At 31.9% G+C, this 72089-nt stretch overlaps 1 protein-coding gene across 2 annotated transcripts; it reads right to left on the bottom strand.

The window, feature by feature from the left end:
• Positions 1–27132: 27132 nt before the first annotated feature.
• On the bottom strand, positions 27133–62867 carry LOC123299869 (RNA polymerase-associated protein CTR9 homolog). 2 transcript variants are annotated; one of them, XM_044882268.1, is made up of 9 exons: positions 62699–62867; positions 62534–62632; positions 55410–56342; positions 45563–45873; positions 39978–40371; positions 34603–34932; positions 32214–32476; positions 29204–29880; positions 27133–29104 (listed from the first exon to the last, which is right to left on the bottom strand). In XM_044882268.1, exons 1-9 carry the CDS (start codon positions 62738–62740, stop codon positions 28656–28658), a joined length of 3498 nt encoding a protein of 1165 aa, XP_044738203.1. In that variant the 5' UTR covers positions 62741–62867; the 3' UTR covers positions 27133–28655. The 2 variants fall into 2 exon arrangements, with proteins under 2 accessions (XP_044738203.1, XP_044738202.1); XM_044882267.1 differs by having other exon boundaries at positions 27134–29880.
• Positions 62868–72089: the final 9222 nt, after the last annotated feature.

Below are 72089 nucleotides of genomic sequence, written 5' to 3'. Positions count from 1 at the left end.
TTTGAATAGGCGCAACTACAGGTGGAGGGCTACTATGCATATCGCTGATGCCATCGTTCAGCTCGATTGGTGATCGAGTTCGGCTGAATGGTTGGGGTAGTGATCCTGGTGGACTAGAGTCCATGCCAGCCAACCTATCTGATGGCGGTGGGTCGTAATCGGTTTGGATTTCCGCCGGTGCATCGCGACACAACCTTTCAGTTGCAGCACCACGAACAGCCTCTGTGCCATTATCGGTTTTAGGGGGCTGGGGCTGTGTGGCATGACTGGTAGGTGGTTGTTGCTGACTATCGTCGTCGCTGGTAATGATGCTTAAGATGTTGCGGCGGATGTTAAAGTCGTATTCGGTGGAAGTGCTGGGTCTTGCTGTTGATGTTGATGGTCCTGGAGCTGACGGGTGGTGTTGTCTTGAGGCGGCTCCTGATTGGGATACCGATCTAGCGCGTGTTACACGCCTTGGTGGCGATTGTTGAGTTCTGGGTACCGGAGAGCCCTCATCGCTAGTACCAGCCAACCTAGGTGGTAGTGGTTGGCTGCTGATTGGCTGAGTACTTTGTGTTTTTCTTTGCCGGGGTGCGGTCTTCTTAGGTGGAGCTGGAGCCGCACCCGGTTGATGACTTAAATAGTGTTTCTTAAGAATTTTGAGGGACTCAGACCGGTATCCACATTCGGCGCATTCGAATGTGAAGATCGGTATCCCGTGGTGATGTTTGATGTGTTTTTTATAGTCAGAGTGGCTTTTGTAAGTTGATAGACGAGTGTTAAAACCACTCTGACTACCTTGCGTGTCCAGATGGACCCAACACTTCTCGCAGCGGAATTCTGCAGGGAACGGAAACTTGATGGTAATGTTAACCGTCCCTGCAGCCTCCGCTACCTCGTCGTCTGCCGAGGACATGATTTAAGAGCACTGCCCTGGCCCGTGAAGTTATTTACAAATCCGGTGTGATAAATGAGAATAATTTTTGATTGGCTGAGCGAGGTCAGGAAACTATTACTAGTGACCTGACCCCACTTTTCCTGTGACGGCGTTCAACATTATTGTATGTTTGGAGTGTACACCCTCTCAAGGAGAGTGTACACCCCTTGCACACAAGAAGTGGCGGCCTTTGAGAACTAAGGTGTTGGTTGTTCTCACTCAGTTATTCCCACTTACTATTATCCTTGTTGATTCACTCCTCCTGCTTCGGCCTCGATGCTATTGGCACTTTTGATTTCCTTGTTGCTTTAATCCATAATAAATTCACTTTTTACACTGATAAAAATTAAGCTGATAAGAACAGATTAATGCCTTTTTATTTAAATAATCTTAAAAAAGTACAAAATAAGAGAAATTTGAATGTGTACAGGAAATATTCGATTGTAAGTGTAGTATGATTAAAAAATATATAGTAAAATACATTTGAAAAAAATAGTTACAAACTAAAACTTATATAATAAATAAAAGGACTACACATTTAAAAAAGAGCACTGAATTTTACACTAATATAAATATAATATAAATAAAATAATACACTAATGTCTATTGAGTTATATTGCTTGGTATACATTACGAAACTTTAACATCTCATTCGATAATGATTTTTATTTTAATTGAAACTTCAAATAGAAACGCAAATGCGCAGCTATGAACAATGATTCCAATGCTTCTTTCCGAAAAAGTTACAGTTCCTTGACGAGCAGGTAAATTTTTCCTTACCTTAGAACAGTTATTAAATATGATGATTTTACTTTTTTAGAACAAACGATCACCCCTAATTGTGGGCCAAGGATGCCTCAAGAAAAGGGAAACTGCCCCTTACTATCTATACCATGTAAGAGTACTCTTAACAACATCACCAAAACGAAAAATTCACGGAGTGCCGGGAAAGTCGTAAGTTTCAGTGTCCGAAATAGAAAACCTTAGTTTTCTCCCTTATTTAAGAGGTGCAATTTTTGTTATTGATACCAAGCAATAGGACTCTGTAGACATAATATTTTGGCTACAACTGAATTTTCCCAGATCCTTGGGAAAGTCGAGAAGTGTAGTGTCAGTAATAAAAAAACTTAGTTTTCTCTCTTATTTCAGAGGTACAATTTTTGTTATTGATACCAAGCAATAGTACTCTGTAGACATAATATTTTGGCTGTAATAAAATTTCCCCAGATCCTTGGCAAAGTCGAGAAGTGTAGTGTCAGAAATAGAAAATCTTAGTTTTCTCCCTTATTTAAGAAGTTCAATTTTTGTTATTGGTACCAAGCAATAGTACTTTGTGGACGTAATATTTTGGCTATAACAGAATTTTCCCAGATCCTTGGGAAAGTCGACAAGAGTAGTGTCAGTAATAGAAAAGGTTAGTTTTCTCTCTTATTTAAGAGGTACAATTTTTGTTATTGATACCAAGCAATAGTACTTCATAGACATAATATTTTGGCTGCAACAGAATTTCCCAAATCCTTGGGAAAGTCGAGAAGTTTAGTGTCAGTAATAGAAAAACTTAGTTTTCTCTCTTATTTCAGAGGTACAATTTTTGTTATTGACACCAAGAAATAGTACTCTGTAGACATAATATTTTGGCTACAACAGAATTTTCCCAGATCCTTGGGAAAGTTTAGAAGTATATTGTCAGTAATAGAAAATCTTAGTTTTCTCCCTTATTTAAGAGGTACAATTTTTGTTATTGATACCAAGCAATAGTACTCTCTAGACATAATATTTTGGCTACAACATAATTTTCCCGGAGCCTTAGGAAAGTCGAGAAGTGTAGTGTCAGAAAGAGAAAATCTTAGTTGTTTAAGAGGTACAATTTTTGTTATTGATACCAAGCAATAGTACTCTCTAGATATAATATTTTGGCTATAACAGAATTTTCCTGCAGCCCTGGGAAAGTCAGGAATTGCAGTGTCAGGAATACAAAAACTTAGTTTTCTCCCTTATTTGAGAGGTACAATTTTTATTATTGATACCAATTAATAGTACTCTATAGACATAATATTTTGGCTATAACAGAATATTCCCACCGCCTTGGGAAAGTCAAGAATTGCAGTGTCAGCAATAGAAAAACTTAGTTTTCTGCCTTATTTGAGGGGTACAATGTTTGTTGTTTATATTATTTTTGTTTCGGGTGTAATATTTTGACCCTTAAGAAAAATATGGAAAAGTGTCAGCAATTGTTAATATTATATAAAAAGTTTCGATATCAATTTTCTAGGTTATTCGAAGAGTTGAAAAATTTTTTCTTGTGGTACAATTATTTTCGTTTTGGGTACAATTTTTTGCACATTCGAATTTAACTTCCGAACAAGTGCTTGGGGCTCATTTTTGGAAGTCGATTTTCGAGATAATTTGAGATATTTAATTTTCTTTGTGTATATCAATCAAAAATACTTTATGAGTATTATATATTGACCTTACATATGCCCTCCAGAAGAATCTCTACTATTGTGAATATGGTATAAAAATTTTCGATATCAATTTTCTAGGTTATTCGTAGGGTCGGGATTTTTTTTTGTGGTACAATTATTTTCATTGTGGGTACAATTTTTTGGCACATTCGAATTTCACCGCCGAAAAAGTGGGGTGCGGTTAATTTTTTCGAACTCAATTTTCGGGGTAATTTGAAAGGTACAATTTTTTTGCTTGGTGGTACAATTAGGTACTATTTTGGTACAATTTTTTCATGTTAAAATTTTCATGATATTCGCAAGTCGTATGGCAAGTTTACGGAGGTATAAATGTATACATACCAATATTATGTGTGTATTTTTCATTGATGCATGTTTAACGATATATCACATAATATCCATGATATAGATAGTACCTTTATATACCCTTTCATGTGTATTAGACATGTAGAATATCTTTCACATAGTACTGCATAGGAATATGAATGGATTGATGGGAAGAGCAGGTACTATTTAAGCAATCTCAGTAGCCTAAAGCTAACTGTCCTATGGTATAATTGGTTAAACACCAACGAAACTGTCACTAGTTGTTGGTAGACTAGGCGAGGTAAGTAGGTTGATGGATAGGTAATGAATTAATGATTCACTGAATGAAAACTTCATTTTTTTATTTGGGAGAACATTATGGCGGAGTAGATTTGAAAAGTTAATTTTGAGGGAGGGGGTTGTGAATTGGTCAGGGGGGGTGTAATTTTTAGGGCGTAAACTTTTGTTTTTAAAAATTGTGCTGGGGTAGATTTGGGAACTGTATTTTGAGGAGCGTTTTCGTGGAAGGGGCAGAGTAATTTTTGGGGGGCTTGTAAAAATTATATTTTTGGAAGATCCTTGTGTCAGAGTAGATTTGGGCGGTGATTTTTGAAGGAAGTTTTCGTGAAAATGGGGTGTAATATTAAGGGAGGTAAAAAATTTTTTTTTCAAAGAACATTGTAACGGAGTAGCTTTGGAGGGTGAGCTTTGAAGGGGAATTTCCTGGAGGAAGGATAGTTTCTCCGAAGTTGTAAACAATTTTTGTTGAAGGAAATTGTGCGGACTATGTTTGGGGTTGAATTTTAAGGGGGGTTTGTGGAAGGGGGGTTATTTTCAGGGGGGGGGAATTTCTTTAACAGAACATTTTGGCGGGGTACATTTGGAACGTGTATTTTGTAGAGTGCTTTCGTGGAGGGGGTGGGGTAATTTTTGGGTGGCTTATAAAATTTTATTTTTGGAAGATCATTATGCCGGAGTAGATTTGAGAAGTGCGAAAAAGCATGCTTAGCGCGCTTTTCAATAACGCTTTGCGTTTTATTATACATGCACACTAATCTTAAGTGTCCAACAGGTTAAAAGGCACACCGCGCTTATCTTTAACGCTTCGCGTTATATAAGATACCTACACTCACTAATCTTATGTGTCTTACAGGTGAAAAGGCGCGCCGCGTTTATCTTTAACGCTTCCCGTTATATCAGATACCGACATAGCGCCCTAAAATAACGCTCCGCGTTATTTATTATCTAAGAAATGTGGATATAATTATGATAAATATTGGTCGATCCAACAATGAGAATAATGCAGAAAAAGCGCGCGGAGTGCGCTTTTCAATACCGCTTCGCGTTATATTATCCGAGCATGATGGCCACAAATTGAATGTATTCAACAGACGAAAAGGCGCCCTTCAATAACGCTTTGCGCTTTATTAGAAGGAAAGAAATGTAGAAAAAGGACGCCTTGCACACTTTTCAAAAATGTTGAAAAAACGCGCCGAAGGTGCTTTTCAACAAGCTTCGCGTTATATTTTCCGAACATAACGGTGACAAATCGAATGTATTTTACAGGGGAATAACGCTTTATCAGGTAACAGAAAAGAGTGTTCTTTGCGTCATAAAACAATGCTCAATATTTCGTAAAAAGGCGCGGATTTGCGCTCCCTCCTCTGTTTTTGTTCTCTGCACGCTTTTCAATAACGCTTCGCGTTTTATTATACAAGCATGATGCTCACTAATCTTATGTGTCCTACAGCGAAAAGGCACGCCATGCTTATAACTCTTGCATGTTATAACTCTTCGAGTTATACCAGATACCTTAAAATCTCCCTAAAATAACGTTTCGCATTATTTATTATCTAAGAATAATAGATAGAATTATGATAAATATTGTTAGATCCAACAAAGAAAATACTGCAGAAAAAGCGCACCTTGCGCGCTTTTCAATAATGTATTAAAGGCGCGCTAAAGGCGCTTTTCAATAACGCGTCGCGTTATATTTTCCGAACATAGCGGTCACAAATCGAATGAATTTTACAGGCGAATAACGCTAACGTAACTAAATAGAGCGTTCTTTGAGTCAGAAAAACAATAATTAATAGAATTATTCTTAGATAAGATTCTGAGAAAAGCGAATAGCGCTTCGCGTTATATTATCCGAACATGATAATATATTATCCGAACATGACAAGATCCGAACATGATCTTTACGTTATAAAACAAAGCTCAATATTTCGTCAAATGTCGTGCGCTCTAATAACGCTTCACGTTATATTTTCCGAACAGAACGGTCACAAATCGAATGTATTTTACAGGCAAATAACACTTTGCGCTATATCAGCTTACGAATAGAGCGTTCTTTGCGTCATAAAACCATGCTCAATATTTCGTAAAATGGCGCGCTTCGCGCTCACTTCTCTATTTTTTTTATTTATAGATTCTAGAATGAGAATAATTCAGAAATAATGAAAATAAAGTAGTGCTGCGTGCGCTGTCAATTAGTGTCTAATGTTACAATTATTATTTACATTTACAGTCAATTTTTTTTTTTCACTTGTTCCTATATAATTTCTATATACGGAAAAAGTAGACATCTAAATTGGTACATAAATTGCACTATGTTATTTTAAATGGGGGAAAAATGTACCTTTAATTAACTAAATTTTCCTTTCAAGATCTTGAAATTTGGGATTTTTTCTGGGGGTATGATTTTTCTCTAATATATTTCAACGAAAACCGCAATTTTCTAGCACTTCTGAGATTTTCTGTAGGTTTATATCATTGAGTGACATTGTTTTAAGGCGTGGTCAATTTTTGAGACCTAGAAATAAGAAAACTATAAGAGATTTAAACGTGATGTTTGACATGCTGCATCCGTAAAACAATCTCTGCTTACATTCGAGAGTCCAACATTATCACTCCATTGGTTCCTGAGATACAAAGGTGAAGGTTTCCTGAGATGCAAGGATGAAAGCAGTGATTTTACGTCGTGAATATATAGTACAGATGCCGAGCCTTCATTTTTCTCCTTTAAAGTCGCACATAAGACGAACTGACTGTGCTGTTTTCTGTCCGGCGGACAACCGGAAATGGACTCTTTAGGTGATTTTATGAACACCTATACAAAACTTTTGTTGGTAGCATCAATATTCATCCCCTAAGGGGTTAAAAAGAGGATGTGGATTTTGTATATGGGAACTCCATGTTAATAATTTTATAGACAAATATAGATCAACGTATGTTATAATGTTGCCAAGGTTTATTTAATATTCAATATTTTCAATATCCAAAAAAAATTATTCTTCTCACAAGCGGTATGATATGAATGCTTCTTTATAAATAAAAAATCTGAAACTATATTTAATCGCTGTACTAAATATTTGTAACAATACTACGAAGCTATATATTTAGAGTTCAAACCAGCAGAAAGAGTCGAGGGCAAATCCACTGAAGATAGAAATTTGAATTATTTTTAAAGATTTCTAAAGGAAAACCAGTATAATAGACTTTCTTAGAAAATCAATTAATTACCTTAGAAAGAATATATGACACAGGACAACTAATAGTTACGGTTTTATAAAATGTCTAATAAATTTTATCTTTCCTCTCATGAATACTATGTTCCTATTATATTTTAAATATTAAAATTGCCATCCAATTTCTATCCATAAAAATAAATATTACACTCACTAATCAAGAAAAGAAAACTCAATCACTTCAGTTTATCTACACGTTACGCCCACTGGTAGTAGCGGGTGTAAAAATTTTATTATTATAAAACAAATATATAATAACAGACTGACTGATGACACATATGAACGCACAGCCAAATGTCCCGAAACTAGGACTACATAAATTTGCATGTGGGTTTTTTTGTCACTCTAGTTGAGCACTAAGGAAGAATTTTTGAAAATTTAGCTAAAGGTGGTGAAAGAGCATATAAAATATTTTGGATACATTAAATAAAATAGATTAATTGAAAAATTACATCACCGATTTTAAAAATTCTTTCAACTACAGAAAGAAATCTACATTAACAACGAATAACAAAGACAAGAGTATTTTGTTTAGAAAAAATTAGGATTCCGCACCAAAAATTAAAGCCAAAGCGGAAATAAGTAATCTCAAATGAAGTGAAGTTTATAATGATATATTCTTTGTATTTAAAATTGCAATTGCTCAGCGAACGACTCGAGACTCGATCGACGCACAGCTGAAACCACTGGGTCTAGAAGTATGCAATTTAGTACAAACTTGGTCAATTTTTAAGTTAGAAATGTAAAAAATGATATACGATCGTGGTTCAAAACAATAGTTTCCAGTAAAATTATTTTCAAAAAATTTATTCTTCAAAGGGGGTGAAAGTTCATATGAAAAATTTTTCATTTTTGAAATTAGAAATGTATTAATCTACAGTACAGAGAAGGGGTGTAGTTTCTTGATTAACACACATACGAAACTTCGTGAGTGTCTTCATCTCAGTGTAACCTACAACATCTACATTTACTTACGAAAACTTTGAAATTGGAGTATTTTCAATATGGGAAAGACGGGGAACATGTCAATTAAACGACCTATTAAAAAAATATGAACAACCGTTTGCTTTTTTCTTGAATGCAAGATATATGAATTTAATAAGAGAGAATAATAGTGGACTACAAAAATATTGGGCCGTTTAGAGTGCCCTCCACCCCCAACATGTCGGAAAAACGGAAGTATGAAAATTTATGAACAACTGACTAATTTTTACACAATTGTTTAATAAATATAAGTAAAATTAAATGTACATACTGGCCTACATATTTCATAGGTCGTTTTCACAGACCTACGCCTTAAACATGTCAGTTTAACGACTATATGTCTTATTATACTAACGCCCCAATTTCCAAAATTTTCGTAAATATAAATGTTTGTGGTTACACTGAAATGAAGCCACTCACGAAGTCTCGGGAGAGTGTTAGTCACGAAATCATAGCCCCCTCTGTACTGTAGACTATAAAAACTTGATATATGAGCTCATGGTTTGAGACAAAAATTTATTTTACTTTTTTTATAAAATCCATTCTTTAAGAGGGTCAAATTGGGGATGAAAGTTTATATGAAACTCCGTAGTTTTGGCGGTAAAAAGGGTATGATAGTTTGTATGAAAATTCGTCATTTTTGAATTTAGTACTTAACCGATTTCTAAAATTATTTCACCTATATAAAGTTACATTATCAGCGAGTAATCATAGACAAAATTTCATTTTCAAAAAAAGTTAAGACTTCCCCACCAAAAAATTTAAATCCATAAAATTGTGAACAAAAGGGATGATAAGTGAAGGCTATAACGCTGAAGTCTTTGTTTTTATAGTGGAAATTGTCCAGCAAAGGGGGGGGGGCGGTATGTGTTAGTATTACATATATACATTTGTTTAAACAGTGGTCTATACGAAAAAAATGTTTCAAACAAAAGTTATTTTTTTATGAGGGCCATTTTTTCTATTTAAACTTTTGTGCTATCTCTAACGGCTTACAAAATGGATCCTACGGTCCTACCCCATTGATTCATGTTGCTTATTTACGAACTCAAACACTCTCACTTTTTACGTCCTGAGCACGCTATGAAAATTTCAGCTTGATATCTCCATTGATTTTTGAATTATCGTGATCAACGACAAACAGACTGGCAGACTTGACTGAAGACTGAATTTGACTAATTAGGTGATTTTATGAACACCTTTACCAAAATTTTGTTCATATCATCAATATTTCTAAGCGTTACAAACTTGTGATTAAAATTAAGTATACCTTGATAAATATAGTATATACACAGGCTACAAAAACATTAGCGGAAGGTTTTAATAGGTAAACTTGTTACTTATTAGTATAAAAAATTCAGAAAATCCAGAAAAATCAAAATCCATTCACTATAACTGGGTTCCGCCATTTTTTCTTTATAATGACTAATTGCACTCGGCTAATGGTGGAAAAAGTACTACACTGCGCTGCTGTTGTAAAAAAAAGCCTTCGTTGTAAGTAAGCTCCGTATAGATAACAGACAAAATTGTTATTTTTCATTCAAACTATTTCCATTCATTTAGGAATTGTTTGAGAGGATTTGGGAATATAATTTTAGAATTTGGGAATTATTAGTTTTCCTGTAATTAATGATTCATTTTTCAGCGTATAGTTAGCAGGTAGGAAATTAAATCAACTTAGTCTTTATGTTCTTCGAAAGGAAATCATTTGGGAATTACGATAAACACGGTTTCAGAGTTTAGGAATGTATAATTAATTAATTACACCTATTTTTTAGTTGATTTATAGGTTATGTTAATTAACCGTACACCTGAACCATTAATTGTTATATGGCAGTATGGCGCCAATATTCAAATATTACTGAATAATTTATTTGTTTAATTTATGTACATTTTTAGTTTTATTTTTCATTAATTCTTATTCAAATCGGGAAATCGTTTAGGAAAATTTAGGAATATAATTTTATTATTAAGGACTGATTAGTTTTCATGTAATTAATTAGTTTTTCAAAGCGTATAAGCAGATCAAAAATTAAATTTTCACCATTTTTACGTTATTTGATTATAGTTACTATCGAACCAGCGTTAATAATCGGCCAGAAAAAAAAAGAAAAAGAATAAAAACCCCAAGAAAACGAAAGTTAAAGGCAAAAAATAATTGAATGAGTAACTTAAATTTGTATAATATTAAAAAAATCCAAATTCTAAGCTTTTTAATTTTTCTTTCAATTATGAAAATGAAAATTTTTTAGAATTTTATATATAAAATGACAGGTTACAAATAGGGAATGTTTCCTGAAAATTTCAAAATTTTCCGTTTTTTTTTTTCTAAAAAAGAGAAGCTAAAAACAAAAAAAATTAGTTTTTTACATTTTACTCGTTAAATTTGAGGTTATGTAAAAAAATGGTAATACAAAAGTCATAGATTTTTTTATTATCAAGAACTTTCCCATTTAACTTATTTCTCTAAAATAAATATTTTAACCACAAATCGCTAAAAACCATTTGCTACCCCCTTTTCACCCCCGGCGCACCCCTTTCCATATTCAGCTGTTTTAAGTTTGTTTCCTGCGTTATACATATTAATACCTACACAAACAGGTCCGATCCTGCAACTAATTTTTTCCTTAACAAAATGCAATTCAGTTGGTCTATTATTATCTGCACCTACATAAAAAATGATAAGTGTTTCGTATACTCAGCGTATAAAAACTACCTATTGAATATTTTGACATTAGTCAGTCCCAAATAACCAAATTCCTAAATCTTCACAAACGATTCCCGATTGAATAAGTTACAGGAAAACTAATAATTCCCAAATTCTAAAATTATATTCCCAAATCCTCCCAAACGATTCTCAAATAAATGGAAATAGTTTGAATGAAAAACAACAATTTTGTCTGTTATCTATACAGAATTATGTAAGTTATACTCAAGAGTAATTGATTGCGAACGCTTTATTTTGAGGGTATAGTACATAATAAAAATGTTCAAAATATGAGGTTTATTCATTAAAACTTATACATATAATATTATTTAAACTAAAGTTCGTAAATACGATTTCATTAACGTATATCACGCCTACACAAGTTCTGCAAAAATATTTTTGTTAAAAATATGGTATAAGAGACGGCATAAGGTCAATTTTCACCCATCTGATAACCAAATGAGACATATTTTTTATGAAATTTTATTGATTTTTAAACATGCCTATCAAAGATTTTCTACCGAAAAGTGTTATTTTCAAGGCTATTTTTAATTTAATTAATTTTTACCATGAACAGTTTTTTTCAGGCAAGCCTATACTATTAATTTCGTAATTAAATTATCTTTCTTCTGATACTAATTTTGATTAGCTAACAGATTGGTGAAGTAACCTCATCAAGTATGAACAGATAAGTCAATATAAGTAACTACAACGATCTATTAGGCAATCGAAATTGGTATCAGAAGAAAGATAATTTTATAACGAAAACAATGGTTTAGGTTTAAAAAATCGTTCATGGAAAAAATTAATTAAAATTAATGAAATTAAAAATAGTCAGGAACACTTTTCGATAAAAAAAATATGATTAGCATGTTTAAAAATCAATAAAATTTCATAAAAAATTTGTCTCAACTGTAAGGAAGGACTTTTGTTGACTTCGAGTTGAGACATAGCTATTGAAATAAATACCACGATACTCGAAATAAAATTGTATATTAAGAAATTCTATTTAAAAAATACAATTAAAAAACAGAAAACAGAATGACATTGCGCTAACTATCGATATTCCGATTGCAACGCAATCATCGTTAGTAGCAAAATTTATTCATATAACACATCCTCCAAAAATGAAAACGGCATAAAGAAATGAGGGATACAACATCCTTTGAAAAAGTTCCGAAGAGAAAAAGTGGGCTAGAGTTATATTTAACCAGGATTGTTGCTTCATGAGTTGGCTGCAAGGTTAGCTATGGCGGCTTGAAAGGAAGGTTCCTGCTTTTGAGGTTACTGTTGTGTTGAGTGTGCTGTGATATATACATTTGAACGTTGTTGCGCTTATTTTGTAAAAAGACTTTTGATATTTTTTGTGCAAAGGTTAAATAAAATAAAATAAATAAGTTTGTGCGTTTTGTTGTAAAATATAAATATCGTTTTTAAAGATAAATAAACTTGTTATTATTTTGATGAATTTATTATATAAATTACTAATTTCTGTGGTGCGGAAAATAAATTAAATGCCTTAGATTGGAATAAAATTACGCAAGAAGATGATACATCAGTTGGAAATTCAACCCTCCCACAGCCGCTTGGTGAGGCGGATGGTGGGAGCGGTTAATACGTGTTGTAAAAGAGCTCCTCAGAAGGACATTAGGTAGGAATCACCTGAATTTAGAAGAACTTTCTACGGTGCGAATGTGAAGCCGTGATTAATTCACGTCCGTTAACCTATTGTTCTGGAGACTCAGATGAACTTATTCCTCTTACTCCTGTTCTTGAGAGACTTGAAACAAAGAGGGGTTAGTGACATCGACCTCGTCGAAACCGCTCATCTACATAAAAGAATACGATACCGTCAAAAATTGGTATCTGATTTGAAACAGCGCTTCAGGAGTGAATATCTTGGATTATTGACGAAGGAAGCTTCCAGCAAAAAGATTCCTTACACCTGCAAGGAAGTTGCTTTTGGTAGGCGATGACCAACTAAAGAGAGTAAACTGGCCTTTAGGGATAATAACCAAACTGCATCCAGGAAAAGATCAGGTCGTAAGATGCGTGTCCGTGAAGACAGCCAGTGGTATTTTGAAAAGACCTATTCAACGGATATATCCTTTAGAACTTAATGCAGTATCTCCAATTGTTACTGACACTTCTGAAGTGCAAAGCGAACGGCGAGAAGAGGAAATTGTTTAGGCCATCGGAAGAGAGACCAGAGGAGGCAGGCTTATGAAGCGACGCCAAAAACTGGACTTGTTCAACTATACATAGTATTACTTATTTGAATGACCTTCAAATAGGTGGGAAGATGTTGCTTCATGAGTTGGCTGCAAGGTTAGCTGTGGCGGCTTGAAAGAAAGGTTCCTGCTTTTGAGGTTACAGTTGAGTGTGCTGTGATATATACATTTGAACGTTGTTGCGCTTATTTTGTAAAAACACTTTTGATATTTTTTGTGCAAAGGTTAAATAAAATAAAATAAATAAGTTTGTGCTTTTTGTTGTAAAATATAAATATTGTTGAGGGCTACACATAGCAAACAAACCCATTAGTTGTAGCTACGAGTATGTCCCAAAACATATCATCAGATGGCATACATGCGACTCAGTGATCATATATACGGACCACGACAGTTAGTGAAGTGAACAACCATACTTAACATTACCTCTATTTTGTAGTTTACTTAAGCCATATTTAACACATGTATTTCAAATAATAATAAAACATATTTGCAGTAATAAATATTTAATGTGTAGTTAATTTCATTAACACAACCCCCCATTATTGGTGACCCCGACGTGATCGGTGATCGCGATATAAAAAAAACGTGTTCGTGTTAAAAACAAGTGTGTAAAAAAAACTTAATTAATCGCATCGTTGTTGCATAGTAAACAAAAAAAATACGCTTAAATAAACGTTTCAGCATAAAAAAAAACCAAAAAGACAAAGTGAAAAGTGTACTTATTCATAGTGCAAAATATTTTACAACAGTTTAGTGACGAGGGGTGCGGACATATCGAGCATCGCACATACAAGTTCACTCAGTGTCTGTTATATCTTACAGCGTACACCATACACAAGCTATATAACATATACACTTACTCAACAAGCTATACAGACATTGAAGTACACAGTGTCGCATAATTAAAATATTACAGTGCGTTTAAAAAAAAAAAAAAAAATTTTTAATTTTTATTTATTTATTTTATTTATTTTTTGTCATCAATCATTTTCTCTTTTGTTCTCAACGATGCCAAACAACGCTGTACCCGCACAACCGGAACAACAAACAACAATTGTTGAACGAGTTAGCATTCGTATTCCACCATTTTGGGCTGCGGATCCTGCTATGTGGTTCGCGCAATTAGAAGCTCAATTTGCATTAAGCAACATAAATCAGGATAGCACGAAATATAACTACGTAATAGCAAATCTGGAACCACGTTATGCCATGGAAATCAGAGACTTGATTGCGAATCCACCTACTACTAAACGATATGCTAAAGTGAAACAAGAATTAATTGAACGTTTAAGCGCTTCTCAAAAAGAAAAAACAAGACGTTTATTGGAACACGAAGTTATAGGGGATCATAAGCCATCTAAATTTTTAAGGCATTTAAAAAGTTTAGCAGGTGAGGCTGTACCTTCAACTTTAATTCGGGCTTTATGGTTAAGTCGTTTACCTCCAACAATTCAACAGACGCCGTGCAAGACGCCACATCAATTCCGCAAGTTTCCGCGGTCACTAATGAAAGTCATTTAGAAGAACTAATTAATAAAATGACCAAGGAATTGAAACCAGAAGTAGCAGCGTTAACCCGTAGTAGAAATTCAAGTGACCATCACCGCCGTAGTGGTAAGCCCAATCGGACGCGATCGAAAAGTCGTTCCAAAGAACAAGATAGAACCAAACAAGGTATTTGTTTTTATCACTCGCGTTTCGGTGAAGCAGCCAAAAGATGTACGAAACCATGTACATTTTCAAAAAACCCAGAGGGCAGTCGCTGAATGCGGCAGGTGACCCTTGTCTTACCTCGCGCCGCATATTCATTACAGATCGCATAAGCACAGTTCAATTTTTGATCGACACAGGTGCGGACCTATGTGTTTTCCCTCGTGATCTGACAAACGAAAAACGTACTAAATCGACATACGAACTTTTCGGTGCAAATGGAACAACCATTAATACGTACGGGACTAAAAACATTGCATTAGACTTAGGATTAAGGCGCGCATTTACTTGGAATTTTGTAATCGTGGATGTACAATGACCAATCATTAGGGTAGATTTCCTTTCACATTTTGCTTTACTGTTGGATGTCCGAAACAAATGCTTGTTGGATACCATCACACAGCTCAAAATAAAAGGACAATTATTTGAACAAGAATACCAAAGTATCCGTACTATCAACGGAGCAACTACAATCTACCACAATCTCTTAAACAAATATATAAATATTACGCGACCATCTGGGAAACCTGTAGAAATAAAACACTCTACCCGGCATTATATAGAGACCACACCAGGCCCACCAGTTGCAAGTAAACCGCGACGTTTAGCACCCGATAAATTAAAAATCGCAAAAAAGGAATTTGATGCTTTACTTTCTTTGTGCATCATACGCCCATCGAAGAGTAGTTGGGCATCACCATTACATACAGTACCCAAAAAAGGGGAAGATTGGCGACCATGTGGTGACTATCGCCGTTTAAATGAACGAACCATACCCGATCGCTATCCCGTGCCACACATTGAAGATTTTGCTCAAACTTTACACAATCGACAAATTTTCACAAAATTGGATTTAGTAAGAGCTTACAATCAAATACCAATTGAACCCAAAGATGTACCAAAAACGGCTATTACAACGCCTTTCGGATTGTATGAATATATTTTTATGTCTTATGGTTTGCGCAACGCTGCGCAAACCTTTCAGCGATTTATGGATGAAATCCTACGCGGATTAGACTTTTGTTACGCGTACATAGACGATGTGTTAATTGCATCAAAAGACGAAACCGAACATTTAGCACATTTAGAAACGGTCTTCAAAAAATTTCATGAATACGGAATTGTAATAAACGTAACAAAATGCGTTTTCGGTACAAACAGCATAGAATTCTTAGGGTACAATGTATCCGACTGTGGTACCTCGCCTCTAACATCCAAAATTGAAGCTATAAAAAAGTACACTTTGCCTAAAACAGCAAAACTACTAAGACAGTTTTTGGGTTTGATAAATTTCTATAGAAGGTTCATACCGCAAGCAGCACTCCTACAAGCTCCTCTAAATGAGCTACTAAAAGGAAATATTAAAGGCAACGCACCAGTCCCTTGGACGCAGGAGACAAAATTAGCCTTCCAAAAGTGCAAAGAAGAGTTGTCTCGAACAACCTTGCTAGCACATCCACTACCGAGAGCAACGCTAGCCGTTATATGTGATGCATCCGACCATACAGCAGGTGCGGCACTACAACAGCAAGTCGGAGAAAATTGGCAACCGCTAGCCTTTTTTTCAAAAATTTTTTTTCCAGCGCAAACAAAATATAGTCCTTATGACAGAGAACTGTTAGCCATCTACTTAGCTAGTAAACATTTTGGCCACATGGTAGAGGGTAGAAGTTTCGTGATCTACACGGATCACAAACCAATAACTTACGCCTTCCAACAGAAATTAGATAAGTGTTCACCCAGACAGTTCAGGCACCTGGACTTCATAAGTTAATTTTCGACGGACATACGACACGTTTGCGGCAAAGAAAACGTTGTAGCAGATGCGTTATCCCGTATTGAGGCATTAGAAAAATCAATAGATTATGAAGCCTTAGCACGTTCTCAAATTAATGACGAAGAGCTACAAAAATTTCGAACCAAATCTGGATTCATAATTCGAAAAGTCCAGATGCCTGAAACCGGAATATCGGAATATCAACCGTTCAGAAAAATCGTTTTCAATTGCATACATCAATTATCGCATCCTGGTATTCGAAACACCATTTTACTGGTAACGCAAAAATTCGTGTGGCCCTCTATTAAGAAAGACTGTAGGCAATGGGCTCGTGCATGTATAGAATGCCAGAGATCGAAAATCTCGAAGCATGTTTCAGCTCCAGTAGGTAAATACCATCTGCAAGATTCGAACATATCTATATGGATTTAGTTGGACCCTTACCATCGTCACGTGGATACAAATATCTTTTAACATGCGTAGATAGATTTACCCGATGGCCGGAAGTAATTCCGCTGGAAAACATTAAGACCGTAACAGTCGCTGAAGCATTTCTAGCAAATTGGATCGCTCGTTTTGGTATACCGTTACGTATAACCACGGACCGCGGCCGTCAATTCGAATCAATTTTATTCGTTGAACTAAATAAACTCTTGGGAACGACTCACTTAAAAACTACAGCTTACCATCCGTCAACCAATGGACTAGTCGAAAGACTTCATCGACAATTAAAAGCTGCACTTAAGTGTCATGCTAACGAGCACTGGGTAGAAGCATTACCCTTCGTTTGACTAGGTATACGAACTGCATGGAGGAACGATCTAAAATCCACTACTGCAGAACTAGTATATGGGGAATCCTTAAAAATACCAGGAGAATTTTTCACCCCATGCAACAACAAAATTTGTACATCCGATTTCGTCACAAACCTCAAAAACCAAATAAAAGAATTACATCCCAAATGTGGATCTCAACACGATACGCAACGGAAAATTTTCGTTTTCAAAGAGCTGGCTACATCAACTCATGTGATGGTCCGAATCGATACACCAAAGGCACCGCTACAGCAGCCGTATGAGGGACCATTTGAAGTAAAAAAAAGGAAACGAAAAATTTTTTGTAATTTTCAAAAATAACAAAGAATATACCGTATTCATAGACAGAATAAAACCAGCGTACATGCTACAATCAGAGGACGACTCATCGAAACAAACGGATTTCGACAACGAAATCACCAGAAAATATTTCGCAGCCGACACAAACTCCACAAATCACGCGTTCAGGACGACACGTACGTTTCCCCGAACATTTAAGAGAGGATTTTGTGTGATTTTCCACTGGCTTCATCACTGGCCAGGGGAGTGATGTGGCTACATATAGCGAACAAACCCATTAGTTGTAGCTACGAGTATGTCCCAAAACATATCATCAGATGACATACATGCGACTCAGTGATCATATATACGGACCACGACAGTTAGTGAAGTGAACAACCATACTTAACATTACCTCTATTTTGTAGTTTACTTAAGCCATATTTAACACATGTATTTCAAATAATAATCTATATATATAAAAAGAGAGTGTTTGTTTGTATGTCCCCGATTTTCCCTAAAACTAACCATTGACCTTCGGTAGGGGATTATGTCATTGGGTAGCCCTTAGGCTCCCATTGTGAATAAGGGAGTTTGGTGGGGGTGGAATTAAAAATGATCTAGGAATTCATAGAAAAAAGATTAAAAAAATAGTTCTAATAGTACAATAGACCCCACTGTCAATAGTACAATTTTCACTACATGGCGCTACTGGCGCAAATGTCTTTCGATTTTTCTCGAAAATTCTGGAATGTTCCATGGATTTCTATCGCACACACCTTAGATCAAACCAAAGATCCAATTCCGGACGCACAGAAATCGGGAATCTACCAAATTTTTTGCTTGAATTGTCCCAAAACTATTTGGAACAGACCAAGCGACAGATGCCAATCTACGAAAAAGAACATATTAGCGATGTCAAAAATCATCGAATCCAAAAATCTTGCATTGCGGACTATGTTCTAAATACAGAACACAAAATTCTGCTTGCCAAGTGAATAAAATCTGTTAGACATCACAATAGATTAGATGCTTACGAAAGCATTTTAATCCACAAGGCAGAGCAATAAGACTCTGAACTGGGATAAAGGTCCTATACCTGACTCTGAATTGATAAAATGGACAACTGTTAAAGGTCAAGCCATAAAACAATTCTCGTCAGTTGCAGCAAACTTGGACACATCCATTTCACAAACGATGCCAAATTTTAGATATAAATTGAAGTTGATAAAGGAATTTTTCAAACCCACTAAATAATTTGTTGTGAAAGGTTTACAAAAAGCTTGGTGGCCTTGAGAAATTTTTTTTTCTTCAAATTTGTGAGAATTTTTGTAAATCGTTACTGTAATTGTTGGTAATATTTTGCATATTTATTTTTAATTTTGTGAAAAATGTTTGTAATGTTTTATATGAATAAATTTTGCTACTGACGATGATTGATGATTTAAATAGAATTTCTTAATATACAATTTTATTTCGAGAATCGTGGTATTTATTTCAATAACTATGTCTCAACTGATTATTAACTGGGTGAAGATCGACCTTATATCGTCTCTTGTACACCTTTTAAAAATTAAGCTTATCAAAGTTATTTTGCATTAAATTTGCACACATATGACTTGTAGTCTAGTCTAGCGGAAAAAATGATCAAAAACAGTTTTTTAGGTTTTTTTAAAATATGTGTAAGTTTTTATTTCGGATCGATCTAGCTAAGTCCGATGTAAAATATTATTAAATAAACAATAAGGAATTGAGCCGTTTGAATTTATAGTTTAGAAAAACCATTTTCAATGACGAATATTCATGTATTTTTTTAATATTTTTAATTCATTGTTTACACCGGTAGAACAAAATAAAAAATATATATACTGTTTAAAAATGCTGTAATCTATATCTATAAAATGCTTTGTCCTGAATGACTGACGGATCATTGCACAGCCTAAACCGCTGATCGTAGAGACCTGAAACTTGGAGAGTTGGTTTTTTGTATGGCGTAGGCATCCGATAAGTAAGGATTTTTCAAAATTCACCTCCTAAGGGGGTAAAAAAGGGATGCGAATTTTGTGTATGGAAAACCCATGTTAATAATTTTATAGGCAAATATAGATCTGCGTGTGCATGTTTGTCACGTTACTATAGTTTTTTTTAAATTAAGGTATTTCCAGCATGGTATCTGTAGTTCCTATGCTAAAGCTATGGTTAAAATTTTTTTCGACATAATTTAACGAAAAATTAAATTTAAGAATTTAATAATGCTTACTATTAATTCCCAAAGTTTCAGAAATTTTGACAGTTTAAAATGGGAAATAATTATGCCAACGTCCCAATTTCGATCAATTTACGTCAAAATTAATATCTCGAAAGTGAAAATTAATTTCTAAATTTTTTTTTTAGAATTTTATTGTATAAACATTTTTTTCTACTTTTTCTTCAATATATAATAATATCATAAAAAATAGTTGGAGAGACCGGACATTTTACATGCTTTAAATGGGACATGACCCTCAAAATCGCGAACTTTGTCTTTAAATATCTCGCGATCTAAACGGCCAAAAATTATGAAATTTTAGGAATTCATAAATAAAGCTATTATAAACCCGAGAAAAAAAATTCGGCCAAATCTGTCGAAAAGTGATTTCATGCTGGAACTACCTTAATGTGGTTTATAGTATTTTACAGAGAATTTTAATTTTTGTTCTCACAAGCGGTATGTTTGGAATCATGATTTATAAATTCAATGTTTGAAAATTTATTTTACCGTTGTACGAAATATTTGAAACGATGATTATACTGCTGAATATTTAAGGTTTTAACCGGCAGAAAAAGTCGGGGGGAAAACCATTGAAGATAGAAATTTGAATTATTTTTTAAGGGAAAATAGTATAATAGATTTATTTTGTTTTCCCCATCTGATAACCCGATGAGGTATATTTTTTATGAAATTTTTTTGATATTTGAACAATCCTGTTATATATTTTTATAACGAAAAGTGTTCATGGCTATTTTTAATGAAATAAATTTTAACCAATTTTTTCCATGAAGCGTTTTTTACAGGCAAGCCTATACCATTATTTTCGTAATTAAATATTATTTTTTCTGATATCAATTTGGATTGGTTAACGGATCGATGTAGTTGCCTATATTGGCTTACACCTGTTCATTTGATATCAACAGTTGTACAACGACCTGTTATCCAATCGAATTTGGTATCATAGAAAGATAATTTAATTAAGAAAATGATGGTTTTGGCTTGCTTTCATGGAAAAAAATTGAATAAAATTAATTAAAAATAACCAAAAAAAATTGTCAAAAGTTAATTCAAAATTTTATTGTCTCATCTACTTATCAGATGGGTGAAACTCATCCATACACCGTTTCTTTTATTGAAGGTATTTTTTAAAATTTATCCCGTAAGAGGTTCAAAATAGGGCTGAAAGTTTGCATGAAACTTGATCAATTTTGAAGTTATAATTGCAAAGAATGATATATGAGCTCATTGTTCAAAAGAAAAGTTTACTGTATTACATACTATTTTCAAAAAATTGATTGTTCAAGGGACTAAAATAAGAGGTGAAAGTTGATATGAAACTTTTTCATTTTTTAAAGTAGGGTTGTACAAATTGATATATGTGCTCATGGTTTAAGAAAGAGGTATACTTTATCACACTTTTGTTTCGTTCTTTAAAGGAGCACAGCGAAAAACATCATCGGATGCCGCCTTATTTTCCATCGAGATGTAAGTAAAGCTGACCTTTAGGTAGCGGACTAAGCGAAGACAAGCGGGTTGAAGGGTAGCATTTGGGTCTTCAAAGTTGACATTGTGTATATTGCAGTATATAGAGGGGATAAGTGAGGTAAAGGTTAGATCTCTAAATGAATCAATGATTCACTAAATGAATCATTATCACAAGCGATTGAGAGAAAAGTGGACTATATCACTTTTTTTATTTCATTATTTAAAGCAAACTCCATGGACAAATGCCACGTTGTTTTCCAAGGGAATGTAAGTAAAGTCTGTTCTGTAAAACTTTAAAATTGGTTCTCTAAATGAATCATTTATGGAATACATTGAAATGAATCATTATCACGAGCGAGCTGGTTTTTTTCAATTGTCTACGCATACGTTCTACTCACTTCGTGCTCTAGCATCATAAGGACAACCGTAAAAAAAAAGATTTTGGGCGTAGTTTGTAAACAATTTTAAAATTTCTAGCACAGTTTTACTAGATGCCCAAATTTATGAAGAAAGAAACCTCCAGCAATAACTAAGACTTCACTAATAATATAAATACCAACTAGAAGTAATAATGCCAAATAAAGAAATAATTAATATAGTATTTCAAAATGTTTCACAACCGATATTTCGCATATTAGAAATACCCGAATCAATTAATCAAGCGCGTAATACGCGAACATATTCATGCAACTATTGAAGAAAATTTTAAGCACAGAAACGTTTATAAAAAAGCACGCGTATATGAGCTATTGGAATTTTAAGAAAAACGCCTTTTTGTCGATAAAACGCCTCTTCTTGAACATATTAAGGGCTTATTTTTTAAGTGTCGTTTAAAAATATATTTTTTTTAAAGAGATACGGGCGTTTCTAAAGATTTTTTAGTTTTTTTTTTCAGTAAATTGTTTATTTAATAATTTTTTGACAGCGAACTTCGACATCGGCTAGATCGATCCGAAATAAAAAGCTACATATTTTTTGTACGAAACTTTTTTTGATACAAAGCATATTTTTTGAAAAAACCTTTTTTATTTTGATTCCCTACTTTAAAAGTGTAAAAAAATAGTGCATTGAGTTCTACGCGAAAATTTCCGACTTCTTACATGTATTGGTTTGCTGTGTGTGTTAAATATCGAAAAACGCGAAAAGCTTTTTATTGTATTGAACATTTTTACGTCAGAATTTTTTTGGTAAAGATAGTGTTACAGAATTTCTGTATTCTTGCGATCTATTAATTATGGGTCCCTCAATTCCAATCGCCTATTTTTATCCAATAATATAATTGTCAAAAATAATAAAAAAATTTTGTGATAAAATTCGAAAAGACAATAATACGTAAAAAATATAAAAATTATAAACATTTTGTTCGACATTGTATCATATCAGAAATAGACCAACCGAATTGCATTTTTTTAAGGAAAAAATTAGTTGCAGGATCGGACCCATTTTTTTGTGTAGGACTAAATGTGTATAACTGAGGAAAAATATTTAAAACAGCTGAATTTGGCCGGAAAGGGGTGCGCCGGGGGTGGAAATAGGGAGCAAGTGGTTTTTAGCGATTTGTGGCTAAAGTATTAATTATACAGAAAAAAGTTAAATAGAAAAGTTCTTGGCAATAAAAAAATACATAACTTTTGTGCTTACCATTTTTTCACATAACCTCAAATTTAACGAGTAAAATGTAAAAAACTAATTTTTTTGTTTTTAGCGTTTCTTTTTTAGAAAAATAAATCGGAAAAACTGGATATGTTGAGGAAACGTTCTGTGTTTTATTACCAACAAATTGTTTTTTGATTTTTAAAAAAAAGTTAAATAGTTTTTGAGATATTCAATTTTTTGGCAAAAACCACCCCTTTTTTCAGCTGGATGAACAATCTATTTTTTTTCATCGTACAGTGTTGACCATGGTCTCATTTTCTTTGTTAAGATATATATTTTCATTTAAAAAAGTAAAAACATATCAATGCAATGAAAAAACATTGTTGAAATCGCCAAAAACTAAAAATTCAATTTTTTCATTTACACATTTTTTCAATGTCTATGATAATTATACAATTAAAAATTAAAAACGTTATAATTAATATTTTTGCTATCTGACATTTTATATATAAATATTAAAAAAATTTTCATTATCATTGCTGGGAATATTAGCTTTTTAAAAATAATTGAAAGAAAAAAAGTAAAAATTTTAGAATTTGGAACAGTTTTATATTTTTAATATTATACAAACTTAAACTTAAACTCTTCAAATTATTTTCTCGCCGTTAATTTTCTTCGTTCTCTTCGGGTTCTTCTTCTTTTTCTTTCTCTTCCTGGTCGATTATTGACGCAGGTTCTATAGCAATTCCTTGTTCTTCATCTTGATCAGAATCGTCATTACGGTCATAAAATACCACCTCAGCATTAGTGCAGTTTTCTAAATCGTGACAGTTAGTACATTAGTACATTTTAAGGCATGTTTTCTGCAACTACATTTGGAGGTTGTACATCCTTTTTCACACTTGCAAGAAATTCTGTCCAATAGATTTTCCAATTTTTGAAATAACATGCATAGTCAGTGTTGATTTCATTATATATAACACATACATACCTGATATTCAAGTATAGAACATACTATAAAATTTTCGCCTAATTTGCGCCTTCACGGGTAAACAGTGATGTTTACGAAAAAATGTTACTAATAAGGAAATGGACTAATTAGGTCATTCTATGAACACCTATACCAAAATTTTGTGGGTAGCATCAATATTTTTAAGCGTTACAAACTTGGGACTAAACTTAGTATACCTTGCATATTACATATATGCATGGTATAAAAATCGAAAACATTAATTATGAACGTGGTTTTAATTTTTAATTGTATAATTATCATAGACATTGAAAAAATGTATAGATGAAAAAATTGAATTTTTAGTTTTTGGCGATTTCAACAATGTTTTTTCATTGCAATGATATGTTTTTAGTTTTTTAAATGAAAATATACATCCTAACAAAGAAAATGAGACCATGGTCAACACTGTACGATGAAAAAAAATAGATTGTTCATCCAGCTGAAAAAAGGGGTGGTTTTTGCCAAAAAATTGAATATCTCAAAAACTATTTAACTTTTTTTTAAAAATCAAAAAACAATTTGTTGGTAATAAAACACAGAACGTTTCCTCAACATATCCAGTTTTTCCGATTTATTTTTCTAAAAAAGAAACGCTAAAAACAAAAAAATTAGTTTTTTACATTTTACTCGTTAAATTTGAGGTTATGTGAAAAAATGGTAAGCACAAAAGTTATGTATTTTTTTATTGCCAAGAACTTTTCTATTTAACTTTTTTCTGTATAATTAATACTTTAGCCACAAATCGCTAAAAACCACTTGCTCCCTATTTCCACCCCCGGCGCACCCCTTTCCGGCCAAATTCAGCTGTTTTAAATATTTTTCCTCAGTTATACACATTTAGTCCTACACAAAAAAATGGGTCCGATCCTGCAACTAATTTTTTCCAAAAATTATTAAAATCAGATGTATTTAGCCTGGATTAAAAGGCAGAAAGTTTCTAGTCAGCACCGCGTCCTCAATCGTTTCACAAAGTAGGAAGCATTGCCCCGAATAGAATGGCAAAGGTGTAGTATCTTTCTCAAGTTTGAACTGACAGGTAGAATCGGTTTAAATCGATAGAAATTTAAAAAAAGTATAGTCGATGCGATATCGTTCGCAATATAGGGGGGGGGGGGGGGTGTTTAGTCAGTCCGCAATCACAAAAATATATATAAACGCTAATTTGTATACTTTTTTCAAGTTTTAATCGACTCATATTCGAAATATGGTCGATGTGAAGTCGTCCTAACCGACAAATTTATCGTTTTGGCTAGCAAACTTCCTCCCTCCACTATCATTGCGGTCGACCTCATGTCGACTTTAATTGTTTTGAAAATCAATCAATTAAAACTGGTTCTATCCTTTCTAGAATCAGTACAATTTTGAGAAATACGCTACATCTTTGACATTCTTTTGGGGCTAAAGCCCAGCGCTTTGACAACGTAAAATGGGCTTAGAATTGAAGATGGCGGTGTTGGTTAATACCTATGAAATTTTCGGCCTTTCTGAAATGACTCCCTAAAACTTATTTTCAGAGGCTGAGTGCACCTCCTTCATGTTTATACCATGCACTACATTAGCCCGTCAAAACTATTAATTAAATTAATTAAATTAATTTTTGTTGTGACGGCGGGAAACGAACCCGCTACCCTATGCATACCGAGAACGGAATTGGTTAAGCCTTAATCAGCTGAGCTACTAGGATTGACGATATGATACTATTCATAAAAAATATCAAATATCTCCGTAAGTCGTTGGAAGCCCACTTTTTTTTTATTGTTTTAATTGAAAGCTTATTATTTTTTCAATAAAAAAAATACATATTTATTACAATTGTTATTCATATTGAATTCTTAACCTAAGACATAACTGGATTGATTCCCATTTACTTACATTTAAAAATCCAAATTTTCAAAACCAATTATTTCATTAAAAGTCCAGGAAATTTTTTGTTTTTAGATTTTTTTTATTAATCATTAACTAACAATTAATTTACAAATTTTTAGCAAATTTTAAATGACTTTCTATTCTACGTGGATCTCCTTAATTAAAATTGAATTTTAAAAAACTTGTAATATTTAGGGATGGCAACGTTACATCGATATATTAAAATATCGATTCTTTTTTAAATATCGAAAAAAAGAGAAAGTAGGCTGGTATCCTTTATAAGACGGATTAAGGTGTAAAAGTGTACCACAAATGAGCAAGAACACTAAATAAAATGTCGACGAAACGATAAGTATCAATATTTATCAGATATCGTTATTTTTGGTGAGTTACTCAAAAAAAAAAACATTAGTATTATGCAACTTTAAACAAAATTGTACGATATCGATATTTATCAGACAATATTATTCACATACTGATATTCCAATTTCGATCGATGGAATATCGATAATAAAGTTATATTTTGCCACCCCTAGTGATATTTCTGATACCTATATACAGAGTGGACCATTTTAATCTATTATGGCTAATAGCGCGTTTTGTAATTAACCAATCAAATAATAACCTTAACAAAAGTTGCAATTTTATGGGGGGTATCATGTTCTGATATCAGATTGGACCTAGTTCTCCAGATTGCCTTAATAGTCAATTTAATTACTAAACGGTAAGAGATAGAATAACACTTTAAATCAAAAGTTGATCCTCATAAAAAAACTAACATTTTTATTTAAAACATTTTTTCGTAAATCGTACAGCTTTCGAAAAAATATGTCATTACGGAATTTAATCGAAAAAAAACACGGTAGATACAGAAAAATACTTTAACCAAAAGTTGTCAAGTGCAATGGAGAACATTCCTGTGCCCATGACTTTGACCTAAAATTGTAGTTTCAAAGTCATTTCACTTTGATCTTAAAATGATCTTGAAAATTTACTTGAGCTTAAAAGTTAATAACACAAACAAAAGATCTTTATTGTCCCTCGCAACTTGTGTTTTTTCAATAATCAAATGTTTTTAACTCACATTTTCTCTAAAAACATATCCTGTCTCTCACATTACGTTATTCTATCTCTTACCTTATTTTTTTATTTGTTTAACTAAAAAACGAACTATAAGCAATCATAGATTAAAATTTCACTCTGTATGTCCATTTCCGTCCGTAAAATTTTTTGTGACAAAACGAAATTTTTAACTCTAAAATAAACAAAATTAAATGAATATGTAAAATAATGATGTTAACGCCGAGTATACTCAAATACAAAATCAATCAAAAGAAAAACTTCTTTATGGATCAAGAGCCAAAGAATTTTTGGCTAACATAAAATTGAAAAGATCGCAGTTGGCACCTCGCTGATCAGACCTGGGAGGTTTGGTTGACGGCCAAACCAGACTCAACGCTCGAATGTACAGACTGATTCAATTGAAGATAAGATATCCATCCATCCCATAATCTACAAATTGTACATATCGACTTGTTTGTGATACACGCAATATTTGATCAAGCTTTGATTGTCTCTTTCCCAACAAAATGAAAAAGGTAAATGAAGACTCTTACGCTCAACTTTTTAAAATATACTCTTCATTTTGCACGATAATTTCTGTCACATCTGAAATACGTTTCCAAATGATTCGCGTTCTGGCAATTTTATCTGTGACAGCAACGCTCCTTTTCAACATTATCGACAATATCTGAATATTGATTAAAGGATTTAGCCTCGGTCAATGTACAACGCGGTGTGTAGGTCCATGCGTACAGAGCTTTCTGAAATTGGTAAAATACCTGGAAATTCACTTAGACGGAAGGCAAACTTGGCGCAAACACATCTGGTCTAAGGAAAAAAATTAAATTTAAAATTCTCGAAACTTTACTGGCTGCTAGGCCATAAATCTAAGTTATCATTAGACAATAAAGTAATATTGTATAAATCAATTCTAAAACCTGTGTGGACTTATGGGATTCAAGTATGAGGAACTGGTAGCAATAGTAACATCGAAATTATTAAACGGTTTCAATCAAAAGTGTTACGAACAATTAGTGAATCTCCCTGGTACGTGCGTAATGACGACTAGTCTTAAAGTGTCCACAGTGCGTGAAGAAATTACGCGGTTCAGTGAAAGTTACTTGACTCGCCTTGAAAGGCACCCAAACGTTGAAGTAATCAGTCTCTTAGACAATAGTCAAAGAGTAGACTAAATAGACAAAGTGTTCTAGATTTGAGATTTAGATTTACGTAAATGGCTTTAATTATAGTTTACATACTACAAACTCGATTAGGTGTCTATCAGTGGGTAGTTACCATTCATGGTATCTATTCAGCAGACCTATTTATAGTTCTATTAAGAACTGATAATAGAATAATAGGGCACCCAAAAAAAAATTATTACCTAGTGCGATCTAGAACTATATGCGATCTTTTTTAAAAGTTCATTAGCTCTTGGTCCATTATGAATAATGAGCCAGCAAGTCCAACAATTACATTTACAAACAAATTGTTTATATTTTTAATATGTTTAACATCCTCTAGAAAAAAATAAATAAAAATAAAATTCAAAAAACATTTAAAATTACGGCCCGATTTACAAAAATCGTCATCACAAATTCAATTAAAAGATTATGCCCAACTCTTTAATACCAAATTATTTAAATTTATATATAGTTTAATCGCTACCAGATCCAGACTTATTTGGCGACCTTGATCTACTCCGACTAGGACTTTTAGAACCACTTCGTGATCTACTACGCGATGGTGACTTGGAATTAGATCGTGACCGTGAACCGGACTTAGATCTGAATCTTGACTTTGAACGGGATTTGGATCTCGAACCAGATCTAGATCTTGATCCACTCTTCGAACGACTTCTAGATCGAGATACACTCTTTGAACGACTTCTGGATCGTGATCCACTCTTTGAACGACTTCCAGATCGTGATCCACTCTTTGAACGACTTCGTGAACGAGATACACTCTTTGATCTCGATCGTGACTTACTTTTCGATCGTGATCGACTTTTTGATCGACTACCACTTCTTGATCGTGATCCAGAACCTGACCGTGATCCACTCTTTGAGCGTGATCGTGAACGACTCGATTGACTCTCTGAACGATCTGATTCGGATGCAATACGTCGCTTCTTCTTGACTCTCTTATCGCCGCTATCACTCCCACTCCCGCTTTCACCTCCACTAGCAATTTTTAATTTACCACCGCCGTCACTATCGTCAGATTCACTAGTAGAAATTGTCGCTTTCGAAACAATACGCATTTTCTGTTTACCACTAAGACCTTCGTCAGTTTTCTTTTTTGGTTCTTTAACCTTTTTACGTCCACCGCTCTTCTTACCACGAGGGCGATCTGAATCTGAGCCAGAACGACCATCGTTGCCACGTTTATCACGCTTACGTTTACTGCTCCCACTCTTCTTCTTACGTTCTCCACTGTGTCGTCGTTTCTTACTTTTTTGGCGTGGTTCACCAGATTCAACATTACCTCGCACACCATCATCACTACCCCCCGAATCTGAGACATATTGATCTTTTCGACTACGCCCTTTACCTTTACCCTTTTCTTGTGGCATTTCTTCGAATAACAATGCGTTTTTTGTCTTTTCCTTAAATTCTTGACGTTTTTGTAGCATTTGTTCTTTATCTTTTCGTCGTTGCTCCTCCAAACGTTGCTGTTCTTCTATTTGTTTCATTTTGAATGCAGTACGTTCATCTTCTTGTTTACGTCGTAAAGCACGTTCTTCTTCATCAACACGTCGTGCGCGTGCTACATGATATTGGGCTTGACTTAATAAATCTTGACATTGACGGGCTTCAAGAGCAGCTAGTGTTACATCATATTTCATACGATCACCATGTACAGATAAATATTGGAAATATCTAGAAAAAAATGCCAAATTATTTAAAACTAATTCTGTTTTGGTGTACATATGTACGTCACGTCACATTCTAATTCGGCTTTTTAGGAATCAATTTTGGAAAAACAGTACCTACATCAAATATTTGATCAGTGTTATTAATCTAGAACGGAAAACTTCACGATCCAGATAAAAGATTAGCGCCTATCTTACCGTTTTTTAAATACCAACGTTTAAAAAAAATGTTATTGTGATGAAAAATTGATATTGACAAAATTAACGATTATTGTGTGGTTTTGATCAACTACGCGTTAATAGTGATTACAAAATGTAAGCCTCAATATATGAAAACGGCGAGGTTATGTGAAAAAAGTCACAGAAAAAAATTATTAAAAAATATCCAAAACATGAGGCCCAATTGGTTTTGAACCAATATTTGATCAAAACCACACAATAATCATTAACCTTGTTATACCCTGTGTATATGAAATATATATCAAGGTATACTAAGTTTAGTCCCAAGTTTGTAACGTTTATAATATGCATGCTAAACTAATCAGTTATTCATGCTAAACAGCTAACTAATCAGTGGAGATGAGTTTCATAAATGGCTGCATTTACAGGACTATATTGTTAGTTCAAATTTATGTAGAGATATTCTTAATATGGGGGAGGTGTTGAACCAAATCCACCCCCAGCTCTGTGGGTGGGTAAATATAATAATAGGTAAAAAATCATTGAAAGTAGTTTTTTTTAATTTAAAATCAACTTTTTATCAACTCCAGTGTAGATAGGCCTGTGTTAAACTCTTTTTACGATATTTGTAGATAAGTAGTAGAGAAAGAGAAGTAAAACTAAAAGAAGTAATACTTATACTTATACTTATACTGGAGTAAATCTAAGCAAAAAAAGGCTGTTATATGGATTAAAAGTTCGAGCAATGAAACTTTGGGGTTTTTCTTTTCACATCAAAATAAGTATTTTTTGAAATTTTTTACTTTCCCGGAGTGGTGCAACATGTTTAAAAAACAAAATGGCGTCAAAAATGAAATTTTTTTCAGAAATTTTATCATTTTTATTTTATATTCGCAAAAGGAGACATCGGTGCATATCCAAATTTGGTAGGTTTGTAGTCAATGTTAAGAACTACTCCTCATATTTTTTTGGTGGGGTTTCGTATCTTCCCCTCCCAGTTATATATATATGTATACATACATATGGTAAAACAGTTCATTTGACTGTAACTTAAAAAATATTCGATTGATTTTAATGAAACTAATATCAATAGTAGGTTTTATTACTTACAACTTTCGGTTAAAATTTTAGCGAAATCCGCTCCCCCTTTCAAATTTTTTGCAAATTCAAAATTTTTAGGACGTATAAAGGGGTTTTTGGGGTCGCTGATCTCAAAGGGGGAGGGGAAGGGGTGGATGTTGTAAAAAGTGCTATATTAATATAAACAGCTAAAATTTTGGGTTACTTTAGCATTTTAAACTATTTTGACCTCTTTTTAAAATCTTTTAAGATACATTTATTTCATACACCCCTTCCCCCTTACAGCTCGGGGGTTAAAACTTAAAAATTTTGCTTTAAACCATATAGACCTCTTTTAAAAATAGTTTTCTCATGTCAAAGCAAAAAACACCCCCCAAAGCCAGTCCATACACCCCCCAAACAATTATTTCCAGAAAGTGTTAAATTTTCCGTTTTTCGCAAAAATATGGATCAAGGAGTCATTTTACGGGTAAGTCACTTATTATAAAATCGAAAGATAATAAAAAATGCTACAATTTAAAAAAAAATTTAACCTCGTAGGACAAAATGGCATAAAATGGCAGCCATTTTAAACAATTCCCTAAATTGGAAATTTTGGCCGAACTATTTAACGGATTTTGCTAAAATTTTAACCGAAAGTTGTAAGTAATAAAACCTACTATTGATATTAGTTTCATTAAAATCAATCGAATATTTTTCAAGTTACAGTCAAATGAACTGTTTTACCATATGTATGTATACATATATATATAACTGGGAGGGGAAGGGACGAAACCCCACCAAAAAAATATGAGGAGTAGTTCTTAACATTGACTACAAACCTACCAAATTTGGATATGCACCGATGTCTCCTTTTGCGAATATAAAATAAAAATGATAAAATTTCTGAAAAAAATTTCATTTTTGACGCCATTTTGTTTTTTAAACATGTTGCACCACTCCGGGAACGTAAAAAATTTCAAAAAATACTTATTTTGATGTGAAAAGAAAAACCCCAAAGTTTCATTGCTCGAACTTTTAATCCATACACAAGGCGTAATTTCACTCTACTATTATACCTATAATTATACTTATACTTACTTATGTGAAAGTCCAAGTTCATGGACAGCTTGTAAAACAGTTTGTAATGTTGATTTTTCATCTTTCAATATTTGTGTTGCTAACCGTTGCAATACTAATGCAATATTATACAGTAAAACTGTATCTTGAGGTGCAACACGTCGTGCTTTCAATAATACCATTTTTGCATCCTTTAATTTACCAGCTTTAAAATATGCACGGGCTAAATATTGTAATACTTCAACATGACTATATTTGTAGAATTTTCGTAAACAATTTTCATACTAAAAACAAAAAAATTGATTTTTAGTCAACAGTAAAAGAAGGATCCCGAACGGTCAATCATGCTTTTATTTCAGATTTTTAAGGCTTTTGCCATTCTAATGTCTCAATTCTAATGTCAATCACTCCTCCACTAACTGAAATAATTGTGCACATTTTTGTTTGTTGTTTTACTTTCTAGCTTGAAAATTGACCGAGATATGCCAATTTTAAAATGGTAATTTCGATAGTTTGAATTCAGAGTGCTCTGTTAAGAGTCCGCTATTTATTTCCCTCTAAATCTTTCTAATATGGCTGCTGACAGAAAAACAAAGACAAGCGCCGGGTTAAAAAAATTAATTTAAAAAAAACTGTACGGTAAATCATGTTAAACAAAAATTCGTTTTTAAAGTTATTTAATAAATCAAGAAGTTTTTTACTAAACGTGAACTGTGCCAATTATTCAAACATAAACCATTTCCCGTAAAATTGAACAAAGACGCTGATAAGAGCCCATGTAATTTTAAAAAATTTTAATTAAAAATATATCTTAAACGGTAGGATAAAAAAATTTAATTTTTAGACTGTTAAAGTAGGGAACTATGATCTTCGAATAAATTTTTTTTTTAAATAGTCGCATAAAGGAATACATAAAATAGCCATTCTTAGGGAATTCTCAATAACAGCTCCGATTTTGAAGATTTAAAAAAAAAATGATTCTTCATGTATATTATATAAAATCAGAAACATTTCAAAGGGGGAAATAATTTGGAGGGTGGATAGGCAATGTTCCGATTGACATGTCGACGCCCAGCCTAAATCGCTAATGATAGAAGTTTGAAATTTCGAGAGGATACTCATTTTATACTGTAGGGATCAATAAGAAAACAATTTTGAGAAATTCATCCCCTAAAAAGATTATAATAGCGAATGCAAGTTCGTATGAAAATATATACAAATCTTCATTTTTGAGTTCTCTACGTAACCGATTTAAAAAATTTCTTCCCCTATAGAATGCTTTATTATCAGCAAGTATTATGGGCTGTATTTTATTTGTAAAAACTTAGAGTTCCGCACCCACAGTAAAATCTTTTAAAAAGTCAAATCGTCACTTTTTGAGTTCACTACTTAATCGATTTAAAAATTATTTCACTTACAGAATGCTACATTATCTGACATTAACATGGCCGTATTTTATTTTCATAAAAGCTAGAGTTCGAGGTTTAAAAGTTTAAATCCATTTCTATTGTTATTTAGTTAAATACATTTTCTTGTGGAAAAAAAATCACAAGAGTTATTTTTTTAAATAAGTTGCACTTACAGTTTAAACAATATAAATAACTAGTAGTTATTCACGTTATAGCCTTCAATTCTCTTAACTTCCCTTTTGTTCACTATTTAGTGTATTTTAACTTAAACCCTAATTATTTTGAAAAGAAAATACGGCCATGTCACTTGTTGATAATGTAGCATTCTATAGATGAAAGAATTTTTAAAATCGATTAGGTAGGTACTGGACCCAAAAATGTCGGTTTCACTATATATTACATTTTTAATTCTGGTGCGGAACCTTAATTTTTTTTTTTGAAAATAAAATACAGCCCATTTGCTGATAATATAGCATTCTATAGGGGAAGGAATTTTTTAAATCGGTTACGTAATGAATTCAAAAATGACTGTTTGTATATATTTTCATACAAACTTTCATCCCGTATTTCATCATTTTAGAGGACGAATTTCGAAAAATTTATTCTTAAAGGACACCTACAATATATAAAATCAGCATACTCTCTAAATTTCAAACTTCTATTATTAGCGATTTAGGCTGGACGTCGACATGTCAATCGGAACATTGCCTCCAAAGTATTTTCCCTTTTGAAATGTTTCTGATTTTAAATAATATACAAAAAGAATCATTAAAAAAAAATTATCAAAATCGAAGGTGTTATTGAGGACTCCCGAGTAAAAACATTGATTGATGCGATAAGTACTTAAGTGTGACCTTAGATACTCCTAATACTACCTTAAATATTTTTTAAATTAATAAATGCTACGTTTTGAATGCTACAGACAGACAGAGCATACATTTTTAGACTGACAGTGAATATAGTATATGAAAACAATTTTAGAATAGTGTTAGTGTGCTTACCATTTGAATGGCGCTAACATACTGTCTTTGTTCAACATAAATGTGAGCAATATTCAACCAAACATCACAAAAATCAGCTGTAGCTTCACGAACTTGTCCAAATATATCACGTGCTTCATTCACACAACCTTTATGTGCTAATACAGCACCAATTCCATTCACTGCCCATATGTTACGTGGATCTGTACGTAATACTTGTTTATACATAGATAATGCTCGCTCTTGATGACGTTTCTCACGTTCTTTATCCTTAGTGGGTTGATGTAGTGTTTGTAACCAAACGTTGCCTAATGCTATCAATGAATATGCATCTTGTAATGTTGCTGGATTCTAAACAAAACACCAAATTATTATTTCACCCGGACGTTTGTCAACAAACATATAGAGAAACATCACATCATTACGATGCAATGCTTCATTAATACAAATTTAAACTTAACAAGTGTAAATAAACAATTGATTGAGTTAATTGTTGTAATACCATGTATAGACAGTGTTGATTATGCAATCATTTGTTTATTTACGTCATGTAAGTAAAGAAAGATAGTCACTCTTACATAGCCACATACGTATAACTGATATTCCCATTTAATACATATACCATACATGCAATGTCCTAATCTAATTTTCGCTCTCACAGGTAAACAGTAATATTTACAAAAAAAGTTTCAAACAAAAGTTGATTAATTTTTTATAAGAAAAATTTTTTATATTTCAATTCTTGTTCTATTTCTAACGATTTACAAAATGGATCCTACGGACTCAAGACCCAATTGACCTATGTTGCTCCTTTACGAACTCAACCTCATTTTTTACGTTCCGAGCACGCTACAAAAATTTCATGTTGATATTTCTTTTCGTTTTTGAGCTATCGTGTTTACGGATTAATACCAAAACTATGTTCGTAGCATCAATATTCTGGCCTATAAGGCCAGCAAAAAAGCATTAAGGCTTGCAAAAAGGACCTCTTGGGCAGACTTCTGGGAGAAAATAGAGGCAACCTCGGGGGCGAGCCGACTAAGAAAAATTCTATCCTCAAGTCCAATGGCACCAGGACATCTGGAAGACTCTATGACTGGCCAATGGACGGAATCAAGCTTGGGGACTCTGGAGCTTCTGGTCAATCACCATTTCCCTGGCCAAGAGTAGCGGGAATATGATGGCTTAGATGCTGCAGCTAATTCGCATAACTTCGCCCAAACACTGATCGATAAAGAAAAGATCAAATGAGCTATCTCTGAGTTTGAGCCATACAAATCGCCAGGATTGGATGGTATCATCCCAGCAGAAATGCAAGCGATCTCTCATAGAATCTCATAGAATGACTCCATGGCTGGAAGTCATCTATCAAGCTTGCATTGACTTGACTCACATTCCCAAAAATGGAACAGTTCAAGGTCGTTTTTATACCCAAAGGGGGGCATGCCTCATAAAGCACCCTCAAGGACTTTCGGCCCATAAGCCTCTCATCATTTCTACTCAAGACATTGGAGAGGCTCTTGGACGTTCACATACGCAAAAGCATGAGAACAGGAATTATATCCGAGTCTCAACATGCGTACTGTAAGGGCAAGTCCGTCGAAACAGCTCTGCATTCACTCGTGGATACAATCGAAAAATCATTGACCTATAAAGAGTACAGTTTGGTAGCCTTTCTAGACATTGAGGGTGCCTTCAACAACATCAGGCCTGAAACTATAATCAGAGCACTCTATGATCTGAATATCGAAGAACCTACCATTGAGTTAATTAATCTTTTGCTTAGAAGCAGAGAGAAAACCCCCGAATTGGGCGAATCGATCACACATCGATATGTAGGCAGAGGTACACCTCAAGGTGGTGTACTTTCACCCCTTATATGGAACATTGCGCTAAATGAGCTTCTCTTTAAATTGGAAGGCTCGGGTTGCAAGATAATTGCGTACGCAGGCAATGTAGCGATAGCGGCATCAGGGAAATTCCCTGATACCTTATCCACAATGATACAATCTGCACTACAGGTTCTAGCACAATGGTGCTCCAACTCTGGCCTTGAGATGAACCCTGACAAAACAGAGTTGGTACTGTTTACAAGAAAATACAAAATTCCCTCCTTTATCCTCCCAAAGGTAAGGAGGTGACCCTTAAATTATCGGAAAAAGCCAAATATCTAGTCATTATTCTAGACATAAAGTTGCTATGAGGACCAAACGTCTTGGAGAGGTCGCGAAAGGTAACTGTGGCACTATACACCTGCAAAAAGGCCATAGGGAAACATTAAACCCGAAAATGGCTCACTGGATATACATTGCGGTCATTAGACCCATACTATTCTATGGGTCACTAGTTTGGTGGACAGCACTAGAAAAGGGAATCCACCAAAAGGTACTAGGTAAAGTCCAACGGTTAGCATGCATGCTAATCTCGGGATGCCTACGGACAACTCTATCTAAAGCACTTGAGGTAATTCTGCACTTGCTGCCAACTCTCCTCTTCGGAAAGAAATGTGCAGCAGATGCAGCTCTAAGGCTAAATCTGGTCTCACCCTGGACGGAGACTCATTATGGTCATACACGGATATTACGAAGATACTCACTTCCGAAATCCGTTGACTACGTTTTACCTTCTCCTAACTTTGGGAACAGGTTCTCAGTAAAGATCCCTTCCAGACAGGATTGGGAAGAGAAACTAGTTAAGCCAAAGGGCGTACTTTTCTACACTGACGGATCTAAGTTAGAGAAGAAGGTGGATTGTGGGATCATTCCGACTACCGGATTACTGTAGTGTGTATTGCGAACTGCAAGCTACTCCTGAAAGAGGATATCCTGAAAAAGGCCAATCTTACATGGAGGGAAGAACGTACTTGTGGTACTACAAGACAGATATGGTCTGAGTACAATCTATCACAGGACACTGGCTGGGCGGCAGGCATGCTGAACGCTTAGGCCTGACAGTGTATCACGACTACTGCAGGAGCTGTCACAGTGGTGACGAGAAGGAGACAATGTCTCACCTTCTCTGTCACTGCCCAGCTCTTGTCATGAGGAGATGGACTTACTTGAGCCACCCTCTTTTTGACGAGCTCTCCGACCAAAAGTCAGTCGACGTCAAAGCCCTCCTGCTGTTATTGAACAGCTCCAAATGGTTCATGGAGTAGTGGGCGGAGACGGGCCAACCCATTTACGGTATCACAACGGACTTTATGGTCTAAGTGTGTCCCACCCTTAGATCATATATTTTAAATAGATAAGCCCAGTGTATACCAAGTATATATATTTTGGCGTCACGAAAATACAATATTCAAACAGCTGACGGAGAAACACCATTTTGGAGGCCTGGTATTCAATGCGCATGATCGTATAACCGGAATCGGCTGCTTCAATGATGTGTTTATATTTCAAATTCACATGTGCTTAAAATAAATAAATAAAATTTTATTTTGTTTTAACGTTCAAACGAGTAATATTGTTAGATAATTTTGTGTTAATTCTATGAAAAAAAATTTTTTAAATGGTGAAATGGTAATTTGTTTAAAATATACTGTTTTAACTTTATTTAAAAGTGGTATAATCTTATTTTAAATACGCGCCAGGATAATATGTTGTATATAAAGACATGCGTATTATGACCAGGCCTCGACATTTTCTATCCTTGTCAATCTACTTTGAGACGTGGTTCTCACTCTGTTGGCAATTCCAGTAGTGAATTTTCAAAGGTCCCACCCCAGGACAGCCACTCTAACCTAACCTAGTAGACCTTGATATATATTACATACAGGGTGTTTTTTTACATGACAATATTTTCACCTCGTAAAAGGATAATAGGTCATCTTATATCATAAAAAAAATGTAACCAAGTGATTTTCTTTCTGCCACATGTCAAAACGATGCCGCAGAGGGAGGCCAATATTGCTCGTAGAATTCATAGTTGTTTCCTCGACGTACTCCCAGGACTCCAGTTTGAAATTTTTGTTCTGTCAGTGCGAAAATATATTTTTCCAAATAATACAAAAATGTCGTTAGCACAGTTAATAAGCCGGGATGCATGGAAAAGTTGGGAAACAGCATCGATTTTAATGAAACTTTTTGAAACATATTTATAGGACTTCAAAGCACACTCAGCCAACTTAACCTAGTCATAAGGGGGGTGGGGAACTGCCAAAACACGAAGCATTTGGAAACAACACATCTTTATTGAAAATTTCGAGTGGCTCGAGTGAATTTTTGCCATCCTGCCCGGCAATACGAATCCTCTTCCGGCAATAATATTTTGATATCCAAATGTCACGAATATCATGGTGCAAAATTGAAATACCTGATTAAAAAAATAATTTTGTTTGGAAAGAAACAAGCAAAATCTCAAAAACAAAAATCAAAATATATCAACAAATGTCCAAACAGCTTGAAATAGTCAATGGAAATGCGTTTACCAAACTCCCCCTCCCTCCAAATCTTATCAAACCGATGTAAAGGATTTCGCACGATTAGATAAGAAAATGGCTTTCCGTGAAAATTTTTCAAACCGCCGTAAGATCGTTCTTATCAAAAGCTCTCACGGTGCAAAATTTTTTAACCGATAATTTTCGAGCTACGTGTGATGAAAACTACACATATATTATAGTTATAGTATATGACTATCGTCTTAACAATGATACATCATACAACACAACACAATACAACTAATACATACTGCAATACATACTATTCGCTCCGAGCGTGAATTTCGTTTCCATGACAACGATACACTACTTTAATTATAGAATTAATGGATGCATATATAATTGTGTGGATTGCATTGAAAACTTACATTTAAAATTTAATATTCTTGTTTCACAAATTTAAATAAATAATTACGATAATTAACATTTGAAAAATAATATTTGTACAATTTGATTTCTTATTTTCACAATTTTTAATGCATTAAGTTTAATTAATTAGTGTTTTTCAATCATTTTAATTTGACAGTTTCTATATCATTAACATGTAAATAATTGCAAATTAGTCATAACAGCCCACTTTATCTCCAAAATTTTTCACTTAAAGCGCTGGCATCGATTTTATTATCCCTACCATGACTACGCACACAACGAATACAAACATTAAAATAGTGATAGTATTACATGCACACACATAAACTGTAGTCATATACTATAAATATAATATATGTGTAGGCTTTGATCGATCGCAGCTCGAAAGCCACACGTTAAAAAATTTTGTGATTGCAAGAATTTTTAATCAGAATGATTCGAATAACATTTTGTGAGCGGTTTGAAAATGTTTCACAGAAAGTCATTTTCCTTTCTCATCGTGCACGGTCCTTAGTTCCTTCGTAATCTTTTTTACGTTACAGTTAGGCTATGCTGTTACTAGGATATAAACAAAATTGATTTGAGTTACCTTCAGAACACGTTCGAATTTCTTTTGGCCAGGTCCCCATTCCATTTTGGATAAATGTAAATTACCCAATAAGGACCATGCATCAGGGTGATCATTATTAATACGTAGAGCTTCCTTAAACCAATCAGAAGCTTCATAAATTTGACCTTTATCACGAGCCATACATCCTAATCGTAAATAACAATCCACATAATTTGGATGCTCCTTAATTATATCTTTATATAATTTTTCAGATTTATCGAACACACATAACGCTTCATACAATCGTGAAAGATTGTAAGTAGTTGTAACTGCAATTGAATTATAATACTGTGGATCATGTTCAGCGGCTTCTACTTTTGAACGTTCTAATGACTCTTCCAAATTTTTTTTGGCTTCTTCTAAATTCCCTAACCTAGAATAATAATTCAAAAATTTTAATTTATTCGAGACTTATTATCATTGTTTTTTAGAAGAATTTCATATTAAAAAAATTAAACCATCCAGTTTTTCGTCTGATTTTTTATAAAAAAAAAAAAAAAAAAAAAAAAAGACGGAAAAAACATTACAATAATACTAAAAAAACGAAAAAAATGAGAAAAGCTGAAGTCAAATTCAATGAAAAATTTTTGAGAAAAAACGGTTTCATCACGATAAATCGCATTTTTCGCCATTTATTTTCTCGACTTGTATGACTCACAGGACATCCGAATCAAGGCTGAAATTGCAGCTTTTAATAGTATCTTTTTGTAAAAAAAAATGTCGTCGTAAAATCCGACACTTTTGATATGAAACTGTCGTACCGCCTCAAATAATGATATTTCAGAAATAAACTTCACTCACTCAACTTTTTGTAAATAGACTTTAAAATTTTGATTATTGTAAATGTATTGTTTTTGATAAATTGATTTTTCAGATTTATTGTTTTTTGTAGCAATTTTGATAAACAAGGAATAACTTAGCCAAGAAAGCTCACACAAGGTTGAACAGTAGCGAGTTTTAAAGAGAAATAAACAAGCTTTCGATTGCACATACTCAATTTGTTGAATAAATACTTCAGCACCCCGTGCACGCTTTTTAAATTCATATCAAATTAATAAATAAATTTTCTCAGCGTTTCAGCCCTGCGTATAAAGTATTAAAGAGATAATGTTTGTTTGAGATAATGATTTAAAAACAAGAAATTACAAGCTAGCGGATCTGATATATTTCATTCAGATACAATCATTTTTCGCCGAGATATACCTGTTTCTTCGAAAAATTAAAAAAATATCGAAAACAATTATAGACTAGTTATAATGTTTAAAAAAGGCCTCAGAAAAAGTTTTAGAAGCAAATCATATTACTTTTGGGCAAAAGGTCTTTTCCCCCTATTTCGACCCTGCTGAATCCGATTATGCCGGTTGCCTAAGCGAAATCTCGACCGGAAATGAGATATTCAAGATGGCGGTCAAATTTTTGCTCTTTTTTTGATTTTTTCAATGTAAGTCCAAAACTATGGTTTTTTCAGAAAATACTTTCCATAAGTTTCTCAAAAAGAAGAAAATTGCTACAATTTGAAATCAAAACCAGTTCTGTAGGTTAAATACTTACTGAGATACAGCTCTCCAAATATTGGCCATTTTTTCGAAAAAAGTGAAATTTTCATACTTGGTCTATTTTCGACTTAGGATATTGAGGCAAATGCAAATTTTATTGCTAAAATCATGAGGAAAGATGTTAAAGAAAATGTTATAAGCTTTAATATAAGCAAAAAACGATGTCTGTAGGCCATATCGTTCACTCACAAAGCTTAAAAATCCAAAATAGAGAAAACTGCATTTTTCGCCATTTAGCTCTGTGTAGTTCTCATAATGGTTTGAAGGTAGTTTGAAAGGATCAATCATGAAACAATAGTCTGGAAGCGAATCGCAAAATAACTTGTCTTAACGGTAAGAAAGGTGGTGTGGGACACCCGGTAGGAACTAAGTTTCGTTCGTTTTATATTATATATTATTTAATTATGTATCAAGTTTTTGTTTATCGAGTTCTGAAAGTAGACATTTTCTTATATACTGGAGTAAATCTAAGCAAAAAAAGGCTGTTATATGGATTAAAAGTTCGAGCAACGAAACTTTGGGGTTTTTCTTTTCACATCAAAATAAGTATTTTTTGAAATTTTTTACTTTCGCGGAGTGGTGCAACATGTCTAACCAACAAAATGGCGTCAAAAATGGAATTTTTTTCAGAAATTTTATCATTTTTATTTTATATTCGCAAGAGGAGACATCGGTGCATATCCAAATTTGGGAGGCTTGTAGTCAATGTTAAGAACTACTCCTCACATTTTTTTGGTGGGGTTTCGTCCCTTCCCCTCCCAGTAATATATATATGTATACATACATATGGTAAAGCAGTTCATTTGGCTATAACTTGAAAAATATTTGATTGATTTTAATGAAACTAATATCAATAGTAGGTTTTATTACTTACAACTTTCGGTTAAAATTTTAGCGAAATCCGTTAAGTAATTCGGCCAAAAGTTCCAATTTAGTGAATTGTTTAAAATGGCTGCCATTTTATGCCATTTTGTCCTACGAGGTTAAATTTTTTTTTAAATTGTAGCATTTTTTATTATCTTTCGATTTTATAATAAGTGGCTTACCCGTAAAATGACTCCTTGATCCATATTTTTGCGAAAAACGGAAAATTTAACACTTTCTGGAAATAATTGTTTGGGGGGTGTATGGACTGGCTTTGGGGGATGTTTTTTGATTTGGCTTCAGAAAACTATTTTTAAAAGAGGCCTATATGGTTAAAAGCAAAATTTTTAAGTTTTAACCCCCACGCTGTTAGGGGTAAGGGGTGTATAGAATAAATGTATCTTAAAAGATTTAAAAAAGAGGTCACATTGACTACAAACCTACCAAATTTGGATATGCACCGATGTCTCCTCTTGCGAATATAAAATAAAAATGATAAAATTTCTGAAAAAAATTTCATTTTTGACGTCATTTTGTTGGTTAGACATGTTGCACCACTCCGCGAAAGTAAAAAATTTCAAAAAATACTTATTTTGATGTGAAAAGAAAAACCCCAAAGTTTCGTTGCTCGAACTTTTAATCCATACACAAGGCGTAATTTCACTCTACTAATATTAATAACAGAATAATGTGAAGCGATGCGTTTTTTTTTTTACACTTTATTTTGTTTCCATAGATATAATATATATTTGTTACACAAAAAATGGTTACGTTTTTTACCTAGTCTCTCCGCCTGCAAACAAATCAGAAACGGGCGATAAGAAACATTCCAAAAATAGGTTGCCAACCCAAATCGGTTGGAAAATTTAGGCAACCACCTCCTATAGTATGAATCAATTTAGCGATTCTGTTATTTGCGATATGATCGTTTTTTTTACATATAAAATTAGATTCAGAAAAAGTATTTTCTGAAAAATCACATAGTTTTGGACTTACATTGCGAAAACCAAAAAAGGGCAAAAATTTGGTCGCCATCTTGAATATCTCACTTCCGGTCGAGATTTCGGTTAGGCAACCGGCATATTCGGATTCAGCAGGATCGAAATAGGGGGAAAAGACCTTTTGCCCAAAAGTAATGTGATTTGCTTCTAAAAGTTATATTTTCTGAAATTCTTTCTAGTCTATTATTGGAAAAAATTGCTTAGAATATTTTTTGTACTCATGTATCGAATTTAATGACAAAATTCGTATTTTTAAGTTATTCATTTTTTTGGTCTAGATAGAGAAGTAGCTTGTTTTTATACCATGTATATATGAAATATACATAGTATATTAAGTTTAGTCCCAAGTTTGTAACGCTTAAAAATAATGATGCTAGGAAAAAAATTTTGTGATAGGTGTTCACTAAATCACCTAATTAGTCCATTTCCAGTTGTTCGTCCGTCCGTCGACACGATAACTCAAAAACGAAAAAAGATATCGAGCTGAAATTACAGCGTACTCAGGACGTAAAAAGTAAGGTCAAGTTCGTAAATGAGCATCATAGGTCAATTAGGTCTAGTAAACCCATCTTGTAAACCGTTAGAGATAGAACAAATTAAATGTAAAAAATGTTCCTTATTAAAAACTAAACAACTTTTGATTGAAACATTTTTTCGTAAACATCACTGTTTACCCGTGAGGGCGCCAATTAGGCGGAAATTTTATAATATGTACTATACTTTATTATCAGTTATGTATGTGTCACATGTTTGTATGTGTAATGTGATTAAAGAAATCAACACTGACTATGCATGGTATTTCAACAATTAACTCAATCAATTGTTTGTTTTCACTTGTTTTATTTATTTTATTTTTTTCGAAAGTTTACTCTACATTACTAAGAAAAATTTTAAAAAAATTTTTATTTTATTTTTTAACTAAATTTTTTATTCATGGGAATTTACAATTGAAAATGGTTTTACTAAACCATAAATTCAAATCACACAGAGAAATGATAAAATAATATGAATAATGATAAATGGTTTGTCTCTTAACTGGCTTTCACTATATCATAACGCATATTTCATAGAAACCGATTTACTCACAGCCACATTGGTTGTTAATACGTTGCTAAAGTCTTTTTTATTCAAAAATATAACTATTTTTTATTAATAATTTTAAAAAAAATGGAATTATTTATTTAAAAAACATTACTTAAATATTCTTTAAATGACTTATTCTTTCATTTAAATATAAATTTGTGGAAAAAAAATTTAATCTATTATGAGTAAAGACCAAAATAGTTAAAAATTAAAAATACGATTTTGTCATGAAAATCGGTATACCGGTAAAAAAAATAATGTAAGCAACTTTTTTAAATTTTTTTCGATATCCCTAACTGTCTCTCAAGTTAAGTAAAATATTAAGCATATCGGCCCTATTTGTCAATTTGTAGTAGGCTGAGTTTAAAGTTCAGGTTTCGGTTAAATATCTTAAAAAATGTGACCCATCACTCTGTATAACTGTGCAAAATTTCAAATTGATATTTCTAAAAATAATGAAAATCTGAGGATGTCTTCATCTTAAATGCGACAAACTGTATATGAAAATAGTTTTTATAAATGGTTTACTTAAAAATTATTTGAAATCATAGTAAAATAATGCATGGCAAAAAAATTATGTGAGATACATTTTAATACCAAGCAAAGATGTTATCTTACAAACAGATTTGCACCAAAATTCGATCTTGTAACTTTATTCAAAGGGGAAATGTTTTCAACCATTTTGCACCAAATTACACTCACTCCACCTCAAAGTTTTCCTGGAGATCATAGATTTCATTAAGGTAGATTTACGGAATTTGGCCTAAAGTAGTTGATTGGTACATCGTTATCTATAGGTCTATACTACGCCACACAAAAATTTCGAAAAGTCCCCCTAAAATTATTTCAATTTTGGAAGAAAATTTATACTCTCCCCTGATTGGGATTACAAAATCGAGCCGTGATGCAAAACAGCAGATAGGGCGATATCTTTGACTGCCATTAAAATCTCCATGAAAACATCGCGGACGAACTTTCGCCGTGCATCTCCCGGATTGATGGATGATGAATGAATTTTTTCTACGAAATAAAAAATGGTTGATGGTATGCTTAGGCTTACCTATAATGTAATGCTCCTACATTATTAAAAATTTCTGGTGGTATTTCATCACCAACTTTCTCTTTTAAAATTCTTGTGGCTGTACCATACGCTTGTAATGATCCCTGCAAATCGGATTGTTCTAATATTTGAGCAAGTTCGATCCATGCTTCAACATCATCTGGATACTGTTCAGTCACTTTACGTAAATGATTTTTCGCAATATCACGTTTTGATTGCGATGTAGAATTTGCATATAATGAACCAAGTATTTTCATTGTTTCATAATTACCTGGTTGTGCTTTTAATACTTTCTCAAAACATTGAGCAGCCTGTAACAAAAAATTCACTATTTTAAGGACGTACATTTGTCAGGGATATTAGTATAGAAATTATAATTTTGACCAGAACCACAAAATAATCTTTATTATCGTCGTCAATAACGAGTTTTCATCTCGGAAACGGTGAGGTTAGGTAAAAAATGTCAAGGATCAAAAACTGTAGAGAAATGTCTATAATATAAAATGCAATAGTTTTTTAAAAGTTAAATAAAGAGAATATGATATCCGAAAGTAGGGTACTTCTATCCCACCATATGGGCGTAAATCGAAACAATGTGAATTTTAATTCCCTCTTCATTCTGATTGGATATAACAGGAACGATGACCGATCACAAAGTTCACGATGATAAATTATATTCCGAACGATTATTATTGTTGTTACATCGTGGACAACATGTGCTAATGACGCATACTTTATACAGGAGACTGTGTAAGATGGTCCCTTCGCGCATCTAAGACATATTTTTTATAAAATTTTATTGATTGATAAAATCGCCTACGATACTTTGTGTATCGAAAAGTACTCATGACTATTTTTAATACTACCTATAGAAATGGTGGATTTAATTTGAATATTTATTTTAGAGATTAATGTTTCAAGCGCCTTTTCTTCTTACCATCGTGGGAATGAAAATCATACATACCAAAGTCGGTGGGGTATTCAAAAATATTTTCATGGCTGACTATCACATATTAAAATAAATAAATAACAAGTGAAAAGAAACAATTGACTGAGTTAATTGTTGAAATACCATGCATAGTCAGTGTTGATTTCTTTATCACATAACACATACAAAAATGTATAGACAGTGTTGATGTGCAATCGTTTGTTTTTTTGACGTCACGTAAATAACAAAAGATATTCACTTTTAAATACACAACACACACACAACTGATATTCCTATATTAATGCATACTATAAAAATTGCACGTAATAAACGCCCTCGTGGGTAAACAGTGATGTTTACAAAAAAATGTTTCAAACAAAAGTTTTTTATTTTTTTATAAGGAACATTTTTTACATTTAAACTTTTGTTCTATCTCTAACGGTTTACAAGATGGGTCCTACGGACCCAAGACCCAGTTGACCTATGCTCATTTACGAACTTGACCTCACTTTTTACGTCCTGAGTACGCTGTAAAAATTTCAGCTCGATATCTTTTTTCGTTTTTGTGTTATCGTGTCCACAGACGGACGGACGGACGGACAACCGGAAATGGACTAATTAGGTGATTTTATGAACACCTATGACAAAATTTTTTTCCTAGCTTCATTATTTTTAAGCGTTACAAACTTGGGACTAAACTTAATATACTATGTATATTTCATATATGCATGGTATAAAAATAAAAAAAACCCGACTGGAATTAAATATAATGCACTAAAAAGATCGAAACAAGATTGAGAAAAAAAAACAAAATTCAAATAAAGTATAAACAAAGTTAGTTCTACTTTGGTTTAACTGACTATAATTATGTGCTGAAAGCCTAAGTTAAGTAGTAGACGGGACCCATTAATTTGCTTTCGGTTTATTTTATTTGAAATTGGATCCCGCCCTCTACTAAATCTATTAATGCGGGTACTTAACTTAGGCTTTCAGCTCATGATATAGTCTGTTAAACCGAAGTAGAGTTTACTTTATTTATAGTTTATTTTAATTTTGTTTTTTATTTTCAATCTTTTTATTACATTATATTTAATTTCAGTCTGGTTTCTTATTTTTTTAATTGGGTATTTGCATGAAATTTATTTTTCGAATTTCTTAACAAAATATGAAAAAAAAACCATAAGCGAGATGACAAAAAATGAAATTAAAATTAAAATCGGCTAACAAATACGGATGATGTAAGCATTTTAAAGACTTAATATCTGTCTTTAAGAGAGATCCGATAAGAACAATGGCGTCAGTGTGTCTATCAGCCATATGCTATAGCATAGCTACATATGGTATAACATAGTTGCTCCAAGTTTTGTTTTTCTAGAATATGATATCAACAAAACTTTGATGGCTTTTATCTTGGTTGTTTTTATAGTTATTCGAAAAAAAAATTTTTTGGGCTCTTTGTTACATGAATAAGTTTTTAATAAATCAAAAAAAAAAATCATACAAATACCCAATTATTTAATTTAATATTTGATAGTCAGCCATGAAAAGATTTCTGAATACCCCAGTTTGGTATATAGTCCTCCATTGAAATGTTACAATTTTTGGGCCAAACTGATCATTTTCTAGAGGACGCGATTTTATTTGTGGGACATGTAGGGGGGTCAATACAACCTTAACTCCAAGTTTTTGGGGTTGGCGCCCTTGTCCCCCGCCCGCCATTTTGAAAAAAGGGGTAGAAACATATTTTGCTGTATCTCGTAAACTATTGTTTTCTCAAAAAATTTGTAAAGACATAATTTGTAGCAAATTGTCTTGGCTACAATTTTGTTTCTGTGACTTTTTGCGATAAACTTAAAATTTAAAAAGTTATGAGCAAAAAAGTAACCAAATCAAAAATTTCTTTTTGGCTTAATAACTTTTTTTCTTGTCATTTTATCATAAATTAAGGTGAGAGTAATATTATAGAGAATACGTTCATGAACATTTCCCCGCAATTTTCCAAATTTCTAATCCTTCCAAAACGTTGTATATGTATAAAAATAATATTGATTAAACTGAAAATAATATTCACAATTTTCAATACGTCTACACGCAAGAAACAGCTTATTAAATATGATATTAAAAAACAAGAGTAAGTTAAACATGTTGTTTTAGCCGAGTTATCATGCGCATTGATAAACTCGGTCAACTTTGGAGTGCTGTAACTACGTTAAAAATTAATAAAATTTGCCGGGAAATGTTCATAAACGTATTCTCTATAATATTGCTCTCACCTAAATTTATGATAAAATGGCAAGAAAAAAGTTATTAAGCAAAAAAAGAAATTTTTGATTTTGTCACTTATTTGCTCATAACTTTTTAAATTTTAAGTTTATTACAAAAAGTCACATAGACAAAATTGTACAGTATTGCATTGCAGATACAGCTAAAAATATGTTTCCACCCCTTTTTTCCTGATGGCGGGCGGGGGACAAGGGCGCAAACCCCTCAAACTTGGGGTTAAGGTTGTATTGACCCCTTACATGTCGTACAAATAAAATTGCGTCCTCTAGAAAATGTTCAGTCAATGTAACATTTCAATGGACTAATATATGTTTTTCATTTCCGATAACAAGAAAAAAGGCGCTAGAAACATTAATCAAAAATACGAGTAAAGATCTAAAAGAGGAATCCGAAAGGAGGCATAAAACGAAATATTAATAGAAATCGTACAAAATTATTGCCTCCAAAAAAGTGCTCGTTATTTTTTCTGCTGTATAAATGGATGGTAATTAAAAAATGTTTTTTGTTCAAATTTTTTCAGCAATCTCAAATTCAATTTTCTAAAGGAAAGTTTAAACTCCGGAAATCGTAGGACCAATACTTTCTCAGAGGGGTGAAAATACGGCTGAAAACGGGAACTCTGGCTTGAACAAGTCAAGTCAACTTTAGACACTTAACCATTAAAAATTATTTAAACATATTAAATATGAAAATTAAGAAATTAAAAAATTCAGACACTTACTGAATAAAAAATTGACCAATAATCCGAAGACTTTTTCAATGAGTTATGCAATAGTTTATTAACAAAGTTTTACTGCTTAAGCAAGACTTTGCAAGTGTGATAATTGTTAAGCTATGGATCTGAAAATGCTTTGTTGGAACTATTATTAAAATCAATAAAATAAACTCTAGTTGGAAAAAGTAAAAAAAGTTTCATTGTTCATCTTTTTATCAACAATTTACCTAGTAAAAAAATTGAAAAATATTATTGATCATGGAAAAATAAATTTTTTTTGTAATATTTTTGATAATCCATTTTTCTTTTACTGAAAACTTCGTAAAAATGATTTTTTTAAATTTGAAAAATAATTTTTTTTTGTAATATTTTTGATAATCCATTTTTCTTTTACTGAAAGCTGCGTGAAAAAGATTTTTTAAAAATTTCATCTCTTTTTGTTTAAAAAATTGTTATAAACAAATTCATTGTTTATTAATCTGAAAATTTTTCCTTCCTTGCAGTTATTATTAAAAAGCGTTAAAATAGACTCCCATTTGAAAACTCAACAATTAAAAAATTGAAGAGTTCAATTGATGATAACAAAATGAAACTTTTTTTCCCTACGGTAGTCTAATGCTAATTAAGAATAGTTTCAGATTTATAGCTTAAGGAAGTTCCCTCACCAGTAATAGAAAAAAATAAATTAGTAGAAAATGATCCAAATTTTTAGTATGTTGAAGTTAACGATACATTTTAGTAACTTTAATTTATATATATACTAGCTGACCCGGCGAACTTTGTTCCGCCTTAATGGCAATAAATAAGCGGAAAAAGTATGAATTTTAAAAATTATTCAGTGAAAAAACTTAAAGGATTACAAAAACAAAATACACCTAAGTGCCATCTATGGTAAACATATTGAACTAACTATTAATTTCGACGATGGTGCCATCTATGGTAAACGTGTTGAACTAACATTTATTTCGATCACTTTTTACGAATGGGCAATGGCACTATCATTACATTATAATTGTTAATTATTTATTTAATAGAAATAGTTTTATTATTGATTTCTTACAAATATCAAATTGTCATCCATACGTCATTACATATCTGTCATTATACGTCAATTACATAGCTGTCATTTGCGTTTTGTTATTCCAACTCTGATTCTTTTTTGTTATACCATGTTTTATAGTGACTGACGTTTCATGTCAAGTCACACGGGAATGTGACTAAAAGTCGAACGGGATAAAAATCCTATGTCCTTCTCCTGGCTCTAAACTACCTCCCTGCCAATTTTCAGCTAAATCGGTTCAGCCGTTCTTGAGTTATAAGTGGAGTAACTAACACGACTTTCTTTTATATATATAAAGATTATATATATATATATATATATATATATAAATTAAAGAAAAAAATTTGGGTATATTATCGATCAATTAGGAGGGTTTTAATTAATTAATTAAAATATGATTAATTAAGATACACAAATTTTTTTTTTGATTTAATCATATGTAATTATTATCATTAATATAATCATAATATATATAAAAAATAAAATTATTTATTTATATCTTGATAAATTTTTTTAAAAAAAAAAAAAAAATTTTCTAGATATAAATTATATATTTTATTTTAAATATATATATATATATATATATATATATATATATATATATATATATATATATATATATATATATATATATATATATATATATATATATATATATATATATTTATATATATATATATATATATTTGTATATATATATATATATATATATATATATATATATATATATATATATTATTATATATATATATTATTATATATATAATTTTTTATTTTTTATATTAAAAATAAAGATTATTATTAATAATAATAATTACATATTATTAAATCAAAAAAAAATTTTTGTATCTTATCGATCAATAAAGATAGTAATTAATTAATTAAAACCCTCCTAATTGATCGATAAGATACCCAAATTTTTTTTTGATATCATAATATGTATCGTTAACTACAACATACTAAAAATTTGGATCATTTTCTACTAATTTATTTTTTTCTATTACTGGTGAGGGAACTTCCTTAACAATTATCACATTTGCAATGTTCATGCCAAAGCAGTAAAACCTTGTTAATAAACTATTGCATAACTCATTGAAAAATTGCAATAAAAATTTTTCTCCGTTGGATTATTTATTCACTTATTCAGTGATTGCATTTTTTTTCATTTCTTAATTGTCATATTTAATATATTTAAATAATTTTTCATGATTAAGTGTCTAAAGTTGGCTTGACTTGTGCAAACCAAAGTTTGTACAAAAAAATATTGCTTCTGTGAAATTTTCCACAAATTTTTATTAGGTTGTAACGACCTCTCAGGCTCGGGTCAAACTCTCTTTTTTGAGGGATAGTTGGGGGGTTTTACTCAGTTTTTTACAAATAAAAAAAAAAAAGCTACGCATTAAACAAAAAAAAGTTCAACTAAATGTTTTAGCTGATTTAATTGAGCACTTTTTTGTTTTAGCACTTTACTTTCAAAATTGACCGAGATATGATAATTTTAAAATGATGCATTTTTTGCTCATTCAATCAAATGAAAAGGCATACATCGTGCAAACCGTTAGAGATAAAACAAAAATATAAAGGTAAAAGTTTTCCCTTTTATTTGATATATTTTTTCGTAAACATCACTGTTTACCAGTGAAGGCACAAAACTTTGGTGTCCAATTTCTAAAACTATAAAATATAGGAACTTGAAACTTTGCATGTAGCTTCAACTAGTGGTCTTGTGAAACATTCTCGAAAAACAAAAACAAAATTGTAGACAATACTTTTGAAAATTTCGAAATTTTTCGAAATAGATCATTTTTCATTTGATTCAATGAACAAAAAATGCACTATTTTAAAATTCGCATATTTCGAGTTTTAGTTGAACTTTTTTTATTTGATGCATATTTCTTTTGTAATTTGTAAAAAGCTGATTAAACCCCCCCCCCCCCAAAAAAAGAGTGTAAGGCCCCTAAGAGGTCGACTTTTTACGAAGTTTTTGCAACTTATTTAACAGCTTTGCAAAGTATATTAAGTTTAGTCCCAAGTTTATAACGCTTGAAAATATTGATGCTACCAACAATATTTTGGTACAGGTGTTCATAAAATCACTTAATTAGTCCGTTTTCGGTTGTCTGTCAACACGAGAAGTCAAAAGCGAAAAGAGATATCAAGTTGAAAATTTTAGCGTGCTCAGAACGTAAAAAATAAGGTTGAGTTCGTAAATGAGCAACATAGGATAATTGGGTCTTGGATCCGTTTTTTTTTTAAATTTTATTTCGACTTTTTAGATTCAAAATTAACCGAAATTAGTGTGATCAAATTAACTTTTTGAATATTTTAATTCTGAGTTCGGAGAAAAAAATTGAATTTAGTAGATCATTATGATACAAATTGAAGAAACTAAAATCTAACATTTTTTGATGGTCGGAAGGGGTCCAATAAAAATGGTAAAGTGGCCTAATCCGGTCTTTCGCGTCAGACACCGTCGGATTGAGTTAAAAATAAAAAAGCGTTTAATAAGCTTAGGCGCCGTAAAAAGGTGAAAAAAATGAGCTGCGAATGAACCCGATTGGTCCATCGATGTCCCCACAAATTGCAAAAAACCATCGATTTTGCTCGAAATTTCAAAACTTCATAGCTCTTGTTGTTTTAAAGATTCAAAACTGAGATTGAAATGGATTGTAGCTTTTGTGCCCATGAAGTATCACACACAATTTCAGCAAGATCGAATGTATACTTTTTGCAAACCGCAGCTGAATGCAAAAAACAGGACTTTTGTAAAATGGCCCTAAAAAATTTGTGGTGCGGTAACGCGCTATTTTGTTTACGCAATCATATGCTTCAATAGTTTTAGTAATACCTACTAAAGTGCCAACCTCTCATCTTTGGTAAAAGTTACTAAAATATTAATTTTAAATTACTATTATTTTAAATTATAACATTAAAAATAGGATGGGAGTAATGGGAGCAATTATATTAAGAGACATGTCACATAACTTCTGTCTCTTAATATAATTGCTCCCATTACTCCCATCCTATTTTTAAAGTTATAATTTAAAATAATAGTAATTTAAAATTAATATTTTAGTAACTTTTACTAAAGGTGACAGGTTGGCACTTTAGTAGGTATTACTTTAACTATTGAAGCGTATGATTGCGTAAGAAAAATAGCGCGTTACCGCACCACAACTTTTTTAGGGATATTTTACAAAAGTCCTGTTTTTTGCATTCAGCTGCGGTTTGCAAAAAGTATACATTCGATCTTGCTGAAATTGTGTGTGATACTTCATGGGCACAAAAGCTACAATCCATTTCAATCTCAGCTTTGAATCTTTAAAACAACAAGAGCTATAAAGGTTTTGAAATTTCGAGCAAAATCGATGGTTTTTTACAATTTCTGGGGACATCGATGGACCAATCGGGTTCATTCGCAGCTCATTTTTTTCGCCTTTTTACGGCGCCTAAGCTTATTAAACGCTTTTTTATTTTTAACTCAATCCGACGGTGTCTGACGCGAAAGACCGGATTAGGCCACTTTACCATTTTTATTGGACCCCTTCCGACCATCAAAAAATGTTAGATTTTAGTTTCTTCAATTTGTATCATAATGATCTACTAAATTCAATTTTTTTCTCCGAACTCAGAATTATCTACAAATTGACGCCATTTTTTTTTTATTTGATCACACTAAAATATGCCAATTATAAAATTTATTTATTATTATTTTTTTTTTTTTTTTTGCTCATTCAATAAAATGATAAAGTATCCATCCATCTTGTAAATCTTTAGTGATAGAGTGAGACTGCTGACAAAAAAGCACTTTTCAACCAGACTAGGACTGTGTTATATTAATTTCAAATTAAATGAACGAACCCTAGAATTGGTTTACAAGAACTTTCCACTTGAAGAATATTTTTTTGAGGAGCAGTGAAAAAATGAAAAAATAATATAAAATGACTTATAGCACAACAAAATTAAATAGAATATCATGGCAATAAAGAAAAAATTAATGTATCTTAACAGTGATGTTTACGAAAGAATGATTTAAGGACGTTCATGCGTCAACGATATTAGTAGAGAAATTAAAAACAATATGATAAAGCGATAGTTTAAATGATTTTCTATGATTTAAAACAGGAAAAATATCCTCTTATCGAATTAATTTCATTAAATTTTAAGTTTAAAAAGTGACTAAAAGTAAGGTTTAACATGAGACTAAATGGAAAATATAAATCGATATTTTTCAAAAATTATATCGATAACCATACTTGAAACTTTTACCAGTTAACTATTATTTAAACTTTTAATAGAATTTAAAAAAAAATTTCTATTTTCTACTAATTTAAAATTTTTTAAAATTTACATACTGTTTTCCCATGAACGCACATAGCAAAACAGGTACACGCATGAACGTCCTTAAATAAAAGTTTGTTAATTTTTTTACAAGGAAAAACTTTTGCATTTATACTTTTGTTCTCTAACTTCTATCTCTAACAGTTTACAAGATGGATACTTTTTCATTTGTTTGAATGAGCAAAGAAATTACATTTTAAAATTGGCATATTTCGGTAAATTTTAAAGCTAGAAAGTAAAAAAAAAAACGAAAATGTGTACAAATACTTCAACTACAATTTTTTTATTTATTTGATGTATAGTTTTTTTATAATTTGTAAAAAACTGATTAAAATTCCCATCTACCCCCAAAAGAGGGGGTTAGGTACGCCCCTGAGAAGTGGATTTTTTTTACAACCTAATAAACAACTAATAAATAAAATTTCAAATATTTTAGTTAGAAGCATTAATTTTTTCCTTTATGATATTTAGTTTGATTACATTATTAGGAACAAATATGATGATGATGATGATGACTTACATTTTCTGAATCACCTCGATGAATATACATTTGACCCAAACCAAAATGTGGTAAAACAAATGCAGGTGGTGCAAATTGTGTTGCTTGATAATAGTACTGGAATGCTTGATCGTAATCATTTTGGACATGAAATGCACGTGCTAATTGATAACAGCTTTCAGCACGCATCGCTTCATTTTCAGTATTATGAAATGCATGTAAAGCTAAATGTTGTACTTTGGCATAGTCTTTTTTGAAGAAAAAATGATTTGCTAAATGATTCAAGACCATTGGATTCGTTGAATCAATTGTGTACGCTTTGGATAACATTTGTACCCCAGTACGAATAGCATCCGGTTGTTGTTGATTTAACTTCAATATTGCCAATCCAACTAATGCTCCCACACATTTTGAATCTAATTGTAGAGCTCGTTCAAAGGCTAATCGTGCTTTATCCTGATTATTTAATTTCATGAAACAGTGTCCCATGCCTAAACGTACAGCTGCCGGACAATTTGGATTTGTACGTAAAGCTTTTTTATAAAATGCTAAAGCTCCACGGAAATCTTTCTTATTGTATGCAATACACGCTTTCCCCAATAACGATGGAATATTACTGTTGGAATGATTCAAAACGAAATTAAATTGAGCATCGGCTTGTTCCATTTTATCACCTTCCAATAAACAAAAATACGCACGACCCAACAAATGATTTTGGTCGTACATAATAATCTTATCGGCTGTCGTATACAAGAAAGTTGCCTTCGTGAATAATTCACGTTTTTTATCCTTGTTTTTGGTCCTATTTGCTTCTTGGACATAATATGCAGCCAACATATCGAATGCTCGCATTTGATCTTTTTCAAAATCACGATAATCAATGTTGGCATCCGTTCGGGAAGCTTCCAATATTTTAATGAAGTCATTAATTTTCTTCTGCTTGTAATACTCCAACTAAAATTTCAATTATATTTCAATTAGTTTTTTTTTTTCAATTATATTTATTAACTTCAAACTAATTCTACAGCTGCATTGATTTTAATTCATTTATTTTGCATTGGTCGATTCAAAATGAGCCAAATTTTAGATATTATCTTCTATATGTATAAAAATGTTATGTTCGTTTGTGTATTGCTTATGGACTCAAAAACTTCTGCATCGATTGAGCTCAAATTTTTACACGACATACGACCTGTTATGAGGATGGTTTTTATCTATATGTAGCACCCAGAGGGTGGAAGAGTGAGAAGTGAAAGTAAGGATAAAATTTTTTATATGGAAAACCCATGTAAATAATTTTATAAACAAATACAGATCAACGTTTTTCTAAATGTTATGTTATTAGTAGTCGCATCAATGAATGTTTTTACTCAGGAATCCAAAATAAGAGCTCCGATTTTGATGATTTTTTTAAATGATTCTTTTTGTATATCATTTAAAATCAGAAACATTTCAGAGGGTGAAATAATCTGCAGGGGAAAAGGCAATGTACCGAATGATATATCGACGCCCAGCCTAAATCGCTCATGATAGAAGTTTGGAATTTCGAGAAGATTTTGATTTTATGCTGTAGGTGTCATTTAAAAAAGGATTTTTTGAAATTCATCCCCTAAAGGGGTGACATCGTCATTTTTGAGTTCACCACTTAACCGATTTTAAAAATTATTTCACCTACAGAATGCTACATTATCAGAAAGCATTATGGGCTATATTATTTTATTTTCAAAGAAATTAGGTTTCCGTGCTAAAAGTAAAAATCCATTCAATAGTGAAACCGATATTTTTGAGTTCAGTACGTGATCGATTTTAAAAATTCTTTCATCTATAGAATGCTACATTATCAGCAAGTGACATGGTCGTATTTTATTTTCAAAATAATTAGGGATTCGCACTGAGTTAAAATCCATTAATTAGTGATCAAAAGTGCAGTTAAGATCATTGAAGGCTATAACGTGGATAACTGCTAGTTATTTATATTGTTTAAACAATATTTGAGCAACTTACATAAAAAAATTACTCTTGTGTGATTTTTTTCCACAAAAATGGATTTTAACAATAAAAATGGATTTTAACTTTTGTTGCGGAACCCTAACTTTTATGAAAATAAAATACAACTCATGGTAATTAGTGATGTAAAATTGAAATGTAAAATATTTACAAATATCTGTAGTGGGTTGCCTAAAAGATTATGGTCAAGACAACTTTTAAAAATAAAATATCAAAACTTGGAAAGCTTTGTAAACTATATTTTTTGACTGATATTTTGTGGACAATTATATTCGTTGAGTGCGTAGTCATGGTAGGGACAATAAAATCGATGCCAGCGCTTCCAGGTGAAAATTTTGGCGTTAAAGGAGGCTGTTATGACTAATTTGCAATTCTTTACATGTTAATGTTATAGAAAATGTCAAATTAACAGATGAACGTAATTACTATTCACAACCTGTATAAATGCGATAATAGTGAACGAAAATAGGCAGACAACATAGTTGCTGCATATTCTTTATGGCTTTTACTTTCGAGTAGATCAAAATTCGTTATATATGCAAGTCCGTGAAAAATTTCTACAAATTTTACTCTTGATATTTTTACTAAAAGTAGTCTTGACGGAATTTTTTTAGGCAACCCATTGCAGGGATATTTGTTAACATTTTATAATTCATAAAAAATAACTTTCATTCGGTAAACAGATGGGTGAAGATCGATGCTAATTCGGATCTTAGGCTAGTAGCATCGGTTAATTAGTGAACTCAAAAATGCCGTTTTTTATATATTTTCATACCAACTTTCATCTCCTATTTCACCCTTTTAAAAAATCCTTTCTTAAATGACACCTACAGTATAAAATCAATATCCTCTCAATATTACAAATTTCTATCATTAGCGATTTTGGCTGGACATCGATATATCAGTAGCGGCATTGCGCGATTTAAAATAATATACAAAAAGAATCATTTTGAAAAAAAAAATCATCAAAATCGGAGCTGTTATTGAGAACTCTCGATAAAAACATTCATTGAGACAACAAAAAAAAAAAAAAAAACAATAAATCAAAAAAATCAATTTATCAACAAAAAAACATTTACAAATAAGAATTGAAAGTATCTAATTGGATAATTCCATATATTTTGGGCAACTCTGTCTTTACAACTTTTTGCATATATAATTAGATCAATTTTATTATAAATAATGCTAATATAGCTGAATAAAAGTGATTATTAGTATCGACTTACATTAATAAAAAAAATAATTTAAAATAAATAATAGGGTAGCCATTTTAACCTAGTTTGGCAACCAACCAGTGTTCTAGCAACTGAAGTCACATTAAATGGAATAATTGCGCGCGCATCACAAACACTCTTTCTTTGTTTTATATATAAGAACGTCCATAAAAACTCTTCATATTTCATCTCTATATATATATAGGAGACTTTCTATAGATCTATATAGATAGTCACTCATCACGATATCTCTGGAACTATAAGACCTAGAGACTTGAAATTTGGCAGGAATATTCCTTTTGCCAAGTAGAGGTCAGCTAAGAACGGATTTTACGAAATTCCACCCACAAGGGGGGTTGCGGGGGTGTTCATGAATAAAAAATTCATATTTTTAAATTATGGCTTTTAATAGTTCAAAACTTGGTCAGAATGTTTTAAATTACATTTAGAAATTATTTTAACCTTCGGAGGGTAGAAAGGTGTAGCGAGAAAGTGGGAAGGAAATATCGAATATTTACAAATATACCTAAGTGGGGTATCAAATAAAAGAGCATGACGTGTACATTACAAAAATGTTATCCAACGCGAGGAAATGTGGAGGGAGGGGTGCAAGTGGGAATGTTGCCCAGCAAAGCGGGTATATTTTACGCCACGCAAAGCGGGCGGGTAACAGCTAGTATATTATAAATTCCGAATTAGATGATTGCCAAATTGTAATAATAGCTCATTTTGTAGTTAACCAATCAAAAAATAACTTAAAAGTTGTAGCGTTTCATGAGGGACATCATGTTCTGACATCAGATTGGACCTAATTTTTCGGGTCCAATCTGATGTCGGAGCCGGGTTCTAATAACCAATTTAGATCCTAAAAAGTAAGAGATGGAATAACACTTTAAATTAGAAAATTCATCGTCATAAAAAACTATAATTTTTATCTAAAACATTACTTCGAAAAATACTAGCTATCGGAGAAAAAGCAAATAAAAAATATGTCATGCTTTTAATCGAAAAAAACGCTTAAAGTTTATCGATAATTGTAGGCCAAAGTCATGGACACAGGCGAATGTTCTCTATTGCCCTAAACCGGGCGATTTTCGAAAAAAATGGTTTAGATGAAAATTGTTAATTTTTTTTATGATGATCAACTTTCTAATTTAAATTGTTATTCTATCTCTTAAGCAACCCGAAGAACTAGGTCAAAATCCTCCATCAAACTCTGCAACTTTTGTTCAAGTTATTTTTTGATTGGTTAACTACAAAACGAGCTATTAGCTATAATAGATTAAAATGGTCCCCCTTGTATGTTTCAATCGTCAGTCCCTAGCTGTGCCCATTCATCAAAATTTAATATTTGGGGCCGTAAATTTTGATAACCATTAAGTTAATAAGTTTTAATCAATAATAAGAATAATACTCAATACAGACTCAATTTGTTGTATAAATACTTCAGCACCCCGCACGCTTTTAAAATTCATATCAAGTTAATAAGTACATTTTCTCAGCCATAAAATATTAAAGAGTGATAAAAATGTTTGAGATATTGATTCAAAAATTAGAAATTACAAGTTATTGGATCATATAAATTTCATTCAGATCCAATCATTTTTACGTCGAGGTATACCTGTTTGAAATTTCGAGCAAATTTAAAAATATTTTAAGTATGCGTCTTTTCTTTCGGAGCAGTATAGTTTTTAATTAAAATCCATAACAACAAAGTATAAGTTATTTAAGGTGGAATACAAAGATAACTCAAGTTATATTTCTGTGGAAGTTTCGCTTACAGAGGGAATTTTTTTGTTTAGGTATTTAACAATTTATTTATTAATTGGTCTTACCATATATCTTCTTAGGAAAAAGATTCATTAAACAAAAAATCATTGTACGCATCAATCACTCGAAAAATAAGTTTACAAATATAATGACATATCTATACATAAAAATTTAAAACAGCGGACGCCCCCTGTTCTCGACCAAAGAAGGAAATACATTTTTTTTTTGTTTTGTCTATAGGATGAAGAAACAGAAATTATTTGCCTAAAAATTGCAAAATCCAAAAGTATTTTTGGTTAAACGCATACTTAGCCAACTAAATAAATTTTAAAACCAGGTAACGCTGAGAGCCAGATTAAAAAAATTAAAATCCAAAATTATTAAAGTATTTGAGAAAAAAAAAAAACGAATTTCCACTGAAAACTTGTTTTTGAAGAAATAGTGTGATCAAATAAAAAAAAATGGCGTCAATTTTTAGATAATTCAGAATTCGGAGAAAAAAATTGAATTAAGTAGATAATTATGATACAAATTGGAGAAACTATAATCGAACATTTTTTTATGGTCGGAAAGGGTCCAAAAAAATGGTAAAATGGCCTAATCGGGTCTTTCGCGTCAGACACCGTCGGATTGAGTTAAAAATAAAAAACCTTTTAATAAGCTAAGGCGCCGTAAAAAGACGAAAAAAATAAGCTGCGAATGAACCCGATTGGTCCATCGATGTCCCCTCAAATTGCAAAAAACCAGCGATTTTGATCGAAATTTCAAAAATTCATAACTCTTGTTGTTTTAAAGATTAAAAGCTGAGATTTAAATAGATTGTAGCTTTTGTGCCCATGAAGTACCACACACAATTTCAGCAAGATCGAATGTATACTCGAACGAACTCAAAATTAAAAAATTCAAAAAGTTAATTTGATCACACTAAAAATAAAGATTATTTTGTTGTTTTGGTAAAAAATTTAATTTGAAGGCAATTAGAAATTATATTTTGGGCGACGTATTTTATGCCTTGTGACAATTTACACTAAAACTCACCGTTTTCGATATATAAGCGTTTAAAAAACAAGTGAAAACAAACAATTGACTGAGTTAATTGTTGAAATACTATGTAGACAGTGTTGATTACTCTGTCACATTACAGATACATATATGTCACACGCATATAACTGATATACCCATATAATACTTACTATACAATTTGTGCATAATTTGCGCTCTCGCGGGTAAACAGTGATGTTTACGAAAAAATGTTTCAAACAAAAGTTGTTTTTTTATAAGGAACATTTTTACATTTAAACTTATGTTCTATCTCTAACAATTTACAAGATGGGTCCTACGGACCCAATTGACCTATGTTGCTCATTTACGAACGCGGCGTCACTTTTTACGTCCTCAGCATACTATAAAAATTGCAGATTGATATCTCTTTTCGTTTTTGAGTAATCGTGATGACAGGCGGGCAGACAACCGGAAAATGGACTAATTAGGTGATTTCATGAACACCTATACCAAAATTTTGTTCATAGCATCAATATTTTTAAGCGTTACAAACTTGGGACTAAACTTAGTATACCTTGGTATATTTCATATACATGTTTGGTATGGTATAAAAATGTTTGTCGAAAATTCGTTGTTGACTAAAATAAAAATTATTTTGCAGTTCTGGTCAAAATTTTGATGTGAAAACTAATATTTAATATCTTTTGCTTTCCAAATCCAATTTAAGTAAAACTCGCAAAGTATCCAACAATCATTGGACATTTTACACTTAATAAACTCGAAAATGTGGAAAAGTGGTAGGAATTTTCCGATTTCAAAAACATTTCTTTGTACGAAATTTTAACAATAAATTCGCAAGCGTTGACTTCAAGAATAGAAACAAGAACTTTTCTCAAATAAATATTCTTATGACTTGAATCGGAGTCGGTTTTAAATTTTCAAATTCAGAAGCCGGTTTGATACTTTGAGGTGTAGATGGCTTGTCTTTTTGAAATTAGTACTTTTGGACATTTGAAATTGATTATTTGAAGTTTAAGAAATTTGTACAGAAATTAAACTTATAAACAGCTATAGAATTAGTTCGAAGTTTTAGTAATTAGCCTACACTATGTTATATTGAATACCTATATAGTTTGAAATTTAAATACTTACAGCTAAATTCACCCAAATACTCAATTGAGCACGTTCTTGTCTTAATATTCCTAAAACTTCATCGCCATCCGGCAATTGATCCAAATACAATTCGATTACCTAAACAAAACAAAAAAAGTTAAAATCTTCTATTTTTAAAATATTCTTTAACCTAAAATTACAAACCTCATCCGTATCCCGAAGAGGAATTTCTATTGACCCAGACATGATTATATGCTGATTTTTTTACGATGTAAAAGCGAACAACTTTTGTCACACTTTATTAAATCATTTTTAAATAAATTTTTTAAGTTTTATATTTTAATATTTCTCATGCAAACTTCAACAACCACTGGCAAACACAAACGTAAATGAATTGAATAAAGCGCCACCATTACAAATACGATTAAACGTTTAACTTACAGTCAAAGAGTCCTATCCCCTTTGCTTACAGTTAGCAAAGACGCTCTTTGACAGTTAGTTATATTTACTTCCGTTAGCTGTCACGCATATCGTTACTATTATTTAAAAATCTAGATGAATTGCGAAATCGAATTTATAAATAATTGAACTCATTTATTTTCGGTATTAAGTATAATGTCACGAACATTTTAGAATTGTTTTTTAAAAGTAGATTATAGTTTAAAAAATGTAACTACACATTGGACAGAAGTTCAATGCACTTTCGTACCAAGGACGGTACGTAATTGTAAATTAATATATAATTACCAAATCTTGATAGTTTAATTTTTATATTTCGAAAATCGTAACACATATTATTTTCACTAATTATAAAGATTAATTTTTTAATTAAAAAACGTAAACCGTTTGTTTGTTTGTTACGCTTTCACGCTAAAACTAGCGAATTGATTTTAATGAAACTGTACAGCAATATAGCTCATACATCAGACTGACACATTAGATATAATTTATAAAGATATATTAATTTAAAAAAAAATTATTTTAATTTGACATTGCCATAAATTACAGATTTCTGTAAAAGTAGTCATTTGACATTACCATAAATTACAGATTTCTGTAAAAATAGTTAATATAAAATATTTCACGGCCATCTTTTCTATTACACATTTAAAAACTATTATACATTTAAAAAAATAGAAAACCATACATATATTTTACCTATGTAAAACAATCCTTACCATTATTTCGAATGTTATAGAAAGGGAATAAGCGAGAGCAATCTTTATCAATCTTTACTTTTAAACCCAGCGAAGCGGGTGGGTACCATCTAGTTTTTTTTATAAACATCACTGTATATCCGCGAGGACGCAAATTGGAACGTGGATTGGAACATAACTTTGGTGTTCATTTTTTCCAAAACTATAAAAGATATGGAGTTGAAAATTTTCAGGTAGCTTCAACTAGTGTACTTATACAACATTCTCGGCCTTGTGAAACGAAAATATTATAGAAAATACTTTCGAAAACCAAATAGTTGTGTTGGTTTTTTACACTAATTCTAATTTATATAATTTATAAAGAAAAAAGAAAAAAATTGGCGGAGTTATTGTTGAAATACCTTGTATAGACCTATATAGTGACATTCGTTTGTATTTTACGTCATGTAAGTAAAGAAAGATAAACAAACATTTAGGGCAAATCTTTAATTTCCATTTTCTCAAAAACTATAAAAGATAGAGAGGTGAGAATTTGTAATGTAGCTTTTTTAAATAGTGTGTCTGTTGATTTTAATTTCATATTAAATCCATTTGAGAAAATTTAGGGGGTAATCGAGGTCAATTTTCAGGGATAATTTTTTTGTTAATTCGTTTTAAAGAATGCAGTTTCAAAAAAATTATAAAAAAAATCCTTAAAAGTTTCGGGAAAAAATGTCCGCCATTTTATCTTACATGAATCTTTTTTTTTTAAACTTGTACTGACCTTTAGAATCAGATAATCCGTAGTGTCAAACGGTCTTTAGAATGTAAACGTTTCAAGTAGATGTCACTAGCTAATAACGAAATACTTCGTACACAATTTCGTGAAGACGACATACGATACATACGAATACATACGATAGATACGAATATATAAGACACAGGATTGAGGATAACTTACTTAAAAATTCCTATACTCTTTGTTAAAAATAATAATTCAGCGTTAGCATTCGTCACATAATTATCGTACATATCACATAATTGAACACTTCGTACGATCAAACATAGAGGTGTCGTTATGTGACAAAATTGTACGATAATCCAACGTAGGCAACATAATTTTGCGATAATTTTTTTCTGTTCAAATGCTCCCACCAAAATTGAAATTTCACTATGCTGCCCTCTCGTATTAACTTTCTGAGTTTCTAATCATCATCAATTATTAACAAGATATTTTAATTTAATGTATCATTTTAGATATTTGTGATTTAAAGTTTAAAACAGTGCTTATAATTTAATTACTAATAAGATATTTTAATAGATAAACTATTTGTGATCATAAGTTTAAGACTATTGATATATATTAGTTATTAATAAGGTATTCCCGTTCAAAAAATTAAGAAGAAATGTAATACGATAGTTTTGTACATTAAAAAAAAAAATGCTTATCCATGGATCCATTGATGCATCAATCATTGTATTTATAAAAGTCCTATTTATATTATTTACAATTGACAAAAAATTACCTCGTCATATTAGATATAAGACTATTAATAAACGCAGAAAATAATGATTAATTATTTTCATACTTCGCGCTCAATAATAATAAGTGAGACGTCTATGCCTTTCTAATTTATTGAAAAATTAAATTATTTTAGAAAAAAAAAATTGTTTTGTAATTAAATATTGTTACGATAAATTGAAAAAAAAAACAATAATTTTACGGCCCTGAACACATAATCCTGTATTCCTGTCGGCCAACTATGCCAACACTGCTTAAAATACACGAACAACGGAGCATGTGTTTGGAAGTGTACGCTCACGTAAAACAATAATTTTTGTATTCAAAAGAGTCAACTTTAATTTTTGTATTTTTATTAAAAACAATAATAAATGTTAAAAGTGATTTCCATTTGTGTTTTAATTAATAAATTAATACGAACACGTAATAGTAACAGTATAAACTGTTGTTACATCTACAAACTATATTCTTAGGTACTAATAAAAAAATACAAGCACTGATATTCAACACTGTCTATATATCGGGTAATTCAATAATTGACTCAGTCAATTGTTATTTTTCACTTGTTTTAATTAATTTTAATTTAATTAACATTTATTAAAGTAGTTATTGACAGGGAAAATAGTAGGTGGAGAGGACCACTATATCGATTGTAGCGTTGTTATCTTATAAAATGTACAATAAATCATGCGTTTTATTTAAAATATGACTAATTTTCATTTATTTACATTTATTAAATGGCATGGAAAATGCCAAATTAAAATTATTGACAAAGTTAATTGTTGAAATACCATGTATAGACAATGTTGATGACGCAATCGTTTCTTTATTGAAGTCACGTAAGTAAGGAAAGATATCCTCTCATAGGTAGCCACACATTCATAACTGATATTACCATGTAATACATATCAAATTCGCACCTAATTTGCGTTTACATTTTGTAAGAGTACTGCCCTAATTATGGCAGCACATGGTATTCAATACCTTAATTCTCCCCCGCAACCCAATCAATCATACTAAGTAATCAGTTTAGAAGTAGCACTCAAATGGAATAGATGTGTGAACCTACAAGTTATATGAATAAATCAATTAAATAAAGAAGTTATTTGTGTTTTATTTAACCATCCTGATATCTAACAATTTAAACTTTTTTTCTGTCTCTAACGGTTTACAAGATGGGTCCTACGGGCCCAAGACCCAGTTTCCCTATGTTGCTCATTTACGAACTTAGCTTCACTGTTTACGTCCTGAGCACGCTATCAGCTTGATATTTCTTTTCGTTTTTGAGTTATCGTGTCCACAGACAGACACAGACTTTGTGCTTAGCATCAATATTTTTAAGCGTTACAAACTTGGGACTAAAGTTATAATATAAAATGATATATTTCATATACAGGTGTTCTATTATTGACTGCAGAATTAATGTCTCCTGAAAAAGTTGAGAAAAAAAAGAAAAAAAAATTTTCTTTACCAAATTTGGATCTGAGGCCTAATTTACGAGATAATTATTCTACTCTTATTATAATCAATTAATAAAAAATACATTCCGCAAAATCAAATTCATCTAATAAAACACTACTTAAACAGGGGGTGTGTTTTATCATAGTGGAAGGAGTGTCTAAATGCAAAATTACTCCAAAAAAAAAACCAAAAAACAAACAAAAAAATACTATCAAAATGTTATATATCGTATCAACTTACAACTTCAACACTATACATAGTGTGGTTTGTATGTGAGTGTGTGTATCTTAGCATCTATTACAACGGATTCGTTTTAATATAGTAGATGCTGAAGGTATGTGATATTCATACAAAATACAATAGGTTGCATACAAAACTTAATTTACAAAGAAAGTGAGTGTAATAATACTTGGTTTTTATGGGTTAGTTTTTATAATATATGTAGCCAAATAGTTTTTTTTTTTTTTTTTTTTTTTTTTTTTTTTTTTTTTTTTTTTTTTTTTTGTAATAATTTTGCATTTAGAGTTCTAAAAAAATACAAAAAAATGTCTTTATCGTTAAGTAACGCCGAAAAAAAAGTTTAGAAGGTAAAATATTTTACTGAAAAAAAATAAATTTAAAAAACAAAAAACCCGACTGAGTAAAAAGTAAACCAAACTTCACAAAAAATGATCTGAAAAGAAAAAAACAAGTCCAGCAGTTTACATAGCGATATTAACAGTCGGGACCTATTATTAGGAAGATTTGAGCCGGTATAGACGTTAATGGGTCCCGACTGTTAAAGTCGCTATGTAAACTGCTGGACTTGTTTTTATACCATGCATATATGAAATATACATAGTATATTAAGTTTAGTCCCAAGTTTGTAACGCTTAAAAATAATGATGCTAGGAAAAAAATTTTGTCATAGGTGTTCATAGAATCACCTAATTAGTCCATTTCCGGTTGTCCGTCCGTCCGTCCGTCCGTGGACACGAGAACTCAAAAACGAAAAATGATATCGAGCTGAAATTTTTACAGCGTACTCAGGACGTAAAAAGTGAGGTCAAGTTCGTAAATGAGCATCAAAGGTCAATTGGGTCTTGGGTCCGTAGGACCCATCTTATAAACCGTTAGAGATAGAACAAAAGTTTAAATGTAAAAAATGTTCCTTATCAAAAATTAAACAACTTTTGTTTGAAACATTTTTTCGTAAACATCACTGTTTACCCGTGAGGGCGCCAATTAGGCGGAAATTTTATAATATGTGTACAAACTATACACTAAATGTCGGTCGGTAATGCAGAAACCTATAAAGTCATTTAAATATGTACTATACTTTATTAGTTATGTATGTGTCACATGTTTGTATGTGTAATGTGATAAAGAAATCAACACAGCATGGTATTTCAACACTATGCATGGTATTTCAACAATTAACTCAGTCAATTGTTTGTTTTCACTTGTTTCTTTTCAGTTCATTTTTTGTGAAGTTTGGTTTACTTTTTACTCAGTCGGTTTTTTTTGATTTTTTTAATTTATTTTTTTATTTTACCCTCTTTAGTTATGATTATAAATTAATTATTTTTGGCGGTAAATTTCGCAAACTTGTCATTTCCTTAAAAGAGTTAATATCATTGGGTTTATTAAGGTATTACCAGCATGGTATTTGCAGTTTCTATGTTAAAGCAATGGTACAATTTTTTTTTCGACAGAATTTAACGAAAAATTAAATTTAAGAATTTAATAATGCTTACTATTAATTCCCAAAGTTTCAGAAATTTTGACCGTTTAAAATGGGAAATAATTATGCAAACGTCCCAATTTCGATCAATTTACGTCAAAATTAATATCTCGAAAGTGAAAATTAATTTCAAAATTTTTTTTTTAGAATTTTATTGTATAAACATTTTTTTCTACTTTTTCTTCAATATATAATAATATCATAAAAAATAGTTGGAGAGACTGGACATTTTACATGCTTTAAATGGGACATGACCCTCAAAATCGCGAACTTTGTCTTTAAATATCTCGCGATCTAAACGGTCAAAAATTATGAAATTTTAGGAATTCATAAATAAAGCTATTATAAACCCGAGAAAAAAAATTCGGCCAAATCTGTCGAAAAGTGATTTCATGCTGGTACTACCTTAAGTAGCTTACGGTGATCTAAACTACTGATTATTAGTCCATCTAGATATCTAACCCGACTCAACACTTCATAAGCTTGACCATTCGCAAAAACACGTGAACTTAAATCAACTACACCTTGATCTCAAGTAGTTCTTTGTAATTTATGTAGAGTAAAACCCCAACATAATATCAATAGCAACATTTTTTGCTCTATTTTGTCCTGGCCTCGAAGTTCATCAAATTCTTTTGTCGATGGTTCGATTCTACTCCAGGTACATCTCCAACTCCAGGTTCATTGTCTTTAATAATTTTGACACCAAATTCTACATAAACAGCCTAAGGCAGTTTTGGAAGTTTGATTTCATTATGGAGTTCCATAAAGTGAAGCTTCCTACAATTTATTATATATATAAATATTGGGTTATAAAAACATTCCCTGTAATAAGAGTCGGGAACCATTTTTGGGAAGATTTCAGCCGATCTAGATTTTAATCGATTCCGATTGTTAAAGTCACTATACAAACGACTATATAGTCGCTATTTATAATCAGTTCTTTTCCTTTCAATTTTATTTTTTTAATGAGTATAACGTCAGTCGAATAGTCTACTTACAGCTATTCAATGAGACACTACTTGATATAGTTCGTCGGCAATCAAAATCGGCCCGCGTGTGTAGCATCTAGTGCGCCACATGGGAACACACATACATTCCTTTCACAATATGGCGTCTGTGGTCGTCATTTTCATTAGGTACTGCCATACCTTCAGTAGCACTCGTAAAGTTAAGACAAATCGATTGACATAAAAAAATTCCTTTCACAGTACGACGTCTGGTGGTCGCCATATAGAATTTTCATGACTGCTATATCTTCAGTAGCACTCCTAAGGTTAAGACAAATCGATAGACGTCTGAATCATCAAAATCGGCCTACGCGTTTGGTGTCTAGTGATATAGATAGAAACACACATGCATTCTTTTTCACAATATGGCGCCTAGTAATCGCCATATTGAATTTTCATTACTACCGTCATAATATACATACCGTCAGCACTCACAAGGCTACGAGAAGTCGATTGACGTCAGAATCATCAAAATCGGACCACGCGTGTGGTCTCAATTGCGCCACATCCATTCTTTTCACAATATGACATCTGGTGGTCGCCATATGGTATTTATATGACTGCCATATCTTCAGTAGCACTCCCAAGGTTAAGTATCTAGTAGTTAAGTAGACTGATAAACACATTATCACTCCTTTGCGTTGCTCAGTCGGGTAAAAAAAAGCTAAATTTTTGCCCCGAAACTTTTTTCTGTGACTTTATTATTTTTCAAGTTATTTAACGATAAAGACATTTTTATTGTATTTTTAGAAAAAAGTTTTTGCATTTAAGTTGCAATATTTCTAAAAATATTTACCCGAAATTGCTAGAACTTCTTGAGCCTGTTTCTAGTACATAAATAAAGTTAATTGGTAAGCAACAAGCATTCATTTTATTTAGTTCCGGTGGTAAATTCATCAGTTTTCTTTTGCTGAATAAATCATAAAAAGGAACGTCCCATCAATTTTCATGCAAATGGCTTAAATTTTTTTTCATTTTCTTGGCTTTTTATAGTACTTTAAAAAGTGTACGGTATACTTTTTTCAAAAAATGTCAAATTTTTCTAATATTTGACTTTAAATACTCCCAATTTGAATCGCCATTAACTCGGAAAGTATTGACTTTTCGAAATATGTTTCAATAACTTTTTGCTTATGTTTAATTGCTATATCGATTCCCGTTGTCATTTTCAGCATAAATTTTTCCACCCCTAAGAAGAGGTGGCTCCCACCTCCTGGGCAAGATCGCACAAATTTTTTTAACTTATTTACGTAAGCTTTAACAATGCAGTTGCACAGTTTTTATAAAGATTCATTAACTGTTCTTGGATTCCGAGGTATAAAATTTACAGCTCATTTTAAATTTGTTAGAAAATAGTATTAAATTTTCAATCTAAAATATATATAAAATCCATAGAATTATATGTCCATCCATACAATTATATTACTATAGTAGTGTATCGTTACTATGGTAGCTCCCTGAAATAAAACTCATGCACGAAGCTAATAATTGTCAATAATAAAATATTATTATTATACCATTTTTCTAATAAAATGACCATTTATAGTTGCACAGATAGTGTACCAAAAAATTGGACACAGCTGGACGACTCGGCACAATTTTATTAAGATATGAAAAAATGGCCTAATGGTCTGTATTAATTCATTTGTGGATATTGTAAGGGCTTGTCCTTACATCTGAAAATATTCTGGAATTTTTTTCTTAAAATGATATATAAACGATGATCGAATCAAATTTGCGAGTAAAAAAAATTGTTGAGTGAGTGAGTCTATTTTTCGTCAGAACCCAACATGATAAGCTTGAAAATGAGGGGTAAATCATGGAATTTGATAAAGGAATAAAGAATAGATAAGGTATGGACTGTTTATACATGGTATTTCAACTCAGGTCAATTGTTTGTTTTCACTTGTTTATGTTTTTAAGTTTTGAGAAATTAGTAATTAAAATATTCTAAATTTAGCTGTTTGTCTTAAAAAATTTTTATTTTACATAATTATCGACAAAGTGTGCATTTACAAATAAGGGAATAATCTAAGCAAATCTTGGCCTTTTTTCAATATATCAACACTTCACTTTCATTGCCAGATGCTACACTAAACTCTGATTCTTCTTCACATTTAAACGTTTCTTCTAAATCACACAGTTCCTCGGGTGTTTCATGTTCCTGGTTCAATGAAAGATATGACTGCTCTAATTCATAATCAACATCTTCAGATTCACTCAAATGTGTTTCTTTGCCAACACCGAACAATCAGCTGAACCATGACATTTTGTGCATAGATCTATGCATTTTAAACCATCATTTTCTGCAACTTCATTTTTTCCTTTCGCAACTCCGTTCACAACTACAAGATATATTTTTAAGTAAATTTTCTGGCACAAGTGGATCTTCTGTGAACCGAGTCTGTGATATTTTTAACTTATTTGCAATCACTGCTTGTCACCCACACTTTGTATCAGGTAATTTTCTTTCAAGGCACGTTTACAGATGAAAGTAAGATCTGTAAATGTGTTGAGTAGCTTTGAAAATGTACTAACTGGAACTGGTAACAGAGTGAGAACTACCTCTCAAAGATGATTTAGAAGGATAATAAATGAGATTATTAATGAGCATGACTTAATCATCATGATTATTAATGCGCATGTCTTAATATATAATATAATATCCTAGTGCGTATTTACAAAATAATCATTGCCGTTTAAGGATGTTCCCTCACCAGTAACAGAAAAAAATAAATTAGTA

The sequence above is a fragment of the Chrysoperla carnea genome, chromosome 5 (genome assembly GCF_905475395.1).
Source record: "Chrysoperla carnea chromosome 5, inChrCarn1.1, whole genome shotgun sequence".
Classification (NCBI taxonomy): Eukaryota; Metazoa; Arthropoda; class Insecta; order Neuroptera; family Chrysopidae; genus Chrysoperla; species Chrysoperla carnea.
The sequence above is the reverse complement of the archived record's forward strand: the minus strand, read 5'-3'. Positions and strand labels throughout refer to the sequence as shown.

What these genes read in the sequence shown, in the direction of transcription:
- LOC123299869 (XM_044882267.1), bottom strand. Translation starts at nt 62,740, where the DNA reads ATGTCTGGGTCAATAGAAATTCCTCTTCGGGATACGGATGAG. An exon ending in ATCGAGGTGATTCAGAAAAT is followed by an intron (nt 45,874 to 55,409) that starts GTAAGTCATCAT and finishes TTTTTGTTACAG; the next exon opens with GCTGCTCAATGTTTTGAGAA. An exon ending in ATGTTAGCGCCATTCAAATG is followed by an intron (nt 32,477 to 34,602) that starts GTAAGCACACTA and finishes TTTTGTTTTTAG; the next exon opens with TATGAAAATTGTTTACGAAA.